We start from the raw sequence: 72,089 nt of genomic DNA, 5'->3' as shown, positions 1-72,089 counted from the left end.
TAACCAACTTGTATCAAGTATTAGTTACACCAAAATCATGCTTGAGTAATAGCTTTCTTCTATTCATGTTTTCTGTTTGTAAGTTTCTCAAACGCTGTGACCACTAGCAATGGGTGTGTGATTTCTCATGGTGTTGAGTTGGTTAGGCAGGTTGTCTGCTGACCTCCCCTGGGCTCACTCACATGGCTGCTGTCAGCAGAAGGTTCAGTTTAGGTGCCCCCGACTCCATCCCAGCAGACTGTACTGAATATTGGCTGGGGACCCATATCCTATTCTTCTGATCCTCCTATCTTATTAGACTGGCTTTCTTCCATGGCCAAAAGAGCAGGGTTCCATGGGCCGAAAGCCAAAGTTTCAAGGTCTAAAGTCACATGCTTTATTTTTCTTCGGAGCACTTAATGTCACATAATCTGTTATGAATGTGCATATTGGTAGTCTTTATTCTTATTTCTCACACTAGAATGCAAGCTTCATAGAGGCAGGAACTTTGCCTTTAACTTTCATGCCCTCAATATCTAAAATGCCTCCGGCACTGAACAGGAGCTCTACAAACTGCTGGATGAAAGAATGGATGTTCTACTGCCTTCGTCTCCAGGTCCTGCCAATTCTACATGTGTATTAGTCACATCTCAGAAGTGTACCAGATCTCACAGCAGTCCTGCAATGGACTCTGGTCTCTACCCCTTGCCAGAATTTTCTCTAAACTCCATTTTATCCCCACATAAGTCACAACAGGGCTCATCATTGCATGTCTCAGATTTACAATTTCAATAACCACTTTTTCATCAATAGAATAAAATGCATATCAGAGCTTTCATGACAGACTCCAAATCTCTTTGACCAACTCTTCCTCTCAACCACCATACTCAATAGATCTTGTTTCTAGTAAAGGTGGGGGGCCTTCCCACCTACTATTTCCTCAGAGAATGTTCTAGGTCCTTGATAGAATTTGAACTTGTGTGATTACTGGACTGTGTTCTTTAGCCCAAGGATTCTCAACCTTCCAGTACTGTGACTCTTTAATATAACTCATGTTGTGGTGACTCCTCAACCATAAAATTATTTTCATTGCTGCTTCATGACAAATTTTTCTTCTGTTATTAATCATACTATAAATATCTGTATTTTCTGATGGTCTTAGGCAACCACTGCAAAAAGGTCTTTCAACCCTCAAAGAGGTCATGACCCACAGATTGAGAATCACTGGTCTAGCCTTTTCTGTCTATCACACCTACAACGATCTTTCAGATCCAGCCTTTCTACCACCAACTAAAGTTGTTTTCTTATGTAGTTATGCTTTTCTCTCCCACCCTCACAATACCTCTTTTACAATATTTTCACAATACTCACATGCATCCATATTTTTCCTTTATCTTTTAATTTCCTAATTATTATATCTTCTAGTAAAGGCTTGACATGAAGTAGATGCTGCAGAAGTGCTGGTTGAAAAAAATACTCACAACAATAGATTTCGGAGATCTAAATGTCAAAGTACAAAAGATGGCAATGAAGTTTTCCGAACCATGAGTAAATTCCAAACTAAAAACAACATTGGACATTGGTATTATGATCAAAATGAAGGGAAAAGATAACACACCAAGAGATTTTAATCATGTTTGTTAAGACTTTGGACTGCTTCTCCTTAGTCTTATCAGAAATCTAAACAGGCAAATTCTCAAATGCTAACTACTGAATATGTGATTTTTCAGATGAGTATCCATGCAAATGAGTAACTACAGGAGAATCCAGTGGGTAGCTTTTACCATTGGTCTCATGGGATTACAGAGCACAAAGGGTAATGAACTTGAAATGCCTGAAGGGGGGGCATTTGGCCAATGATGAATATGACCCTGTATCTGCTCAACTTCACATTAAGTCTGCTCTTGAGTTAGTGGAAACCAAAGACTCTTAGGGAAAATAAACAATTCCTCTCCAGAACTCCCCCTCCCTACCAGTCTGATGGCTCACTAAATAAATATGTATTATTTTGCTCAATGAAATATAGAAGCCTTTTCATGTGCAGTGATAAGTGAGACTGTTTTTGGAAACATTTGAGCTCATGTTGGCAGTTTTAGCTCTCACCACATAGTAACTTTCCTTGCAATTCCCCTATCATGATATGTTTAGCATAGCCTGCGGGAAATACCTACCTACCTATCCTGTGACATTTCCAACCCAGGTTGACAGGCTTGCCTTCCATAATCTGTCCCAGCTGATGATCCTCAAATATAGCATTCCTCCTAGCAATCTTCTGTGGTATCCTGACTCTCAAGATGTGATGTTGGCAGGAAAGCTAAGTTCAGATTCCACGATGGAATCATTCTCCCTGGTCAAGGACTCTCAGACCCCAAGAGAGCAGTTTGTATATTTTTGCTCAATGAAATATTGAAACCTCTTTTCTTGTACAGTTTTTTGGAAACATATCAACTAGTATTGACCTTGTAAGTACCAAGTTCCTTGATGGCTCTGATTCTGCCTCTGTAATTATCAAAGAAAAAAACATTCTTTTTCAACAGGCATATGACCAAATGTGGTGAGTTAAATATCTTTATTTTTCTAAAGAAACTTGCTTTAATTAGCCTATTTGTGATTTTACTGATCACGGTCATAAACATAAAAATATTCAGAATAACACTAAGGGTTTCTAATATGGCTCTTACAGCTCTGCAATTCTGCAACATTCCCTCTTCCTAAAATACCAGTTTTGAGCATAGTGTTAAGCATTTCATTCAAGCAGATGCAGTATTACCTGAATACCACTATTAACTAGAAACATGATCTGCATATGTGGTTAATGTGCATATTTCTCCATTATTGCTTTACACATGACAGGACAACATGTAGATCATGCCAAAGTCATCACTATCTCTTGACACCATGGCCCCATCACTAATTCTTGGCCTTTCCTCACCTCCCCCATCAAACTGATCAGAGCCTAAGTTAGAGCCAAGAATGGCTTCTGCTGGGGCCCATAACCTAGTGAGCAGATTGACCATGTGACATAAAATGTATTATTTCTATTTCCATTCCTGTATCTCACTTTCCCACTCTGAATAAGAGTAATGAGGTCACAAGGTCCAACACATGTCAAGAGTCTCCTGTTATATAAAATATACCTGGCTTGACACATAATATCAATTGAAAACACAGAAGAAAAGCATTAGAACTTGAACTGAAATTATACTAAAGATGTTCATAGAATTCAGAGAAACTTGTCTAAAAGGAGGAAGAAGAATAAAGCACATGAAATAAGTCAGAAACATAAAATTTGTCACTATTTACCCTGATCTGTAAAGGAAACACACTGAATCTAGGATCTAATTGTTTTGTTCTATGAACTAAGACCAGTAAACCATGCTTTACCAAAATGCATATGAATTAGCCAATGAATTGTCCAGTCTTGTCTTATCTGACTCTGTGTCTAAGAACTGACTTTCTAATCTGCTTCTCAGCTCTGGTAGTGGTCAGAAAGCAATCCGAAGTAACAGGTGGTTGTCACTTCAAGTAAAAAAATGGTGAATAGGACAAAATTTGATCTCAGAAAGGAAGGTTAGTATGCAATGTGACTTGTCCTGATTCTTCTTTTTATAAATAGATATACTGTCAGCTAAGTATACATCTACATAGGCCTCTTTGGAATTTAGTTACTTGGTTATGTTTCAAGTATTTTCAGTCACCCAATTCTTCAGCTTACCCTAGGATGAGACATCCTGGATCTTTATGGTTGAATGAAGTCCTACAACTGGCTATGATTGGACCATGTAGCTCATTTCTGGGTGATTTAAATAAGAATCACTTAGCCTGACTTACTGAATGTGTTTGATACAGCTTCAATTCTTTATAGTGACCCAGAATCTGTCACAGTTTGGTAAAACTGTTTGGGAAGAATTAAGAGTTTGGCCTTCTTAGAGAAGGTGTATTACTTGGGAGAGGCCTTGAGGTTTCAAAAGACTCCCGTGATCCCAAGTTCTCTCTCTTCCTGTCTTTCCGTTATGGATCAACATGTGAGCTCTCAGAATTCCTTCCCCCCACCATGATAGCTCTAAACCTCTGAAATCATAAATTAGGTTATTCTCAACCTTCATAATGCTGGGAACTCAACACAGTTCCTCATGTGGTGGTGACCCCAACCATTGCTACTTCATAACTATAATTTTTCTACTATTACAAATCATAATGTATATCTGAAATGCAGATGGTCTTAGGCCACCTCAGTGAAAGAGTTGTTCAACCCCAAAGGTGTTGCAACCCACAGGTTAAAAACTGCTGCCATCATTCAGAGCCTGCCCCACATGTGACCCATACATATACAGCCACCAAAACTAGATAAGATTGATGAAGCTGAGAAGTGCAGGCTGACAGGAACCAGATGTAGATCTCTCCTGAGAGACACAGACAGAATATGGCAAATACATAGGCAAATGCCAGCAGCAAACCACTGAACTGAGAATGGGACCCCCATTGGAGGAATCAAAGAAAGGACTGAAAGAGCTGAAGGGGCTTGAGACCCCATATAAACAACAATGCCAACCAACCAGAGCTTCCAGGGACTAAGCCACTACCCAAAGACTATACATGGACTGACCCTGGGCTCCAAATTCATATGTAGCAATGAATAGCCTAGTAGGGGCACCAGTGGAAGGGGAAGCCCTTGGTCCTGGCAAGACTGAACCCCCAGTGTACCGGATTGTTGGGGGGGTGGAAATAGGGGTAGATGGGAAGGGGAACACCCATATAGAGGGGGAAGGGGAGGGGCTAGGGGGCTGATGGCCTGGAAACCAGGAAAGGGAATAACAATTGAAATGTAAATAAGAAATACCCAATTTAATAAAAATAGAAGAAAAAGAAAAACTGCTGCCATAGGTCAAATTAAATTTTTTCTTTTATAAGTTACCTTGGTTATCATATTTTGTCACAGAAATAGAAACATAACTAAGACAGACCTAATATACTTGTTTGATGAGTGCAGAAATGAGAGCAGGTAGACTGTTAAGTCTCTTTTTGAAGCATATGGTTTGCAAACCCCTTAGTTTTTAGACAGGTTCTAAAGAACATATTTCATCAGAGAACTAAATTTTGACAGCTAAAATACTTCTACCATATTTAAGTCTTTCTTCAACTTCTTGAAATTTTTATAAATCTGTGTTTCTATTACAAGCTTAAACATGATGCAATGGTTAAAGAGATGACACTATGAAGAACATGCTATATAAATGTGCTGTATTTAAATAGGCTACCTAATGATCCAGTAGACTTGTTCTTAGGTTATTTGAATATTTTCCATTTCATGCATCATTGCTTAAATTAAAATTGCTTTCTGATTGCTTTCCTATTCCTACTTTACTCAGTAATTTTCATGATACTTCTATTGAGCAAGTTAAAAGTCAATGTTATTGCCTTTTAGCATACATAAAAAAAAATAAGAACCTAAGTACACAGTAAATAAATTAACCAAATAGTTCACAGAAATTCATTCACTATGTTGTTCATATAGCAGCTTATGCTTTTATACAAGAATGTGACTAACTGGTCAATGCTATAAAGTATTATTTTTATCAGAATGAAGTATCTAATCTGTGACTTCTGTTTTATAATTTATCTTCCCTCGTAGTTTTAAGCAATAATAAGTATTTTTAATTTTAAAATGTTTTATTATAGGAAGCAAAAAGAAGTTTTATTTCTACTCAAGCAATATTGTGGAATCTAAAAAAGTAAAATAAACAAGATCTACTCCTTTCTTCCAGACAAAAGATAAAGGCAGGACAGATGTAAACAGGTCCTGACTAGTGACTTTGGGCCACACACACATGGCTTGGGTTTTAAGCTCTGGCACCAGAGGGAACAACATCAGACATTACACTCAAGATTCTGTACCTGTGAAATGAGAATAAAACTGCACCACAGCATTTTCTCACAAGAGTAGGGCTAACACTGAGTCACAGGAAAGAAGACAAGGGAGTTCTAAGCATTGGCACAATTGCTTATGGATGTTAGTACCTGACTACAACAGTTCCCACTCCTTAGATCTTAACACATATCTAAACCTAATATCCTTGACTGGCAAAGGGTAAGAAAAGTATGTTTTCTATAGGTTATTGTACAAGGCAAAGGAGATAATGAACAAAGAGCATTCAGCATGGTGTCTGTTTTGGTTTGGTCTGGTTTGACAGCCTACCATTAATAGAGTCTGCTATTAAACTCTAATTTTAATAGAAGTTGGGTGGCTTAAAAACATGCATTTAATTTCTCATCATTGTCCAGTTTTGAAGCTCTAGATCAGAGGATAAGCATGGTCAGATCTTTCTGGAGCCTCAATAGTAGATGATCAACTTCCCCATGTCTTCATACTGCTATCCCTCTGCACATGCATGCATATATCCCTATCCTTCTTCCCAGAACACCAGTCAGGTTTAGTTGAAGCCCACCCTAATGATTCCTTTAATTCTTCCTTTTGGAAGCCTCTAACTTCAAATAGAGTCATCTTCTCAGGTGATAAGCACTCAAGGATAAAATATGTGAATTGGGGGAGGAGACACAATTTATGCTATAAAACTAATCTCAGAAATAATACTAGCTCTCATGTTTTTCCAAAATTACTATTTAATTATCATTACTAGAATGATTAACTAATGTCTTAATACTCAAAGGCATTAAAACACCAACACTGAATTAAAAGTTTATTTCAGTCATATATTTTCGCTCACAAACAGCATTTTTTATGATGATGGCAACAACATAGTGCTGTTGGCCACATGGTATGATTCAGGACAATTCTAAGTGCAAGTTTCTGGTAGTTTCCCACATTAGCAAAATACTAATGAAGTCAGGGTCAGAGTTCAGTCCATGTTTAAGCCAATGGCTTCATTTTGTTCTGTGGTTGCAGAGTTTGCCCCATTTCAGGAAGGTCACATCACAAATGGAAGCCATTGTTTGCTAATGGGAATAGGGCAAGAGGGTGCACCCTGATCAGCAGGAGTCTGTGAGCATGACCTGAGAAGCAACCCCTAGGGTGTGCCCTTCCCTAAATGAATTAACAGTTTATTATCCCATCTTTTTGTTTTTCACAGATTAAAAAAAAAAGTATAAGAAACAAGGACTTCCCAAAGGAACAGTGACTAGAAAAGAAGACTTGACTGATTTCCCCCTTTTAAATTGGTCACACTAGATGCAGTATTTCTCAACCTGTGGGTCATGACCCCTTCAAGGATCAAATAACCCTTCATATGAGTTGTATATCGTATATTTCCCATATCAGATATTTCCATCATTCATAACTGTAGCAAAATTATAGTTATGAAGTAGCAATGATATAACTTTACTGTTAGGGTCACTACAACATGAAGAACTTCATTAAAGGGTCACAAGATCAGGAAAGTAGAGAAATACTCCACAACAGTCAGATGAACCTATTGCCATCTAGGGAAAAGCCAGAATCAATGGTCACTTTACTCTTCAATCTTGTAACTTTCTAAGACCCTGTCTGAGGATACAGTGATGAAAAAAAATGCTCGATTCCATTTTAAGTGTAGATATACATATTTTGTATTTCTACTCTGAAAGTCATTTGCTTGTTATAGCTTAAAGGTTGATATACATTCAATATTCACCATCAATATTCCTGGATTAAAATAAATCAGAATCATAAATATTTACATGAAACTCTTCTTAATAAAAAGGAGATTTAAAAGGAATGATAATTTCCCTCTTTGACAACAATCAGCTGTGTATCATGGAAACTACATTGAATAAAAACAGAAGTGCTGCTCGTGGGGCATGTCATAATGAAAATCTCCCACCCTGGTTCTGACAGTAACAGGGAATGAATGATCAATGAAATTTGTGGGAAACTACAGGCCTTTTGTTTTGTTTTATAGTATTATTTTTATATTTAATGCTTTGAATTATAACCAATAATTCTTCAAAAAGTTTTTTTTGCCTCTCTCTGTTTCATGTGTATGTATGTACTTGTGGGTGTGGGTGTGTTTGTGTATACATGCCATAATGACACATGTGTAGAGATCAAGGACAACTTCAGGAGTCAGTGCTCTTCTACTACAATACGGATTCCAGAAAGCTCCATTACTTTCCCTGTGAGTCATTTCACCAATCATCCAACACTTTTAAATTTCTATAATTTAGATCACTATACAAAATTTCCTGTTATTACAATGTTTTTTTTTATCTTCGTAGCCTCCTATATTTCCTTACTAAGGTCACTGATGTGGTTGGAGTCTGGCTAATATGACCCCAAACTCAATATCAAGGTCCCTGTGTAGCATGGCTAGGAGATGGTAGGAACCTTTGGGTGCTAACACCTAGTAGGAGTCCCCAGGTCACTGAGAAAGCAACCCTAGAAACTTCACTCCTCGTCTTTACTATGCTTGACTTAATATAGAATAGTTTGGTAGTTAGAAGACATGCTCTTTACATAAGCTATATCCAATAGGATATTATACTGCAGGAATCGAGCAAAGGCTGACAACATCCCTGTGACCCTCCAAATCTGACTAGAGATCAGAGACCGCCTTGCCATTATGTGGGCCTCAGGGATCAAACTCAGGTCCTCAGGAAAATGCCCTAAGGGTCTCTTGAATTCAGAGTCTGACTGAACCACAGTCACCAGAACTGCCCCCTGCTATTTAGGAGAGGTGGAAGGTACAGTTCCTTCCCTGTGATGAGGAGCCTTTCTCAGCTCTCAATGAGTTTACCTCTGGGAGCTAAGGTGTTACCCTAAGCCAATGGCTTATGAATTCAGTGTCTGATACCCAAAAAGAAAAGTGAAACAGATAAGGGGAAAAGCTGAGTAACAGACTAATTAAGGGAAAAGTAAGAAAGAGTTCACTTTTAGAGAGTGTAGGAGCTTCCAGGAAGAATACTACCATGCTGCCCTGCTGGATGGAGACCAAGGTTGTCTTTATTAGGAGTGGTCGTTTTTTATCACATTGAAGGCCAAGCCATCAAAGAGAGTAGACATGCTTTGTGTGTTGCTTCTCTGCTCAGCCAGACAGATCAGTTAGCTCCTGGTCTGTCACAGGCCTGTCCTATCTAGTGGGGACTCTTGTCTCATCTGGTGGATAATGAACCTACATCTACTGATTCAGTCAGTCCATAATGCAGGCATCTAGCCAACGAGAATTATTCTATGACCATAGAAATTCATGCAACAGTTTAGATTTGCTTGTGACCAATCCCTTCTCTCTTCTTGTTTCTATCATACACTTGTCCTTCCACTGTATTCTGGACCCACCTAACTCTCTGGTCACACACACGAAGAACCACATAGTCACTCCTGTGTCTAGATAAAATATACCTCAAATCTCACCCTGTCTAATTTAGATGTTTAAATGAACTTCAGTGTTTATGCTGAAAGGAGGTGAATTTTAGGAACTGAGAAAGAGTGATAAATTTTCAAGTGAAAATGTCATAAATTTTGTAAAAAAAATATGAAGAATATTATAGACAGGGGTACATTCTAGAAAAAAGCAAATGAAGCAGAGGGAAATCTCTGAGAGAGAAGCATGTAAGAAAGGCCAAACGAGTTAATACTTTTATGTAGCCTAAGTTCAACATGCTAAGAAATGCTCTTCTGCCTTGGCTGGGGAAGGGGGCACTTAGAAGGAAACAAAGGCTCATTCAGTACTTAGAGGCAAGTGTGGCCTTTCCCCCCTTTTCCCTAATATACTTAACAAAAGTGTGATGTCACACAGAGCTCACTGAGCTGAATAATTGTAGGATGCCATGGTGCCCTCAGCATTTGAATTCACACTCCTACTCAATGGGTGGTTTTTTTTTTTTTCAGAACAAAGCTTTATTTTACATAGTCGCTACAAAGCACAGTGAGATTTGAGGAAAAAAAATACATGGCTGTTGAAGAGAGTGCCTACGCACAAAAATTAATAATATCATGGCTTATGGATGAGGTGCACACAGCGGCTATGCTGGTTATAATATAGGCCATACTTAATCCCCAAGGAACAACGAGCTACTTGTAGGCTTTCTGCTTTACAAAACACAAACCTAATGTGTGAGAAAGGGAGCATGGACCGATCTATCCAATAGTGCCTGTAGATCGATGGAAAGAATGAATAGAGGAGCTGCAGCTGAGGACAGAAGGAATGAATGCTGATCTATTTTTTTGGTTTTGGTTGGGCTTGGTTTGTTTCAAATCATTTTGTTCAATTTCTTTCTGATTAGAAAAAAAAGTGAGATCAACTGTGTGAGTTTTTTTTTTCCAAGTTCATTACATGCTGTGCTATAGCAGGACTGTCATATGCCAACTGCAAACTGTCTTCCAGGTCTCAAAAGTTCATGATAAGTAAAAATTGTTATGGTAATTTTTCTGGAAAGACACAACACATATATCTACTTAGTCCAGATAGGAAGATAGGAAGTCTACAACAGACCAAAGTATGAATACGACCAAAGTCCAGCTTAGTGAACCAATGAATTTTATTGGAGTTACTTGTAGCAATATGGGTAAGGGGTTACTTTTACATTAGCAGAAATGAGTGAGATAGTGGTATCATCAAAGCTATTCCCAGTTTGGAACTCTAGAGCATGCTACACAGCCTGGATAATGTCCTTTCCAAGTAACTATGGCCCAAACCTCTTCCAGCAGATCTGCTGGTTTTTGCTTCTCCTAGGCACTTGGTTTGGTCTCAAAGTCATTTTTAAAGCTGGGTTTGTTTGAGTATCCTGGCAGCTCCGTTTCACTTCACTGAAAGAAACTCTTAGCTTTTTATTTTCTTTAGCAGGGAGAGGTCTAGCTAGCATTCTGTCTAAGCTCTACCCTACAGTACCTGGCAACAGCCAGGTATGTCTAACACTATAAAAGGGGCTGCTTGCCCCCTCCTCCCTCCTCGCTCTCTTGCTTCCTCTTGTTCTGTCTTGCTCTTACTCTGTCCCCCTTTGTCTCTTCTCTCCCCATTCCCCTCCCCTCTTCTCTCCATGTGCTCATGGCCAGCCTCTATTCTTCTATTTCTCCACTTCTCTCCCCCACATCCCTTCTCTGCCCTACTACCCTCTTAACTCTCCTCCCCATGCCCTGAATGAACTCTATTCTATACTCTACTGTCCTGTGGCTGGTCCCTAGGGGGTGGGGGGTGTCTCAGCACAGCCCTGCTAATGTACCCCCTTTCCTCTGACCTCCATAGAACATAATCCCCCCTCTCTTTTTCCTTTTATAAACACAACATTCGTGCTGAAACCTGGGGCATATCCTCTATCTTTTTATAAACATATCACTAGTGATTCTAGTCAGTTTCGGGGACTTTCTGGAGCTATTTTGAGTGGTTTATCTTCCTGAAAGATAAAATGTTTCACTCTCAGAGGAAACTGTTACATGATAGGGAAGCAGACAAGAATGCACACCAGTACAAAACCAAGGCTGAGATTGTCAGACTGGCTATTTGACAAATGGCAATTTAGTGGGTACTGGAAGCTTCTAGTAGTAAGAGGTAAAAGGCAGGCTACAGTACTCTCTACCTTGTGTCTTGCTTCTAAAGAGACTATGGCAATGTCAGAAACTTCAGGTCAACCATAACCAATGTTGGGAATTTATTCAGAAGTGTGGAGCCTTCCTGGAGTCATAGTCTTTCCCTTTGACCAGGATACAAACAGCAACTCCCTACTGTTCTTTACTACAAAGGAGACTCTGAATACTTTCCTATAATCTTATATTAACTTGACCTACTGGAGCAAGGAGACCTATAGGGTCTTCATCCATGTTTGGTTGGAACCCCTATTCGCCCCCAGAATGATCTGGGAAACCCTGTCTTCTCTCAATCTCGCCTGCACAGAGCAAACTCCTGGTTGACATGTCATCACCTCTCACCTTTGTGTTTCCAGCAAGAAGAGTGCCTGCCCAGGGGCTCAGTTTTTACCATATATGGGCATAATCCCAGCTTCTAGCTGACACATAATCCCCCCTCACCTAAGGTCTATAAAACCCCCTTCTCTTAGCCAGGACACTCAACTTTCCTGGCCCTGTTCCTTGGAGATGTGCCTAATAAACCTGCATTTATCTGCTTTTAATTTGGTCTAATCTGGCCTATATTTGTGTCACTGAGAAAGAAAAAGCCTATTAATATATTGTCTGGAGGTCTGCTCCATGGATACACAATCTGATATATTCCTTCTCTGTATTCCTCTGCACATTTGTCTAGGCTAGATACACAGCCTTAACCGATCTTATAACTGAAGTGGCATCACTTCAATTCTCAAACCATTACTTTGTGGTAATTATATCACAGAATCTCAAGGCATGCCAGTTTAAAGAAAGACCTCACAGACTAATTATCTACATATCCCTAGTGCCAAGGTGTTGATTACAGGTACAAAGTATAATATTTAAGGTAAATGTTCTGATAGATAATATAACCAGAATGGGAAACAGTTGAGCTGAAACATATATCCAAAGATTTTTGGTAATTTTGTTATCAAGCCTAGAGGCTTACAACCTATGTCCCAAACTAGGTCCACCCACCCATTTTCATTAAACCAATTAAAAGAACCAAATTAGATGTAGAAAGCAGAAAGGAAAGATTTATTCAATACAGTCACATCAACAAGAAGAACAAAGAGAACCTGAAATGAGATTAAAGTTTAAATAGAGAGCCAAGAATATGCACATGTAGGCAGTCCCATTGAGGTGTGATCCCAACCACCATGTACCCATCAGTGTCTGGGCTTCACTCTCATCCTGCAAGGTGATCTGACAAGTTGTTAGAACTGTGTAAAAAGGAAAAAACAATTTCCTTCTCTAGCTTTAGTCTTTTTTTTCCCCCGGCATGAGACTCCTGGGGGGATTCTCATTTCTTTGGGGTCTATTGCTTCAATAATGTGATAGTCAGATTGAGAGACACAGTGCCTCTTTAAGAACATACCCATTTTTCTGCCAAGCCAGTTATGGGCTTTTTGTTTTGTTTTGTTATTAATTGCTGTCTATTTATTTCAGTCTTGGGGATGGGATAGAATTTAAATCCTCATGCATGTTAGGTAATCACTTGAGAACTGAACTGCATGCCCAGCCCAGATTTACTTTGTATTTTGAAACAGGATCTCACTAACCAGCCTGGGCTGGCCTCTAACTCATTCTGTAACCTAAACAAGTCTTGAACTTGTAACCTGCCTACCTTAACCTTCCAAGTAGAACTACAAGTCCAAACCACTAGATCCAGCTCAAATACAATCCTAATTTCAGTCCTTTTAAGTGATAGGCTCTGGAATTTTAAGTCTCTACAGAGAAAGGAAAATGAAAGGTAGGGAAGGTAAAGACAGAAATAGTTGTCTTGCTTTTCATAGCTCCCGCATGTGTTGATAAATGGTTATAAAGACACCTATTCCGTTTGGGATGAACTTTTAGAGTGAATACAACTAAGAAAATATTTCAAGCTAAAGGTAACTTACTTGTACAAAGCCTTTGAGGCTGCATTGTTAAATAAGTCGTTGTTAAGTAATTCTAAGATAAGTCACTATCTTAATTAGGATTTCAATTTCTAGACAAAATACCATGACCAAAAACAACTTGAGGATGAGGAAGTTTATTTGGCTGACATATTTCTGGGGTCACAAGCCATCAGGAGAAACGCAAGTCAGGAGCCTGAAGGCAGGAACTGAAGCAGAAGCTATGGAGGAGTGCTGTATGCATGACATTCTGACAGCAGTATTTCTCAGTTGAGATCCCTTCTTCCCAGACATTTGAAGTTTTGTATCAAGTTGGCATAACCAGCATAACCGTCATGGCCATAAACACAAGAACACAAAGTAAAAATCAAGAGAACTATTCAAGCACTGTGAGTAGGAATGTAATTTGTCACCATGTAGCTAGGGTAGTTTCCTGAAGCTCTTTGTCTTCCCCACAGAACCCAAATTCATATCTGTTCCATGAAACTTGGTCTCCTATGTTCAAAACTGATCATCCAGTAATCTTTTGTACTCTGGGTAGATCATGAAAACACCTACGTAGTATAGCATATTTCTGTTACCATCCAACCAAAATCTCCTAAGTATGACCCACACTCCAGGCAAACCAAATTGCTAATTTTTGCCTCAGAAAAGTTAACTCAATCAAATTTGATAAAAGTCAGCACTAAAACAGAGAGTAATAATTAACCTAAGAGTCAGAAAATCTGTTGGGAAACTTTTAGGCTTGCTGTCACTGGCTAAATGCTTATGTTAACTCAGTGAACCCAAAGACAAGGTAGAATCTTGAGAATTGGTTTGTCAGATAAGAGCAGTCTGACAAACAGCCCAGACAAATGTTGACAATGTTCTAAAAATATAAACGATAAACAGAAATAGAAATCAAATACTAAAATTGATATAATATCATGGCATAAACATAAGCATAAATGAAATTTTAAACAGTTTAGAAAAAAGAAATAAAATCTTACCACAGCTAATAGCTCTGCTTGTAAAATATATAAATAGATTGTATTTTTTTTAGTCAAGAGATGAAATTATTTCTTTTAAAAGCTAAATTGCAAGCAGAAGGAAGATAATTCTCTCTTTAACCTCTGACTAGCTGAGTCATTGTGGGGAGGGTGTAATGACGTCAGTTTGCAACAAAGCCACCCACCAAGGAAACACAAATCAGTGAGGAGTAATGACTTGCACGGGAAGTAGCATATTAAACTGGGACATTAGTTCCAAACTTTTCTATCAGCATCAGATAGCCAGAATTGCCCTACCCTCAAAACTGGGATGTGAAACAAGTTGCAGTGTGTGATGATGTTTTTTAAAGCTGAATTCTAAAAACAAGAGAAACAAGAACTGGATTTGTGGAACCTGTACTTGGTTGGACCATAATATGGTAGGTAAACCAGGTGCTAAAGGTGTATTTGATATAGGTGAGATATAAGGGTCACTTTCTGGGGCACTTACTCATTATTAAAAGTATTTATGAATGAACTCAAACAAAAACTCAAGGACAATTTCATTAAAGTTTACTAGAAACCCTTCCAAAGCAGGCAAGCTGTAAAACCAAGCAGCTGCCCAAGAGCTGCCATTTAACTGGCACGGAGGTCGACACAGAACAGACAAATGGCCACTGACCACGTGGCAGGGAGGGAAGCCCTGGAGAAAGAGTAAGGAATCCTGAAATGTTGGGGAATCCAGAATGCTGAGGGAAGCATGCTTCGACTAGAGAGAAAGAAGAAAAGGAGAAGTTATGCTTTTCTGAATAATTCAGGAAATTATGGTGACTTATGAAGCTGTGTGGCTGCGGCCTGCCAACTACAGCATTCAGGGTGAGAATCTGGGAGGGGAAAGTATAGTATCTCATTAAAGGAAAATCTATTCTCCCTATCTCCTGAGCATGCTTAAGGTGAAGCTGCCTTTCTAGGGTGGATTCTTGGCCAGAAATTGGCCCTTTGGCCAGGAGGTTGACCTTGTCTAGCTGGATAGAACTCTACACTCAGGCCAAAGATTCTATTCTCTTGACCAGGAGGAGTTTTGTTTTGTTTTGTTTGTGTTTCTACTCTTATGTATTCCTTCTGCCCAGTCCAGGACACCTGGACTTCCTCTAATAACAGCACAGTAAGCAGAGAAGCAGAGATAGATGGGAGATAATGCTCAGTGATTGCTCAAAGTCAGAAACTTCATAGAATTCTTTACCAACCACAGAAAAATAAAGAAGCAGTGATGTCTGAGGCCCACAGTGAGAAGGCAAAGGGAATCTTGCCTGTGTTCAGCCTGGCTACCCAAGAGGATAGGAGTGCCTAGGTTTGCAGTAAGACAACAAATTGTCTCTCCCAAGTACTCATAACCACCATATCAACCTCATGTGCAATTAGAAATCCTTATAACAATTCTTACCACACTATCTGAACTTTCTGACCTGTTTCTGAAAAATCGCTAGTAGAGAATACAATTAGCAGAGTTCATTGACATAGTCAGGTATGGAAGAGGAAAATTAAATCTGTGAAAAAAATTAAATAGAGGATACATCTGAAGAATTATACTCAATGTATTTCATAAAAAGAATCCTATGAAAAATAAGAGATAGATTAGGTCAGCACATAAGCAGCTAGGGTAGGAACTAGTGTAAAGTAAATATATAAGAGATAAAACCTAATACTTATCTAGAAAGTTTGAAATGCATAATTATGATTAAGAAGAGCAACTATGATTTCAAAACTCATCAAAAAACAGTAAAATTACCCAAAAAGCTTTAAAGCTTGGTATTTTTTATTTATTATCTTGTTTTATTTACTACTAGGAGATAGGGGGTTTTTGCTCTGCAGTGCACATGTGGAGGTCAAGGACGACTTTGTGGAGCTGATTCTCTTCTTGCACAGTTGACTCTGAGGATCAAACTTAGATCAATTGTCATGCTTACGGAGGAAAGAGCCCACATTCGCTGGTCCATTTTGCCAGTCCAAGTTTTAAAATTTCTGGTGAGAAAGAAATCGTTAAAGTTAAAAACAGTAATAGCAGGAAGAAATACACCCAAGCTCCTACCCTGGGTGCCACTACAATGGACAATGGACGAATGTGTGCTGAAGTATTGGAAAAATGGAGTTCCTGGGCGGTGTGATGGAACAGAAAGCAATGCCGTAGTTACCACCAAAGGCCAAGTGATATCCGTGGTCTTGGTTGCCACTGGAGACTGTATGGGTATCTGAGGGCTGTGCTGCCTTGGGGGTACATGCTGAGCTGAATGGTCTGCACTACCACCAGAGACATCTAGGACCATGCTGCTGCTGGGGGCCACATCTGGGTATATGATCCTATGGCAGCTGGGATCTGTGTTGATGTCCCAGGCCCATGTTACCACCAAAGGCTGTGCAGGTGTCCCTAGTATTGTCTGCCATCTGAGGTATTGTGCTGAGCTGGCCCTGCCCTTCACTGGCCACCATATTTAGAAGAGTGAGCCCTGTACTTTGCCTGGGCAGCACAGAAGAGCTGATCCTGGTGGCAGGAGTGTGGGTGAGCTGGTCAGGGAACATGAAAGCAGGAGAGATTATCCTTCCCCTTGCCAGCTGTGGTAGCTGGATCAGTCCTGGAGTGCTTGCCCTGGTGGCATGGGTGCAGAAGAGCTGCTGGGATAATTGACTCAGCTACCTCCCAGATCCAGATCCAGGACTTGAATGGCCCACCCCAACAACTACCCCATCTGTGATCTGCTGGAGTGCATGAAAGGGATTGTCCTAAAGATCCAAATAACAGAAAAACAGCATGGCATCAGAGAGGAGTTCCAGTCAGGATCCAGTATAGATAGTGTAGGAGAAGACAGAAACCTCAAAACAGACCAATGACTCATTGCTGTAACATTTACAAGTAGAGATGTGACACACTGTGACACTGTACAGTTTCGTCGACAAGATATTTTTATTCTATCTTATTTTACTTTCTTTGGGGATGAGGCAGTTATAAGGGCAGATATAAAGGGACAGGGAGATGAGTGGGCTTGGGGTACATGATGTGAAATTCACAAAGAATCAATAAAAAGGTTTTCTTTGAAAAAAACAGTAATAGCAAGAAAGAGTTAAAGAGAAACAGAAAAAAACAAGAAGTGGAAAGCAAACAAAAATGATGAAATAACCAAAAGGTATTTCTGTACACTACAGACACAAATTAATCCCTCAACAAAAGCAACACTGTCGTGTGATGATATATTAAAGTGTGCTTGAATTTTTCATGTAAGATATATACCTTATCATCATCATCATCATCATCATCATCATCATCATCATCATCATCATTATATTTTATTAGAAAGTGAAAGATCTGGAAGCCAAAAGTATTGGAAAACACACTGACAAGTACTGAGCAATGAAGTAGAGTTGTTCTATTAAAGGGCCAGCAAATGTTACTACAAAATTAAACTTAAAATTTGAAAAGAAAATATAGCGATTGTCTTTTGTGAGTAGTAAAACTGTCAGAAGCACAAGTAAAACACTGACAAACTCACTGTTGTTGTTGTTATTATTACTATTATTATTATTATGTGATTTTAAAAAAAAAGTCTTTCTGTAAACAGTCAATCAAAAGACAGACAAGAAAATAGGGATTAAATGGAGATGTTGAATATACGCAGAAACAAATAAAGGAAGCCGGCCCAATGGGTCTTACCAATTTCTTAGTTTAGCAAGTAAATAAAGCATTTCTTCTCCAGCTACACATTACCCTTACAGACTATTTCCTATGCCTTTACCATAGGAAATAGGTTTGAGTGTAGCTTCTATGTACCCAGATCTTCTTTATTTTTTTTCTTTTTTTCCATTTCTTTTTTTTTTTTTTATTAACTTGAGTATTTCTTATATACATTTCAAGTGTTATTCCCTTTCCCGGTTTCCGGGCAAACATCCCCCTCCCCCCTCCCCTTCCTTATGGGTGTTCCCCACCCAACCCTCCCCCCATTGCCGCCCTCCCCCCATAGTCTAGTTCACTGGGGGTTCAGTCTTAGCAGGACCCAGGGCTTCCCCTTCCACTGGTGCTCTTACTAGGATATTCATTGCTACCTATGGGGTCAGAGTCCAGGGTCAGTCCATGTATAGTATTTAGGTAGTGGCTTAGTCCCTGGAAGCTCTGGTTGCTTGGCATTGTTGTATTTTTGGGGTCTCGAGCCCCTTCAAGCTCTTCCAGTTCTTTCTCTGATTCCTTCAACGGGGGACCTATTCTCAGTTCAGTGGTTTGCTGCTGGCATTCGCCTCTGTATTTGCTGTATTCTGGCTGTGTCTCTCAGGAGCGATCTACATCCGGCTCCTGTCGGTCTGCACTTCTTTGCTTCATCCATCTTGTCTAATTGGGTGGCTGTATATGTATGGGCCACATGTGGGGCAGGCTCTGAATGGGTGTTCCTTCGGTCTCTGTTTTAATCTTTGCCTCTCCCTTCCCTGCCAAGGGTATTCTTTTTCCTCATTTAAAGAAGGAGTGAAGCATTCACATTTTGATCATCCGTCTTGAGTTTCGTTTGTTCTAGGGATCTAGGGTAATTCAAGCATTTGGGCTAATAGCCACTTATCAATGAGTGCATACCATGTATGTCTTTCTGTGATTGGGTTAGCTCACTCAGGATGATATTTTCCAGTTCCAACCATTTGCCTACGAATTTCATAAACTCGTTGTTTTTGATAGCTGAGTAATATTCCATTGTGTAGATGTACCACATTTTCTGTATCCATTCCTCTGTTGAAGAGCATCTGGGTTCTTTCCATTTTCTGGCTATTATAAATAAGGCTGCGATGAACATAGTGGAGCACGTGTCTCTTTTATATGTTGAGGCATCTTTTGGGTATATGCCCAAGAGAGGTATATCTGGATCATCAGGCAGTTCAATGTCCAATTTTCTGAGGAACCTCCAGACTGATTTCCAGAATGGTTGTACCAGTCTGCAATCCCACCAACAATGGAGGAGTGTTCCTCTTTCTCCACATCCTCGCCAGCATCTGCTGTCACCTGAGTTTTTTATCTTAGCCATTCTCACTGGTGTGAGGTGAAATCTCAGGGTTGTTTTGATTTGCATTTCCCTTATGACTAAAGATGTTGAACATTCTTTAGGTGTTTCTCAGCCATTCGGCATTCCTCAGCTGTGAATTCTTTGTTTAGCTCTGAACCCCATTTTTTAATAGGGTTATTTGTTTCCCTGCGGTCTAACTTCTTGAGTTCTTTGTATATTTTGGATATAAGGCCTCTATCTGTTGTAGGATTGGTAAAGATCTTTTCCCAATCTGTTGGTTGCCGTTTTGTCCTAACCACAGTGTCCTTTGCCTTACAGAAGCTTTGCAGTTTTATGAGATCCCATTTGTCGATTCTTGATCTTAGAGCATAAGCCATTGGTGTTTTGTTCAGGAAATTTTTTCCAGTGCCCATGTGTTCCAGATGCTTCCCTAGTTTTTCTTCTATTAGTTTGAGTGTGTCTGGTTTGATGTGGAGGTCCTTGATCCACTTGGACTTAAGCTTTGTACAGGGTGATAAGCATGGATCGATCTGCATGCATTCTTCTACATGTTGCCCTCCAGTTGAACCAGCACCATTTGCTGAAAATGCTATCTTTTTTCCATTGGATGGTTTTGGCTCCTTTGTCAAAAATCAAGTGACCATAGGTGTGTGGGTTCATTTCTGGGTCTTCAATTCTATTCCATTGGTCTATCTGTCTGTCTCTGTACCAATACCATGCAGTTTTTATCACTATTGCTCTGTAATACTGCTTGAGTTCAGGGATAGTGATTCCCCCTGAAGTCCTTTTATTGTTGAGGATAGCTTTAGCTATCCTGGGTTTTTTGTTATTCCAGATGAATTTGCAAATTGTTCTGTCTAACTCTTTGAAGAATTGGATTGGTATTTTGATGGGGATTGCATTGAATCTGTAGATTGCTTTTGGTAAAATGGCCATTTTTACCATATTAATCCTGCCAATCCATGAGCATGGGAGATCTTTCCATCTTCTGAGGTCTTCTTCAATTTCTTTCCTCAGTGTCTTGAAGTTCTTATTGTACAGATCTTTTACTTGCTTGGTTAAAGTCACACCGAGGTACTTTATATTATTTGGGTCTATTATGAAGGGTGTCGTTTCCCTAATTTCTTTCTCGGCTTGTTTCTCTTTTGTAAAGAGGAAGACAAGTGATTTATTTGAGTTAATTTTATACCTAGCCACTTTGCTGAAGTTGTTTATCAGCTTTAGTAGTTCTCTGTTGGAACTTTTGGGATCACTTAAATATACTATCATATCATCTGCAAATAGTGATATTTTGACCTCTTCTTTTCCGATCTGTATCCCCTTGATCTCCTTTTGTTGTCTGATTGCTCTGGCTAGAACTTCAAGAACTATATTGAATAAGTAGGGAGAGGGTGGGCAGCCTTGTCTAGTCCCTGATTTTAGTGGGATTGCTTCAAGTTTCTCTCCATTTAGTTTAATGTTAGCAACTGGTTTGCTGTATATAGCTTTTACTATGTTCGGGTATGGGCTTTGAATTCCTATTCTTTCCAGGACTTTTATCATGAAGGGGTGTTGAATTTTGTCAAATGCTTTCTCAGCATCTAATGAAATGATCATGTGGTTCTGTTCTTTCAGTTTGTATAACGGATCACGTTGATGGTTTTCCGTATATTAAACCATCCCTGCATACCTGGGATGAAGCCTACTTGATCATGGTGGATAATTGTTTTGATGTGCTCTTGAATTCGGTTTGCCAGAATTTTATTGAGTATTTTTGCGTCGATATTCATAAGGGAAATTGGTCTGAAGTTCTCTTTCTTTGTTGGGTCTTTGTGTGGTTTAGGTATAAGAGTAATTGTGGCTTCGTAGAAGGAATTCGGTAGGGCTCCATCTGTTTCAATTTTGTGGAATAGTTTGGATAGTATTGGTATGAGGTCTTCTATGAAGGTTTGATAGAATTCTGCACTAAACCCGTCTGGACCTGGGCTCTTTTTGGTTGGGAGACCTTTAATGACTGCTTCTATTTCCTTAGGAGTTATGGGGTTGTTTAACTGGTTTATCTGTTCCTGATTTAACTTCAATACCTGGTATCTGTCTAGGAAATTGTCCATTTCCTGAAGATTTTCAAGTTTTGTTGAATATAGGTTTTTATAGTAAGATCTGATGATTTTTTTGAATTTCCTCTGAATCTGTAGTTATGTCTCCCTTTTCATTTTGATTTTGTTAATTTGGACGCACTCTCTGTGTCCTCTCGTTAGTCTGGCTAAGGGTTTATCTATCTTGTTGATTTTCTCAAAGAACCAACTTTTGGTTCTGTTGATTCTTTCTATGGTCCTTTTTGTTTCTACTTGGTTGATTTCAGCTCTGAGTTTGATTATTTCCTGCCTTCTACTCCTCCTGGGTGTATTTGCTTCTTTTTGTTCTAGAGCTTTTAGGTGTGCTGTCAAGCTGCTGACATATGCTCTTTCCTGTTTCTTTCTGCAGGCACTCAGCGCTATGAGTTTTCCTCTTAGCACAGCTTTCATTGTGTCCCATAAGTTTGGGTTTGTTGTATCTTCATTTTCATTAAATTCTAAAAAGTTTTTAATTTCTTTCTTTATTTCTTCCTTGACCAGGTTATCATTGAGTAGAGCATTGTTCAATTTCCACGTATATGTGGGCATTCTTCCCTTATTGTTATTGAAGACCAGTTTTAGGCCGTGGTGGTCCGATAGCACGCATGGGATTATTTCTATCTTTCTGTACCTGTTGAGGCCCGTTTTTTGACCAATTATATGGTCAATTTTGGAGAAAGTACCATGAGGAGCTGAGAAGAAGGTATATCCTTTTGCTTTAGGATAGAATGTTCTATAAATATCCATTAAGTCCATTTGGCTCATGACTTCTCTTAGTCTGTCGACATCACTGTTTAATTTCTGTTTCCATGATCTGTCCATTGATGAGAGTGGTGTGTTGAAATCTCCCACTATTATTGTGTGAGGTGCAATGTGTGTTTTGAGCTTTAGTAAGGTTTCTTTTACATATGTAGGTGCCCTTGTACTTGGGGCATAGATATTTAGGATTGAGAGTTCATCTTGGTGGATTTTTCCTTTGATGAATATGAAGTGTCCTTCCTTATCTTTTTTGATGACTTTTAGTTGGAAATTGATTTTATTTGATATTAGAATGGCTACTCCAGCTTGCTTCTTCTGACCATTTGCTTGGAAAGTTGTTTTCCAGCCTTTCACTCTGAGGTAGTGTCTGTCTTTGTCTCTGAGGTGTGTTTCCTGTAGGCAGCAGAATGCAGGGTCCTCGTTGCGTATCCAGTTTGTTAATCTATGTCTTTTTATTGGGGAGTTGAGGCCATTGATATTGAGAGATATTAAGGAATAGTGATTATTGCTTCTCGTTATATTCATATTTGGATGTGAGGTTATGTTTGTGTGCTTTCATTCTCTTTGTTTTGTTGCCAAGACGATTAGTTTCTTGCTTCTTGTAGGGTATAGCTTGCCTCCTTATGTTGGGCTTTACCATTTATTATCCTTTGTAGTGCTGGGTTTGTAGAAAGATATTGTGTAAATTTGGGTTTGTCATGGAATATCTTGGCTTCTCCATCTATATTAATTGAGAGTTTTGCTGGATACAGTAACCTGGGCTGGCAGTTGTGTTCTCTTAGGGTCTGTATGACCTCAGTCCAGGATCTTCTGGCCTTCATAGTTTCTGGCGAGAAGTCTGGTGTGATTCTGATAGGTCTCCCTTTATATGTTACTTGACCTTTTTCCCTTACTGCTTTTAATATTCTTTCTTTATTTTGTGCGTTTGGTGTTTTGACAATTATGTGACGGGAGGTGTTTCTTTTCTGGTCCAATCTATTTGGAGTTCTGTAGGCTTCTTGTATGTCTATGGGTATCTCTTTTTTTAGGTTAGGGAAGTTTTCTTCTATGATTTTGTTGAAGATATTTACTGGTCCTTTGAGCTGGGAGTCTTCACTCTCTTCTATACCTATTATCCTTAGGTTTGATCTTCTCATTGAGTCCTGGATTTCCTGTATGTTTTGGACCAGTAGCTTTTTCCGCTTTACATTATCTTTGACAGTTGAGTCAATGATTTCTATGGAATCTTCTGCTCCTGAGATTCTCTCTTCCGTCTCTTGTATTATGTTGGTGAAGCTTGTATCTACAGCTCCTTGTCTCTTCTTTTGGTTTTCTATATCCAGGGTTGTTTCCATGTGTTCTTTCTTGATTGCTTCTATTTCCATTTTTAATTCCTTCAACTGTTTGATTGTGTTTTCCTGGAATTCTTTCAGGGATTTTTGTGTCTCCTCTCTATGGGCTTCTACTTGTTTATTTATGTTTTCCTGGAATTCTTTCAGGCATTTTTGCGATTCCTCTCTGTAGGCTTCTACTTGTTCTCTAAGGGAGTTCTTCACGTCTTTCTTGAAATCCTCCAGCATCATGATCAAAAATGATTTTGAAACTAGTTCTTGCTTTTCTGGTGTGTTTGGATATTCCATGTTTGTTTTGATGGGAGAATTGGGCTCCGATGGTGCCATGTAGTCTTGGTTTCTGTTGCTTGGGTTCCTGCGCTTGCCTCTCGCCATCAGATTATCTCTAGTGTTACTTTGTTCTGCTATTTCTGACAGTGGCTAGACTGTCCTATAAGCCTGTGTGTCAGGAGTGCTGTAGACCTGTTTTCCTCTCTTTCAGTCAGTTATGGGGACAGAGTGTTCTGCTTTCGGGTGTGTAGTTTTTCCTCTCTACAGGTCTTCAGCTGTTCCTGTGGGCCTGTGTCTTGAGTTCACCAGGCAGCTTTCTTGCAGCAGAAAGAATGGTCTTACCTGTGGTCCCGAGGCTCAAGTTCGCTCGTGGGGTGCTGCCTACGGGCTCTCTGCAGCGGCAGCAACCAGGAAGACCTGTGCTGCCCCTTCCGGGAGCTTCAGTGCACCAGGGTTCCAGATGGTCTTTGGCTTTTTCCTCTGGCGTCCGAGATGTGTGTGCAGAGAGCAGTCTCTTCTGGTTTCCCAGGCTTGTCTGCCTCTCTGAAGGTTCAGCTCTCCCTCCCATGGGATTTGGGTGCAGAGAACTGTTTATCCGGTCTGTTTCCTTCAGGTTCTGGTGGTGTCTCAGGCACAGGGGTCCTGCCGCTCCTGGGCCCTCCCCTACGGGAGCCCAGAGGCCTTATACAGTTTCCTCTTGGGCCAGGGATGTGGGCAGGGGTGAGCAGTGTTGGTGGTGTCTTCTGCTCTGCAGCCTCAGGAGTGCCCACCTGACCAGGCGGTTGGGTCTCTCTCTCACAGCGTCTGGGGGCAGAGAGCTGCTGCGGGCCGGGTACCCAGATCTTCTAATATTGAAGTTTATTCCCATCGTGAGGTACTAAACTACAGAAACTTTAATCTGACTGGTATTTAAATGAGGGAACTTTGCGAGTAGAAACAGTTATTAGAGAAAAGGCCCCATGACTGAGCCCTGGTAGCTTTATTGGGAGAGAAAGGACAGAGAGACATATACACATGCACACCCTTGATTCTTGCCATGAGATACCATGCATATCTTTGGATCCTGCCAGGAAGAACATTCCCACGCATTGTTCCTTGCCTTTTAACCCCAACTGTGAGCCAAAATAAGTTACTTCACAACTTACTTAATTGGTGGTTGTGCCACTAGCATCAGGAAACAGATGAATAAGACTTCTAACAGATTTTCAAGATGGACACCGTACCCTGTTCTCTAACTAATTGCAATGGAGTCTTAAATCAACTGGAAAATGGTAACAAGAAAAAAAAATGTTTCATCGTATGAGATTCTAACATGTGCTTACAGCTATGTTTTAGGGAACAAATAAGGGAAAGGAGAAAGAAGGGGAGAAGGGGGGGTTGGGGATTTAGCTCAGCGGTAGAGCATTTGCCTAGCGAGCGCAAGGCCCTGGGTTCGGTCCCCAGCTCCGAAAAAAAAAAAAAAAAAAAAAAAAAAAGAAGGGGAGAAGGGGAGTATGCAGGCAATGGATTTATCGAAGACAGAGCAACAATCTGGAACTGTTAAAGGTTACAGTTCACCTAGTGAGAGCAGAGCTTGCTCTGAGGCCCCTCATGAGGTAGTCCAGGTGTGCCATGAGGAAATACTTCCAAAGACACCTGACATCATTAAACCAAACTAAGAGACTATACTTTCTGTATGTCTGGTTCCAGTAGATTGCTGAAAAGTCCCAAGGACACTTCCAGATAAGGTGTGTATGGGAGAATGGTGAGCTGACTTGGTGTGTGACATGACCTTGCTCATTTGTAGCCCCTGTAGTCCTTCTCCTACGCTATCTGAAAAGGCCCAGGGATGGCTAATTTTAATGGTCAGCTTGACACACAATCTAAGATCATCTGGGAAGAGTGTGGTGAGAAGGATTATCTAGATCTGGTTGGCCTAGACAGGTATTTAGAGGATTGTCTTGACTAGGTTAATGGAGGTGGGAAGACCCTTCCACTGTGGGTGCTGCCATTTCTTAGGCACTGGATCCTGAACTTTGCAAGCACAGAGAAAACAAACTGAGCACAAGCACACCTACATTAATGTGTTCTTCGCTATTTCTTGGTTATAGATGCAACACAATCAGCTGTTTCAAGCCCCTGCAACTATGGCTTCTCCACAATGATGGATTATATATAATCTGAAACTGTAAGCTAAAACAAATAGACATTTTCCTAAGTTGCTTTTGTTAGAATATTTCACCAGAGCAATAGAATTGAAACAAGGACAGGCTCGTTTCCAGGGTGGGAAAGATGGACTTTCTGACCATTTAATATCATACTTCCTTAGGCATCATCTGCTTGCAGTTCTGTCTCCCAGCCATGTCAGGTAGCTCCTTTAGGAAAAAGAGTTCCTCCCATTCAATGTTACCTCTTAACTGCAGAACACAGACTCAGAATAGAAGGAATTCTCAACAGACATTTTCCAGATAAATATTAGGAAATCTGTTCTTCTTAGCTGTGACTGTCTTCAAGGTCTCTTTGGCAGTGTAAATCAGGGAGAGACAAAAAGAATTCTGAGTTCTGCAAGAAGAGGCTAAAGTAGTTTGGGAGTTTTCCTCTTTCTTTATTCTTTCATGGAAGAGCGGAGTTCTTTCAAGCTGATGACGAGTAATAACCTACGAAGTGAATGCAGGTCAAAAAAAACTGAAAAGGTGTTACTGGGCTTAGGGGACAGGAAGGGAAATAAAGTAGGTTAAACTTCTAAGAAAGAAGAGCATATTCACTGTAAGGAGAACTAAACATGGCCCAGCAAGGCTCTACAAGATCCAAAACTCAATTTAGTAAGTCAGGTTCATGCATGTCTGGGGTAGTAAGCCAGCAAATGCCCCTACAGGGTTTCTTCCAGCTCTTTGGTTTATGATTTACACTTACAGAGTGAATTTGAAGCTACAAACTAAACACTGAAAAATCATAAGCAACTTTGAACTAACTAGAAAGCATAATTAGATTTTTGTTGGACTTTATTGAAATCAGGGTTCTGGCTAACAGAAGAATCTTGAAACACTCATTTAGGAAAAGACTCTTAGGAAAAAAACTGGGGTACATCCAGAACAATGCCACAGATCTAAGTTTGCATGCTATAAGATTTAGTCTGTGGTGTGACAGGCAAATGATTATAGAGAGACAGTTTAAGTATTTTTAGGCACAGTCTTCAAGAGAGATAATTAAGTCCTTAAGCAACATGAGCCAAGTAGTTATTTCTATAAACATTCTGGGACATCTTGTCAATTCACACTTGTGTGTATACTTAATTCTATATGCTTTTTGTAAGCCTGTCTCTGTACGAAAGGAGGGTTTTTTTTTCCAAACATGTCTCAGGGAAGTAATTCATTGCCTCTCTTGTGCTTCAATCAATATTTTCATTGTTTAGTAGCACCTATGCCACAGAATACCTAGAAAAAATATTTCTATAAAATGCTTATTCATTATATCTTACTTGTGATTTCTAAGCTGATTTGAAAAGTTAACAGACTAGTTGTGAACACATTATATGAAATTTAAATGAAATGTTGATATATAAAGAAACATTCTTTATAAGTGTGAGCCTCTAGCTATCTCTGTAGCCACCCCCCCCCCGAAAAAGAACCTCTTAAAACAGTCTTTTCTTCAACTAACAATAAAAAATTGGTTGGACAACTGTAAGTGGCCTACATATTTTTCTTATGAAAATCTTGTCATTTTTTTAGACAATTGTGAACCTAAAAATGTCTTATATTTAAAGTAAGATACAAAAAAAAAATAAAGTAAGATACTATTCGTCCTTCTACTTGCGGGGAGAAAGACAGAGTATTCACTTGACAATATTCTGTAGAAAAGGCTGTATCTTTGTAGTTAGTAACTGTCACACACACACAAAAATGGTTGATAAAGATTTATTGACTAGTTGAATGACCAGGTAAACACATTATTGTTTGTCTGAAGTGTCCCCAAAGGTCATGCACTAGCTGCAATGCTGAAAACCACAGGAAGTGTGAAGCTCCATCACCAGTTTGTGCCTCCGTTAGCACTGAGTGTGTATTTTTTTGTGGGAGGTGGGGAGTTGCTCTGCTTCTGGATTTTTTTTGTTTGTTTGTTTTTGTTTTTTTTTGGTTTTTTTCAGAAATAGCATCTAATATTGTAGCCTAGACATCCCTGGACTTCAATAAGGAAGCCAGGCTATCCTTGAACCCATGACATTCTTCCTGCCTTACACTCCAAGTGTTGAAATGGCAAATATGAGCAAATACAACCAACATTTCAATGCATTTGAAGAATATATTTTGTTTCTAGATCCTGCTTTCCTGATATCAACCCCACTCCTCTCCCTTCCACTCTACCTCTCTCCCTCTTCCTCTATTCATTTCTGTAGTGTTTACTACAGAAATATACACAAGGGAAGAAAAGCAATTAAGGATTACTTTTTCCCATATTGTTATCTGTTAAGTAGTCATATAAAATAGATTTTGCATGCTTAGATAGAACACAAAAATATACTTATCCATTTATTCATTCTTTGATCCATTGATGTCTACTGTGTTTTGGTATTTATATGCACAGAAAGAGGATATTCATGGCAGATAAAGTAGATAAAAATCTTCATGTTCAGAGCCAAGGATACAATATTCTATGGAGAAGTAACTAGAGGGCTGGGGATTTAATTCAATGATAGGTTCTTGCCTAGCAAGTACAAGGCCTGGGGTCTGAACTTTAGCACTAGAAAAGGAAAAAGTATTAAATTACAGCAACATGTGTTGTAATGGAGAACATTCCACAGGGATCTAATCTATCCAGGAAGTCTAGTAACACTTCCTTCAGAAACTACTTTTCATTTTAGTATTTCTCAGGTGTGTGTGTGTGTGTGTGTGTGTGTGTGTGTGTGTGTGTGTGTGTAGGTCAAAAGATGGCCTCAGACTCCCTGAAGCTAGAAGATTTTGAACTACTGAACTTGGGTGCTGGAAACAGAACTCTACCCCATCTGAAGGAACAGCAACTGCTCTTAACCACTAAGCCAGCTCTCCAGCTTCAAGGAAATGTCTTTTAAGCTGTGTTAGGGGATTACTAAAATTGAAGGAGATAAATATCTGAGCATAAACTCATTACACGAAGGACAAGGTATGTGTGAAGGCACCAAGATAGGAGCAAGCATAATTCTTTCCATAAAACAGAAGCTCCAATGAGGCTGAAACTTAGTGAATTACAAGAAGAAGGAACACAGGAGGCTATATGAAGTGGGGAAGCCATATCCTGCAGGGTGCTGTTGGAAGGATCAGTGACTGAGGCCCATAAGGCATATGGGTTGCATCCAAGCTATCTGCTATATGCTATTCTCCTGCAGACCTGATCCCAGAAGACTGGATTCTCAGGCTCCTTTCCCTTCAGACCTAAGTTAGTTTGAATGAAAAGAGGCACTAACAGGAGACCTTGACTCAAGGTGAAGGTGAAATGATTTAAACTCTCTGTTTCCCTACTGTTTATCAACTTACTGCTGTGGCAACTCTCCCAGGAGAGTGAACAAGAGAACTCACTGATTACCAGGAAAGCTATCTAATGACCCCTTAAAGATCAAACAAAATTTCATTACTGTTCATTGGAATTAAGGTTTTAACACAGGAACTTGGGGGTTCTATTATAGCCATAACATATTGATACATTTTTAGATAGTGTTATAATGAGAAGAAACATTTTGAATTTTGAAAGCTATAACACACTTCAAAATGATTCTCTAATGTCTCAAATTAGCTAACTTATTGAGCTCTATAAGGCACTATGCTAAAAGCTTTGCAGATATGAATATTAATTATCTTATTTTGCTTCCATCAACTCTATTTCCTTTCCCACACATTCTACCTATACCAAGGGGAGTGAAATGTTTACAGTTTAGTCCAACTAAAAACAGAAGCAGTATCTACCACAACTGGAGTTGCTCAAGTCACAGCAAGTGTCTTCACTCCCTGACTTCATGCTCTCTGTCTTCTAACCCATTTGAGAGGTAAATGCACTTCTCAGATTAATTCATCCTAGTTCTTAGCCCTACATATTTCAGATAAAACTGCAGAGAGAATTTGGGGTCCCCAAGAAGTAGGAGCCGCTTCCAGGAGAAGGGTTCATTGGGCTCTGAACTAGGCAGAAGATAACTATACCCACAGCTGTAGAGAGATGCTTGCCCAAAGTGAATCCTGGAATCAAGAGGCCTCCCAGAAGTGACTCAAAACAGAGGCTTACATGAGAGAGGAACCTGGAAAGGAGAAACACCCAAGCATTGTGGACAGCATATGCCTTGAAACCTTTCAATCTACTCCCTGGGAGGCACCAGAGAAACACAGACCAAGACCCTCATGCTGCCTCTGAAGACTTTAAGGACTGTGCCCTACATGCCCTGGAGCCTTGAAGTCTCTTTATATATAATAGTTTTTCAAATGAGTCAAGGGGAGATAATACTCTACCTGGACATGTAAATGGTACTACCGCTGAAAATAACCTTCTGAGAAATCTAATGCACTTATCTTAATGTGAATGTCAATCGTACGTAAAAGACAGTTACAACCATGTTTTAATTTTATTAAATTTGTTCATCTTTGCTTGTAAAGGACAGGTAAGATAAATCATTTTTAGACACTATTACTTGCATCTGTGTGATGAGAATATCTTTGTACTATTAGTTAATTCATGTATTTTTTTTCTTTTGTAGGCATACATCTACCAAGACATGCCCAAGCCTCTCTTTAGGCCACTGGGAGAGAATATTAGAGACTGCAGTCCTGTTTCTCAGAGGCAACTTGTGTCATATCTGGTACACACAACCCCAGACATTCATCTTCAGGCTCAACTTCTCACTGTTCCTTCCTTTGCTTGCTTGTTTCATCTCTTGTTCATGAGCAACCTTGCAATGTATTATCATGACAACTGTGTGATGGCTGACCCACAGCCAAATGAGAAAGGCATGGTTTTTATATCTCCTACTTTGTTCATCTCTTTAACCATTTGATGTCTTGACTCTTTCCCTATGCTTCTCAAGCTACCACAGTGACTCTATGCTTCTCCCTCATTCCTAAACACTCATATTATGGACCTTTCCTTTCTTTTCTTTTTTTTTCTTTTGTAAAGAGGTTAATCTTTACAAAAATTCATCCCACGTTACGTGTTAGTTGTCTAGTGTTCTGAGACATTAGGTTTCCCTTATGTGATAGTCTGAGATAAAGATTTGCATTTCGTCACCATACCACCTCTGAGTTTTAACTGAACACTGACTGGGTGTTGTTGCTTTCTTTCCATTGCTGCTTACATTTTACCTGCTCTGACAATGTTCCGTATATTATGGTTTCTCAAGTTTTACTGTGCATCAGGATTTCCTAATGGAATTACTAAAATCTAGACTTCTGGATGCCAACTACACAGATGCTGACTTGGTAGTTCTGGGGAAAGCTCCATCAGTCTCTATTTGCTTATCATTCGAGTGTCAAACATTTCCTCATCCCATCATGTACACAAACACTTGGCCCCAGTTGGTGCCACTATTTTAGGAAGATGTGGAATCCTTATGACATGGGACCTACCTGAATAAGAAAGTAGGGACAGTCTTTTAAAAGTTATACCCAGCCACACATCTGTTTCTGACTGCCTCCTGACCTATCTCTTCCCTGTCCACTCCTGTATTGGTGTCACCTGCCATGAACTCCACATAGTTCAACAATGGTCCATTGCAGACACTCTCAACTGAGATCAAGATCCAGCTCCTGTCCAAATGGAACACACAGAAGCAAGTCAGGCTTTGAAACTGGACCGAGGCCTCTTTACTGGCTCTAGCTTCCAGCAGAATGAAATATGATTTTATTCTATGTACATTTATGAACATATAGCTGATCCCTACATTCAAGATCCATCAATACATACAGAGCTGACTCCAGTTCTTATAAAAAGACCCTTTCCAACTTCATCAAGGCTGTGGTCAACTAATATGTAAATCCCATAGACATGATCAAGGCTAATGACCAGTTTGAAAAACTGAACATTAACTTGAGTCTAAATGTCTCTTCATGAAGTGGTAGGAATGACAAAGACAAAAGCTTTAGAGCAGTGTGGTCCTCATATCAAAAGCAGCAATAGAACTTGGATCAGATCACTCTGGACATCTTCCAGTATGAAAAAAGGCTACAGATAGGACACAACCAATAGCCCTGCTAGTCTGACATGATGGCCTCTGGTACCAGGCTACATCTCTAAGACCCTCAAGAACATTATCCTGCCACCCACATGATAATGCACTGTTAGCCTCCAGCCGGGAGACTAGCTAGAAGCAGTGCACCAATCATGATGAGCAGCCAGGTCTTGGGTCTGGGACAACAGATTTACTACCCAAATTATTGTATGAAGGGCCTAGAGGCTGAAGGAGCTCCACCTGGAGCTGAAGACTGCTCAGGTGAGAATTCAAGGATCTGCCCTTTTACTGACAAGGAGCGAGCCAACTACTGTGGTGTTTATTGGTGCTATGGTAGGTTCTTGTGGTTTTCTGTGTTTTTATGGGTTTTTTTTATTGTTGTTTTATGGGTTTGTTTCTTTCCTTCTTTGTTATTTTTAGGCTGGAGCACATTCTGTGGCCCTATTGTCCTTAAACTTCCAGCAATCTTCCTGCTTCAGCTCCCTGAAGGGTGGTATGACAGACCCATGCCATCATACCTGACTTTTTCTCCCTGTCATGCCTTGCTTCCTTCTCAGGACTGGAATATCAGGCAGGGACAATGTGGTCCTTGGTGGGATAGCCAGTTTGTTGATTTCCCAGCAGAATCTGGAGCAAGCTTTGTATGTGGTGGGAAGAGACTGACTCCAACGAGTTTCCAGTTTCTTCATCTCTTTCATCAGTTTTTTGGGTTCCAAGACCACCAAAACTTGAGGCACTTTCAATGAAAGATACCAGTGTATTTTTGTTTTATCTCAACCCCTACTATGGGAAAGCTGGATACTGAAAACAAGGCCTTAAAACATTGCAGGCATTTTGAGGGACTTTTAACCCTCCCAGTGACCCAGTACAAAAAAAGTACTAGGTTTTAACTAAGGAAATTTTTAGTAAGAAAAAGCTAGATGACACACACACACACACACACACACACACACACACACACACACACCAGAAACAAAATTTTTAATACAAAAAACAGGGAGAGGGTTGGGGATTTAGCTCAGTGGTAGAGCGCTTGCCTAGCAAACACAAGGCCCTGGGTTCAGTCCGCAGCTCCGAAAAATAGAAAAAAAGAAAAAAAAACTTTGATAAAACAGGGAGATGGTCAGATGGCTTAGCATTTAAGAGCAATTGCTGATCTTGTAGAGGACTAGAGTCAGATTCCCAATACCATCATCATGGCTTATAACTGTCTATGATGCCTAAGCACCAGACACACATGAGGTACACATACACATGTGCAGATAAAACACTCACACGCATAAAATAAAAATAAATCTTTTAAAAATAAGATAAATCATTTTAAAGTACCCATTTCTGGTTGTCAAGTTCCTTTCTTACTGCCCCAGCCTTCATATGAGGAATCTCTGCCACATTCTCCTGGTGGAGTGAGCACCACGGTTTCACCCCACAATGAAGAACCCTCTGATGAATACCTCCCTTAAGGTGCTGTTTGCCATATTGACACTGAGGCAGAAGTAACTAATGCAAAAAATTGCTGGTGAAAGTGGAGGCTATTGTTATGACCATGGTTCTTTATTGCAGGTATTCAAAGAGGAGGTAGGAAAGTTGCACCAAGTATTCAAATATAAGAACCAATGGAGGTCATTCTCATTCAAACTACCACAGAGGGGGAGAGAGGGAAAGGGAGAATGGAAGAGTGTGTGTGTGTGTGTGTGCATGTGCATATTGTGAGATTTTTGTGTGTGTGTATGTATGCATGTGCATATTGTGAGATTTTTTGTGTGTGTATGTATGTGCTTGTGTGCACACGTGTGCATGTGCATGTGTGTTTGTGTCTTTAGGGGTTTCAGAATCAATCATGGAAGAGATAGAGAAGGTTTTATAAAGGAATTGTTGCCTAAATGTAAAAGGATGACAGAGATGATAGAACTGTACCTTATTCGAAGGTATTGTTGCTGAATTACTGGTGTCATGAACTCCTCTCATTAGCTCTTCTAATGTCTGGTTATTTAAATTAAATTTAAAATTGTAATGCTTACTTTCTATGTTAAAATATTAGAATATAAACATACTTTCCTTTGTCTCCCAATATTTGTGCCTCCAGAAGGCATTTCAGAAATATTTTTTATCTGTTACTAATGGTTAAATAAAAATTGTGAGTCAAATGACAAACCAAAACCTTATGAAATGTCATGAGTTCCCTTCATCATGAGTAAGCAATCAACATGCTCTTCAATAGAATTTTCATTCATTAAAATTCCATTGCAGACCAAAGTACTTGTGAACCACTGGCTGTTCTACGGCTTAAACATTAATGGATGATTTGGACATTAATGTAGACTAAACTCTAGGTGAAATAGTCAAACAATGTCCTGCCCCAGAATTGCTACACTGCTACTGTATGTGAAGATACTGCACCTGCCATCGGAGAAAGGTACTTAGTCAGCAACCAGGGGCTTAGATCCATGCTGCCTACACCACCAGCAGACAAACAGAATTCAGATTTTTATTCTGCTGGCTTAGTTTGGAGCCCAAGTCTTTCAGAAGACTATCAGTTTAGAGGAATTCAAATTATACCTGGAAGCACCATCTGGGAAATGTTTATGCCTTAACCTCGGCACTAAAAGCCTCAGAAGAGAGAAATAAAACAGATATTTAGGAGACTTATCACACAGCACCCCCCAAAGCTAACAGTGATACTAACACATATGTACAGACATATGACTGCAGCCAGAAGGTGGTATAATGTCCCTACCACAGTGAGTGTTGAAACACAGATCAAGTTCACTTGTGCATTGCAGCAGAGAAGACCACGCATAGGGACATCATCCAAAACCAGTAGAACCAACAGAAAGACATTTTCAAACTTTCTTCTAAGTCCAATAACCTGTCAAAAGTTATGAATGAGGTCTTTGAAACCATTAACACAGGTTCGTGTTTTATTTCTTCAAGAGTAATTAAACATTTCCATTTCTTCCATTTCTATGTTGAACTGGGTTTTGTTGTTGTTGTTGGTTGTTGTTGTTGTTGTTGTTGTTACAACATTTTTTTTCGTGTCAAGCCAGGAGAGGAAGAGAGTCAGAGAGAGAGAGAGTTTGTTACAACATTTGAGAGTGTTCTGATGAAATGTTTATATGAAAGACATATTAAACATTTGTTCAAGGATTTATGTTACTCCATAATATGAATCAATGTTGCTTTGCCACTTTAATTTTGAACACACAGATACCAATAAGAGTCTGTAGTTTGGCTTTCTTGCTTCTTGATTTGAACCAATTGTCCTTTTCTCTACAACAAGTTTTATGGCATAAAGACATTTGGACAAACTGAAATAAACTGTATTCATAATTATATATAAGATCATTGAAGTCCACTCTAAATTATTTAGGACATAATTAAGAAGTAATTCCAGACCAAAACAAATGAAGACATGAATAATTTCTCTGAAAACTTAGAAAATTACAATTTTTTGAATGAGAATCTCAGTAAGACATTTAAAGCAGTACTTTTCATTTCCCTAACAACCCAATCTACTCTGAATAATGGCTTCTTAAAGGCTAAGATTCACTAAGGTTCACATGCTCATCCAGAAAACTGGAAAGTTGACATTTTCTCAAAAGATAAGCTGCGAGGGAAGGAAGCTGTGTGGCTCTGCAGAAAGTCAGATGTTATTAACGAGTGTGGGCTGCAGCTGTTACACATGAATCATTGTGAGGAACTCAAAGTCTCACTGTTCGGTGCACAAAACTATTAGTATAATTCAGCCTCCGTTAAGTGGTGGAGAGCTGGCGACGAACCAGCTGGATGGTGGGACACAGTTATCATAATAAATGGGGTTTCTCTTTGGTCAGACAGACAGCTACACACCTTCCCACAGTGCAGACTGAAATTATTAAACATGAGGATGGATGAGATAGCTTTGGTCTTGTTCAAAATAAAACTTTGTGAACAATTCTTATTCTTCGTCAAAGAGATCTAAAAGTAATCTAATGGCATAAAAAAAAGGCTCTGTCCTGTCTACATTGGTAGCACCATAAAAAATTATTGATTTCATAACCCCCTCAAAATTATCATATATAGTCAATAATTATTGTTATTTTAAGACAGGGTATTGTATACATCAGGTTGCCCTCACTCTCTCCATGTCACCATGAATATTCAAGTCCTCTCCTCCTGCTCCCATCACCTTAGTGCTGGGACTGTATGTGTGTATTGAACCCCCTACCAGCTAAGCTACATCACAAGTTCCTAGGAGTCACCTTTAACAGAATTTCCGTGTATCTCTCTTTTCTATCTGTTTACTGTCTCTTTCCTGTGTGTATGTGTATTTATGTGTAAGAGTGCATGTGTGTATGTGTGTTTATATATTTGTGTGTATGTTTGTACATGTTGAAGTGTATGCTCACCCATCTTTTTTCCATCACTCTTCACCTGACTTTTTTGGAGATAGGATGTCTCACTGAGCATGGATCATGATGCTTTGGCCAGCCTCACTAGCCAGGAAGCCCCAGAGATCCTCCTGTCTCTGCTTCCCCAGTGTTGGTTTTAAACACATGAACCACTATGCTAAACTTTTTACATGTGTGCTGGGTATCTAAACTCATGGTTGGACACTAAACATTTCACCAACCGAGCCATTCAGCATATATCTTTTAGCGAAATTAATAAAGAAATGATTTTGCAACTATTTTCAAAACAGCAAAATTTATGTAGTCATGAATAGCTAGAGGAAAGTCTTCTAAAGTTATGTTTTTGTTAGTTTAAATCATAGCAATGTATTTTCAGTGTTGAGTTGCCTAATATTACAGACTGTAGAACATTTTTACTGAATGTTATTTCATCCCAACTAAAATTCTATCAAGTAGATAGGATAAGTGATACTTTTTCCATTTACAAAAGAGCTTATGAAAAATGTTATCAAAGGCTAACTGGCAAGTTTCTAAAGACTGGACTCTGGCCCAGCGATGCTTATTCTAAACAATAACAACAGCAAAAATAAATGAGAAACCATCTCGACTATCTTCCCCGGAGCACAAACAAGCAAAAACATTTCATATTAAAAACATATACTACCATGGAAAATGCTTTGCGTGTACCCTGAAACACTGTGGTTGTTTAGAGAAGAGAATCTGGAGAGTTTTAGGCAGCACTGAGGGGAGGAAGACAGGAGGTTTCCTTAGCATTCCCCTCCATGAACCAAAGCTTTCTCCTTATCAGGGCACTGCAGAAATTGTTAGCCTAGATAAAGCATTACGTTTCAAGGAGCAAAGAAAGTCAAGTAAAAAGGGCTTGGGGCAGGCTGGTTGGCTTCTTCGTGCCTCCTGAGAGTTCTGAAAAGCCCTGATTAGCATGTGAGAACAAAGTATATTTGCACCACCTAATTACAGTGCCACGTATGGCCTGAACCTTACTAAAAAGAAATAAAATATTTGGAATGAAAGGCCCTGATTTACAAAAAAGTTTTCTAGCTCATTCTGTAACTATCCCCAAGGGGATTAATTAAAGAAAAACGCATAATAGATGAAGCATTTCCATTTAGAAATTTTAGGGCCAATGTACATCTCCAAGTAAAATAGAGGGTGGAGTTATGGTAATTTTCCTTGTATGCCACACAACCCTGAACTGTGCTAAGACCTGCAGCTGGGGCTTCCTGCCCTCCCAGGGAATAATGAGTTTCTAATGAGCTCTTTTGCAGCCATAGCTACTCCTAACCTTAAGAGAAGCTTGATGCTAAATGATATTTTCTAAATCCATTTCTTTTGAGTGGCCAAAGGGCTTCATGTAAACAAAATATATTTTCTGTCAACAATTGAGCAATAACCAGCAAACAGCATTTGTTTCGAAAAGGCAAATTAACATTTGTTTCAGGAGGAAGCCTATTTTAGAGTATTTTGCTTTGGGGCTGTAACTAATCACCAATTCCAAATATTATGCACTTATATAAAGGTTCTAAGATGGTTGGGTTGTTTTTTTTTTTTTAACAAATTGAGAACGAGCAAAACCTCCTAACAATGATAATAAAAGTGGAAATAAAACGTAGTATAGAAGAGAAATTCTACTGTTTACTGCTTTCCCTTTTACAAATAAGTTAGTTCGACATTCTGTTCCTTGAATGTAGCAGGCATCCTGTGTTTCCTGTTAGACACCTAGGGAAGTTTGTAATTATGTCCATCGTTATGACAACAGAAAGTGACAAGTGAGTCACTGGTGAGCACATAGATCAGAACTGAGAGAGAAAACTAGAAAACAGAGGCGGCATTATGTTTTAGCAATAGAAGTGCATTATACAAATCAGCTAACTGTTTTTAAAGTCCTACCACTGATTATCACAAAACAGACAGACTAATGAGAGATCATTTTAACCTCCCAGATTACCAACAACAGAATAAGGTAATTTTCAGTGCTGCTTGGATGGCTCCATGTTGGTGGTATAGTACTGAGCATAGTTGCCTTTCAGTGCTAGTGAGAAACTGAAGGCACAGTTTACATCATGTGGTCAGGAAAGAATCTGGTGTGGTCCTGTCCTCATATGAAACACAGTTGACAATATTTATCAAAAGGCTTCTAGCTGAAGTATAAAAATTGAGACATAGTATATAAGAAGATGTGTAATGATGCTAAATTCAAGTGACTTCTTGTACTTTTCACCCCAAACATTATATTGAATGGTGTTGAGTACTTGATACAATGGAAGCAATTTTATTCAACTGAAAAAATCTGATTGGGAATGAAAGGAGTTAGGATATGAAACATTTAGAAGGAATTCTCTGTACATGTCTGTCTGTCTGGGTGTATGTGAGGTTGAGGGGTTGGTATACAACTTGTGGGGGTTTGAATAGAAATGGCTCTTGTAAACTCATTTGTTGGAATTCTTGGCACTATTAGAAGGTGTGGTCCTGTGGGAGTAGGTATGGCCTTGTTGGAGGAAGTATGTATCTGTGGGAGCAGGCTTTGAGGTGTCTGATGCTTATGCCTGGCCTTGGTGGTGCATAGTTCCCTGCTTGCTCCTTTCAGATCCAGATGTAGAACTCTCAGCTCTTTCTCTAGCACCATGTCTACCTGTAGGCTACCATGCTTTCCACCATAACGATAATGAACTAAACTTCTGAATCTGTAAGCCAGCCTCAATTAAAGGTTTTCTTTTATAAGAGTTGGCATGGTCATGGTGTTTCTTCACAGCAATAAAGCCCAAACTAAGCCAGAAATGTACATGTATGCATGCATGCAGAGGATAGAGGTCAGTGCCAGATGTCTTCTATTGCTCTGCACTTTATTTTTTGAAATGACTTCTCTCACTGAATCTAGAGCTCACTGGTTGGCTAAACTGGCCAGCCAGCAAATCTTAGGGACTGTCTTTGTCTCTGCCTCCCCAGTGCTGGAATCATAAAAAACATTAGCATGCTTGGTTTTTTAAAAATAGTTCTGGGATCTGAATTCTTGTTCTCATACTAGTGAGGCAGGCCCTTGACCCACAGAGCTCTCTCCAGCCTCAGGAATTCTTATTCTTATTTCTTCAAATATCATCCAAGCCCTCTTCCTTTTAAATTATAAAATTTGTTGACACTGCCTAAGGAAACAATCTAAATATATAAAAGTCAAGATAATTATTCAGTTCATTTCAGGGACAAAATTAATGTAATTTATTATTGCATATATGCAATATGCTCAAGTTTTTATTGTGGTTTATATAATAAATATCCCGCATAGGACCATGTGTTTGAGCATTTTCTCTCCAGCTAGTAGTGGTGTTTACAGAGATTATAGAACCTTTTGGAGGTGGAGCCTTGCTAGAGAAAGTATGTCACTGAGAATGGCCCTGAGGTTTGACAGCCTGGCTCCTTTTGCATGTAAAGTTTACTCAGAGAAAGTCTAATGGTTTTCAAGATTAGCCATTTGTGGCAATCAGGCTGATATAATGAATTTGTCACTTGGTAAGTCAATGGGCACTGAAACCCAAAGGAACGAGGGAATAAATGGGGGAATCCCCAATGTAAGCATCTTGAAGTAATTGTGCGTAGGGAAAAGTGTGGATAGTAGCAGGAGAAAAGCCACTGTGTGGAGTCAATGCAGTCTTGAGAGAACACACTGACTCACAAAGCACAGGGTGCTCTGCTGTGGACAGGAAGACAATGCATAGTTCATTCTCTGTGCTCTATGTATGTGCACACTATCTGTGAGTCCCATGAAGGAGCACTGAAGTCCATACCTATGATTCACAGTACCATAGCAAGGCGGTTGCAGTCCTGCTGGCCTTTGAAAATATCATTGAATGAGTTGATTCCACTTAAATCTGAATATTCCACCACCATATTTGCTTTAACCCAAATTGTTTACATTGGCTCATACTTGTGTCCCCATTCCCAGATGCCTGTATCTAGCAATCACCTGCCAATGGTACTGGAAACAAACACACCCACATCATCACAACCCTTTCCTCCTCAAAATAGCCCTCTCCAACAGCCAGCCAAAAAATACAAAAGTTTAAAGCCATTTTTAAATCTTGATAATGGAAAAGAGAAAAGACTTTGTTTTTAGTGATACTCAACCATCTGCATTATGCAGATGTGGATAATACAATTGAGTTTTACTTTCTCTTTCTGATGGTGATTTTTGAAATGGCCTAAATCCATAGTCAAGGGCAAATCTTATCTATTCCAAAGTACCAATCACTAAAAATTTACTCGAATTACAAGGATGAGAATTTATCCAAAAGTAGGAACCTAGGGTTTCTAAACAGAGTATAGGCAACAGTAAATTGCAACTTGCAACCCCCTCCCCTAGGTAACTATTCTTGACTTTGTTCCATCTAAGTGACCGCAATAAATGTAAATGTTTACATAAGACATTTATTGTAAATGAAAAAGGCCTCAGACACTGAGTATTTATATGGTAGACTGCCAAAACTACAATTCTAGTAAATTTACAGAAAACACTAAATTAAAAAAAAAGAACAATTAGAGGCAAAATAAAGAAACTGCATTTCTATAGTATAAATGCCTCACTGACTTACCACGAGGTTTCTTTCTTGTATGTCTCATATTCCTTTGTGTCACTCAGAGATCTATATTTCTTTTACTGGCTCTATCATCTCCAAATCCTCCAAATCCTGTAAAGTACACTGATGAATGATAAGAGAGAACAAGTATAAAGTAGAATATATGACTTTAGAAGTCAAGAAATGTTTCCAACATATTCTAATTCAAAATAATTTTGTATCCATGCTTACACCTAGGTTTTCAAAAGAAAGTAGGCCAATATAAAGAAAACCACTCATTGTTAAGGAAAAACAACAACAACAATTATAAAAAGGTTGATAAATGACTGAAACATTATACCAAAGGTCAAGACTCTGTGACCTGTATCTGATTTCCTCAAGTTCTTCAGTGACAAGTAAATCTTTAGTAATGGTCATGTCCATATTCTGTGAACAATGGGATCAGTGTCAGTAAAGAAAAAGTTGTAGGAGTATTGGGAGAGTGATTCCCTCATCTCTCAGCACAGCCAAGGGTGGCTATGCAACCATTAACATTGGTCTTAGTGCAATGAGACAAATTATTGATGCATATACATGCTGATTTGAAAACAGTTGAGAAACTCTAAGTCATGAATATAAACAATCCCTTACCTTGATTGTATATTAAATATAACACAATCAAAAGTTAACCTTTCTGTAGGTCATCAAGTCTGTTAAAATCTAGAGAAATTGATGGAAAAGAAAGGTGAATGTTAAACACCATTGAACATAATCTTGGGGTCTGAAAAATTGAAATATGTTCTTTTCTTTAAATGTCCCTAGTGTATTTTGACTCAAGAAATATAAACACCTAAATACCGGCTATCTTAAATTTAGTGATAAGTCCTAATCTCCAGCACCTCAGATATGGATATGCCTGTTTTAAAGCAGTGATTAATATCAACTAAGGTCATTAGGATGGGGGCATAATCATATAGATCTGTCATGATAATTAGGACACAGATTCACAGAAAGAGTAAGTCATGAAAAGATATAGTAATAAGACAATTATCAAAAACCTAAGAAGGCCCTTAGGAAAAAAAAACACAAGTGCAAGGCCCTGGGTTTGGTCCCCAGCTCCAAAAAAAAAAGAAAAGAAAAGAAAAAGAAAAAAAAACAGACACAGCAAATAGTTTGATTTCCAATTTCTGTCTCCATAATGGAGACAAGGGAATTTCTATGGTTAAAAGCCTGTCAATGTGTGGAACTGTGCTATGCAAGCCTTAGCAAACTAGTACATATGTGTTTACTAAAACCCCACACCTCAGCACTTTCATACATATGTTCTCCCAAATCCTGAAACGTTGGTTTTTTCTTCTCCAGAATGGTTTAGGAGTATGTAATGTGAACTAAAACCAATCAGTCCAAGGCACTAAGGAGTATAAGTTGCTAACAGTGAGCATAGTACATCCTACCCTGTCTCTCAGGCATCGTAGCAGAATCAGAGTGAACTGAAGCATAAGACCATGTTCCCACTGAAATCACCTGTGCAGCATTATCCGGTCATAAAAATGACACCAGAGGCATCATTCATCCTACAGCAGGACACATGGCAGCTTCATCTTAGTGGTAAGGGCACATTCTGTAGATCTCCTCTGTGTTTGGAGGTTACTCCTCAGAGAGATCTTATCCCTAGGGCAAATGTCTCTAAGTTAAAAATTGGTAAGCCATGGTTCAATACAAAGAACCAAAACAGAGACTGGGGAGGAGAGAAAGGAGCTGAGGATGTTTGAACCTGTGTTACTTGAGGAAAGTCTTATTATTTGGTCTTATTGCTGCCCAGTAAACTAAAAGAAAAGTCCTTAAAATAAAGCATTTTACTAACACTGAAAAGCTTCCCAACATGGCCACATGGAACACTGGCTTCAGCGGATTCTCTTCATCATAAGGGTTCTTTGTTCAAATGGATTTGGAAACTACTACACTCTATCACAGCCTTCAGGATTCACAAATTCCAAAGCTCCCTAACCAGGACTTATTAGAATTAGTCACAAAAACTCTATGATGCACATTTGGGGACAATAGCTTTGAAGAGAAAGTCATGAAAAACTATCACTAGAAAATGATGATGCAAATAGATATACATATGGACTAAGAGGTATGAATTAAGAGAGTTGACATCCTCTGCCTCTGCCCTAAATATAACATTTAGATGGTTTGAGCAAAACTCTATATTTTGCATAGCCAAATATATCACCTTTCCTTTCTCAAAAAGGATATTTGATCAAGTTTTTCTCAACTAAACACAGCACACAAAATACTAAAGCACAAATTCATCAGTCAGCCATAGTATTTATTTCCAAAAGTTTTTGACAATTTGTAGTACCAGCCCTTCTGAGTTGGGTTACGAGGCATGATGATCAAAGAGGGAACCTTCTGGAAGCACTATTTGACTCTTTAGTTCCAAGAGAGACAAGCAGGTCAGTATAGTTCTGTGAAAAGGATGACAGGCCGGGAGCAAGTTGGCTGTACTTTTTGGCAACTATTTAGTTTTGTAATTGTTTATATGAGAAACAATCAGCCAGACCGTGCACATTTCCCACAGAAAGGGCCTGATCCAAGTTGGTATGAAGGCAGGTGGTGAGTTAGCCTTTCCAAACAAATTATTAATTCATTTGTTTTATAGTTTCATTTGGAGATTTGCCTACCAACAGTAAACACACAGCAATGCAGATATGTTTGGGATATGACATTAATCTTAAATTAATTTTATTAATTTAAAAGCTTAATTTTAAATTTTAAAGACCTTAAATTTAAGCGTTTATTCATTGTTATCTGAAAAACGGATATCATCAAAGATGAAAAATAGTTTTCAGGTGATTACCACAGTGGAATAGGCAGAATACTAACAATTTCTAAATGAAAGAGATTCAGTTGCCTCATTATTCTCAATTAACTACAAAGCTCAAGAAGCAAATTATCCACGTGCCATAGCTGTTTACTTGAGATTTAAGGGAGCTCAGATGTAAGGTGGACCTGTCCCATTTCTTAGTAAACACGCCCAGTCCACACAAAACATATCAAATACAATCTGGTCAAAGGAAGTTCTCAAGCATTTGCTATTCCTGAAGAACGATCATTCTGGTTAACTCCTAGACAGCCACTCGCTTCCTGGAAGTACATCTTATACTCACTACTAGCTGGATTTTCCATTTTGGCATTCCAAGCCTTCTTCTGGCGTCTGCCATTTGTTTAAAAAAAAATAAAATGAAAATTCAACCTTTAACAAACCAGTTTATCAGGCGTCATGCTCCAGGCAGCAAGAATCTACCTGAGCTATATTGTGGATAACCTCCATTCTCTGGCTCCTTGAAATGAGGCTGCCAGGAAGCTTAATCCATGCTGGCTCAATCAGCCTCTGCTTTGGCTTAAAACACAAGTGAAATACCAGCTATTACTGGACAAGCTTTAGGGGACAGTAAGTGCTTGGCAGCTGCTGAAAAGTCATGTTCTCTTCCCTGAGTAATAGCAGTTCTGTGGAACAGGATGGGGAAAGAAACAATAATGTTGGGGAGCTTATGTGCTAATCTTTTAAAATAGATGCTTGGTGAAATGCAAAAGAATATTCTCTGATTTATTAACTTCTTACAGCCTCCGAACTTTTCATATTAAAAGGGCTCTCGGTTTAAAATGAACTTCTACTGAAAAGGAAATGGCAGTCATCTTTCCAGAAGAATGGTGGAGTCATCAAAACAGAATGGAATGGAAACACTATTTGAAATGACTGCTGCCTTCACCAGAAAGGATCATTAACCTTTACATAAATTTATAGTCTTGATTTTGTTTCCAAATTTAGATTTCATCAGGACCAACAGAACACATATGAAATGGCAGCCTCTGCACAGCACCAGGATCTGCTTTTAATTTACTTTGCCATCTTCTACTTACAGACAAAAAACATGGAAGCAGAAATTTTATAAAGTGATTTTTCCCAATATCTCCTTTATGTTTATTTCTCTCTGGTAGTAGGCCTGCTCCCAGGAATCTAGATAATAGTAACTATTTCCCCCAGTCCAAAGTATGAACCAACCTCTTCTGCTTCCACAGAGAGTGAGAGAGTGTGACAGGGGTGAATTGCTCAACATCTCTGATGCTCCACTTTTTTGGTTATAATACAGAAATGCCAATGATTCCCTCACAGAGCTGCTGTAGGGATTAAATTAAATAAGCCTCTAAATCCAGTGTTAGAAGGCTGTGTTAACACACCAGGAATATTTTTTAAAGCAAATAACAATAAAAATCAAATTGATCTACAAAAGTACATAGAGATGTTTTGAGCATAAAATAATAAAGAACTAACTACCTTAAAAATGTTAGGAAGTGAGATTACATCCAAGATGACCCCTGCCTGGTGCCACATGGCCCGGATGAGTAGACCACACCTGAGATGACTCCCAGCCTGCCTGGCCCCACTGGGTTCAGGCAAGGGAGCAAAGTTTGAGATAAATCTTGCCCAATGCTCACATAACATAGGCAGGGCACAGCACTCCTGAGACAATCCCAGACACCCGGAGGCACCAGGTACCACACATATGAGCAAGTAAGTGGTGGAGATGGAACAGAAAGAGAAGGATGTGTGCACAGTGAAGAAAGGCAGAATTGGAGAGTTAGGGGCAATGATGTGAGTAGCAGCAAAGCCTGAGACCATGGTGAAGTCCTGGCATGTGCTGCCACCAAGAGTCATGTCTGGGCCCCAAAGGCCAGGCAGACATCCCTGGTCTGGGCTGCTGCCTAGGACCAAGTTGATGTCTGAGGGCTATGCAGAACTGGCCCTACCCCTTTGTCTGGGCATCATGGGAGAACTGGTCCAGACCCTTGTCAGCTGAAGTATTCAAGAAAGCAGGCCCCATACCTCCCCTAGGAAGTACAGTAGAGCTGGTCCTAGTTACAGGAATTGTGAGTAAGCTATCCAAGACAGCATGATCTTGGTAGAGCTTGTCCAGCCACTTGTCTGATAAGTGTGGGAAAGGGAGAAATGTCCTCCCATCCTTGATCCTCACCACCTGTGGAAAGTAGAAATCTGGCACCAGGTCATGAGAGAATGAAAGCTGGTCCTGTCCTTACCTGCCTCAATATTTGGAACAATGGGCCCTGCATCTCCCCTGGGCAGCACAGTAGATCTGGCCCTGGTTGTGTGGGTTGCAGGTAAAGACAGCCCTAAGGGTATGAGAGCAGGACAGCTGGTCCAGTCATCTTTAGCACTCGGGAGAGCAGGCTCTGCCTCTTGCCTAGGCAGCACAGTAGAGTTGCCCCTGCTGGCATGGGTGCAAAGAGAAGGCATTAGAGAAGGGGAGTTGGCTCTTTTCGGCATTGGATGAGCTAGCTGGGGCAGGGCAGTTCTAGAGAGCTCACCCTGGTGGTGTGGGTGCAGGAGAGCTGACAGGTTGACCAGCTCAGATACCACCCAGGCCCAGAACTAAGATTTTAAGTAGCTCACCCCAACATCTACCCCCATTAATGAACTGCTGAAGCAGAAGGAGCCAGTCCTACAGAAAAGCCGAAGGATCTCTATGACACAGGGCAACAACAGGATATCCCAAGATATCTGAGACCCCCGAGGAGCCATCAGTATAGTATAGATAGTATAGCAGAAGCCAGAAGCCTAAAACCAGATCAATGACTTGTTGCAATGAACATTTGCAAGCAAAGAAATGTGGACACAAGGGTATACTGAGGACTCACTGACACGCTACAACTTCCACACTGGGATCTCTTTTCTTTTGTGAGGGGGTGAGGGTTGCAAGGGCAGAGGACAGGGAGATGTACGGGATTGGGATGTATGTTGTGAAATTCACAAGGAAGCAATAAAAAGTTTAAAAAAAGAATCTTATGAAGTCAGAGGTTGGTGAGATGGTTCTATGGTTAAAGGTATTTGCTAACAAGTCTAATTTCTTGAGTTGCGTACCTTGGATCAACATGGTAGAAGAAGCCACCATTCAACTAAAAAGAAGGTCTGTACATCTGAACACAGCTCACTATACTATAGTATGATTTGAAATCACAATTCTATATGAACATCATATTAGAAATAGGTTGCCATCCCCATGCTTGTCAATAGTAAGGAAAGTCTCTGAGGCCTCAGGTATGCTCAGCTTAAATGCAACAGATAGACTCTCACTCCGAAACTGTATGTAAACGGGGATGCATATGACCTACGCAGGAAAACGGCCAGTATGATTGCTGTGGGGTGATTTCTTAACTGCCGCACTGATTCGCATGCATGGGTCATACCTGATATCTAGATGGAGGAACTGGACAAGCCCATGTGCTCATTCAGCTCTAGGAGGTTGTGTTGTGTTTCAGATGCATAAGAGAAGCTCTTTAACTTCCCTGTGGGGAACAGGCCAAACAAAACAGCCAACAATTCCCACTGAAATGCCATGATATCCACATCTTCTATTATTTTACATATCATTGATTTCATACCAGGTTTTGGCAAAGGACAAGATCCCATTTCAATAGTTTTTGGTTTTTGTGATGACAAACAAATTACACCAATAAAAGTAAAATAAAAGGAAATAGAAAAGAAAGCGCAAAATAGTAAAACTGCTACTTAATATTAAGTCTTGAATCCCGGGGGTGGGGAGGAGTCTAGAAGCCCCTACACAAAATTTTGAGCTCACTTTTTTAAATCAGTTTGCTAGCCAGAAGCCTTCTAAAAAATTAAAAATCACAGTTTCCTTTTAGCTATACTTAAAAATATTTTGAAGACATATATCCACCTGTGAATACATGTTTAAAACAATATAATTGGATTTTAAGGAAACGAATCTAGGAAATATCATAGGATTACCCAAGAAGAGAATCTCAATGTCAGCTTGTCTAGATCAAGTTGGCCCCTGGGCATATCATTAGAGATTACCTGATTATGTTAACTAAGATGAGAAGACATATCCACTGTGAGTGGCATCATTCCCCAGACAGGGGAGTCTGGACTGTATAATAATGAAGAAAAGGAGCTGAATAAAGCATGCATCTGAGCCCAGCTTTTATGTACAGACAGCTGAGTCAAATGGTTGGGCTTATACAGAGAATATTACCCATTGAGTTGTTTCCCAGCCCCCTAATCTGTTTTAAACTGTCTGTAATAAAAAAAAATCAGTTAATTTTCTTTGCAGAATTTTTTAAATTCACTTTGCATTTGTTTAATTTTCCTAAAGAGTACATGCAAAATTGAGCCTATCATTTATATATACAGTATGTTAATACCATGCATACTGCTGCTATAAGGATTACTGTTAGCACTTTTATAACAATCTCAAACTACAAACGGTCAAAAACTTAAAAATGACTTGTGCTATCATAGTGAAGATAAAACAGATCATGAAAATAAGGTTATATTTTAACTAATAATATTTATAACTTATTAAGTTGGTGATATAAAAGGCATGGTTTCTAATCAATTACCCCGTTAATGATTGATATATTGCTAAGGAGCTGACTCCTTAGAAGTCCCCACTGGCTTTTCAGAAAGTCAATATGACATAGTGGCCACAAATGATTTCTTCAAGATGCTAACCCTGACCCTAAGTCTTTTCCTTGCCCTTATTAGGAATACCTTTATGTTCATCAAGATAGACCCAACCAAAACAGTTAAGAGAGTGCAGAATCTTAGCTGGGTGTGGTGGTACACACCCTTAATTCCAGTACTCTGGAGACAGAGGCAGGGAATCTCTGTAAGTTCCAGACCAGCCAAATCTATGAATTCCAAGATAACCTAGGTTCTGTCTCAAAATCCCAAACCAAAACATAAAATAAAAGTGCAGAATCTCAACTTCGTGGAACAGCACCACTGATAACCTCAGCATTTATTGGGGCTGAACAGAAGAATTATAAGTCCAAGACCACATTGTTCTGCAAAGCAATAGCCCATCTCAAAAACACATACAACTATAGAAGCATTTGTTTTGCTGTGAAAGACTAAAAGGATAAAACATTCCCTCTAAGTTCAGACTGGCTACCCAATTGACCATAGCACACATTAGTGTATCAATTCAAATCAACAAGACCATCTAGTAATCCACAAAAGGGCAGGTATGTTGACAGGAAGTAAAGACAATTCCCAAGACTTCCTCAATAGCTCAGCAAAAAAATACAAGAAAATATAATTAGAGAATTTCTAAATTATAACATAAGTATGTATTAAATTGTGAAACACACAACACAAGCTTCTATTTTTAAAATTATGTAAACTCCATCACGGATAATAACAGCCACATGGTTAAGTCAACACAGCTTTTTCCCCCCAATTCTTAGAAAAGTATGAACTCTGAAGGGAATCCTGGGTTACTGGTGTTCCTCTGGAATTGTCATTTATTTCCTGTCTGTGCACTTACACGCACAGAGTTGTTTCCTGTTATCTGTCATTTGTTTCATGTCAAAACTTGTTTAATCAGAGCTAACACATCATTTTGAGCCATACAACTAGAATTCATATTTCATGAGATCCATGATGTTCTCTGTCTTAGGGTCTCATTGCTAAGAAGAGACGTCATGACCAAGATAACTTTTATAAAGAACAACACTTAATTGGGACTGGCTTACATTTTCAAAGGCTCAGTCCATTATCATCATGATGGGAATCATGGAATTGTCTAAGCAGACGTGGTGCTGGAGAAAGAGCTGAGAGTTCTGCATCTTGATCTGATGGCAATCAAAAGGAGACCTCAAAGCTCATCTCCACAATGACACACATCCTCCAACAAAGTCACGCTTCCTAATAGTGTCACTTCCCGTGGGCCAACCATATACAAACACCACATTCTCTTCCTGGGCCTTCCTGTTAGCTATGATAGAAAACATCCTCTTGGCTTGACAATAAAATTAATTTCATAGTCCCCATGATATATGGTTCATTAGTTACAGTATTCACTCTGTAATCAGTCATGAGGACCTGAGTTCAGATATGATCACATACATAACAAGCTAACCATCAGCCAATTGTCTTGCACTAGCCTGTAACCCCAGCTCTGAGGGGCAGAAGCAGGAGAAAGTGAAGTCTGATGGCTTTAAGTCTACCACATAAAGCAAGAGTCCCAGATTTTGAGGAAAAAAAAAACACTCCTGCCTTAAAGGAATAAGAAAATGATAGAAGACACCCAACATCTTCTTCTTTCTACACTGACACAAGCACACACATATATGTGTACAAAGGCTTATTTTTTTCAAAGATCTATCTTTAGGCACTAATTTTGTTATTTATTACCTTTCTGACATTGATGAGTTTCCCAGCATTTCCAAGCCTTCATTTCTTCATTTACCAAATAAAAAGTAAGTTAAGTGCATGGTATCATTTTCAAGACTGAATGAAAATATATGGAAATTCATTGTGAAGAATTAAACAAATGTAATTTATTAAATACATATCAAAATATATAACTATATGAACACATATTATCACTGAATATTAAGATATAAAATCTGAAAGAAACCTGGGACTCATGAACAGAAGCAACATATACCTAAAAAGAGCTCAAGGTGTGTAGAGCTCAACTTAAAAAAGTGTAGAAGGCAAATGCTGGCATCAAAAGCAGTGCCTGGTTGAAGGATCCCTTACTGAAGGGTTTAATGAACCTTGGCACTACAACATGAACAATCAGACTGTTCAAACGCTCCTCTACAGATTCACAATTGCTTATTAATAGAATATGTGCTGTGACAGCTTCTCTCCACACAAATTCAAAGTCATATTCTCTGGAGCTTCATATCTAATTGCTGTGTTTTGAATTCTTGTCATTTTAATTGAATCCTGGAAAATATATACTTACCTGGCTGGTTCTGAGCTGTGGGTGTTGCTCCATGGTAGAGGGTTTACACAGAAAAGGCTACTTCTCCATGACTTTGTTTATCTGCATTTTAGCACTCAGGGTATAGTAGAAATTATTTTCTTTTGTTTTTCATTTCTATGTAAAATATTTTTATAAATCATGCATTTTCTTCTTTTTACATTTATTAATTTTATTAAATGTGCATGAGTGTTTTACTTGCATGTATACGTGTACCATGTGCATGTCTGGAACATGGAGAGATGAAAGAGAGCATCAGATCCCCTGGATGATGCACGCTGGTAATGGATTCATGCTAGGAACCAAATCTATCTGCTTTACAAAAGCAACAAGTGCTGTTAACCACTGAGCCATCTCTCCGTCCTTCCAAAATATGCATTTTTATGAAAAACAGGTTATTCTTTACTACTTAGCTCAGCCCATAGTTCACAATCATCAGAAGTTCCTTCAAGTATGTTGGAGATGCAGAATTTTGGGTTCACTGTTAACTCTGCTCATGAAAATAAAGGTGGTAAATCAAGGCTGCCAAGATGACTAGGTGGGTAGAGGCACTTGCATGAAGACCTTAGATCAATACCTGCTTCCCATAAGCTAACAGGAGAAAACCAGGTCCTTAGCATTGTCATCTGCTGTGCCTGGCCTCATGATGGCACTCATACACCTAGACTCATACAAACATAAAAGATAATAAAAATTTTAAAAAACGGTACCTCGATTATGAAAGAGGGATAAGAAGTGATGAGAAAGAGAGCCCCAGAAGTAGAGTGGGCTTACCTAGAGGACAGGAGAGGACACAGACCAGAAACCCTGGGCTTCAATACCCAAAACAAGATTTTTGAAGGCCAAGAGGCAAGAGAGTAATCATGGGCTGGCCAATGCTAAACTTGAAGATAAACATTCAGAGCAATGATAGTTCAGACTCTTCTCTTAGCTTATACAAAGGTCTTTCAAGGTCTGCAAGATGTGATGAGAGGGGAACCCCACTGATGGGCACGAGTTGTGCTAATTTTAGAAATCAATCAATATTCAAAGTAGTAACTGTAAAGATCAACATTGACAAAATAACACATTCTTAAAGCTACCACAATTTCACCATAAAATATCTTGTGATTGATAATTAGAAGCATTCTTGATCCTGAAGCTTTCCACTGTAAACATATATGCCTATGTATGTGTGTGAGGTGTATATATGTGTATATCTATAAAAGACCCTTTTAATCTCAGGTTAGTATAAACATATAAACATAGGCAAAACGTATATGTTTATATACCATATTCTACATGTTACAAACTATAAATAAGCAAAAGTCAAACTATAAAGAACTTTCTTGCTTAAAGTCACTGACTAAAGCACAAAATTAAATAAAATAGGTGCCTTTGACTTTGAAGAAATTATTTCAGCCCTCTGTAACTTATTGTCCTTAATCGTCTGACATTGGTCATTAGTTCTTATCTTGCCTGGATTAATTAACATAAGTTACTGACACACTGGATTCATTTAATTACCAACAGACTAATATGGAGTTCTATTATTTGTTCTAATTCACAAAAACAGTACTGGGCCAGAGAGGGCTCCATGATCAAGAGCATTGACAGCCCTTCTGAGGGCCAGTGTTTGCTCTCCAGAATCCAGACTGGGGAACTAACAACTGCCTGTAACTCCAGCTCCAGAGGATCTGATATCCTCTTCTGGCTTTTTTGGACACCTATGCAACATGGTGTCTACTCACATAGACATACATGACATATACTCATTCAGACATACATGAATATACATAAGTGAAAGAGAAATCCTACAAAGGTTTTTAAAGTTTGCAGAAACAATCACTGTGAGTTGAAGAGCAGCCTGGTCTATAGGGTAAGTTCCAGGACAGCAAGGACCACATGGTGAGACCTGGTCTTAAAAAAAGATTAAGTCTTACAAAGACATAAACATTAAGTATATTTCTCAAGGTATAACAGAGTCACTTAGAAAGATAAAATTACATAAATTAAATCCTCACAAAATTGAAATAGTTAATCACGTTTAATTGTGGTTTTGAAGTCAAATAATGGATTACAAACTGACCAAAAGGTTTTTTACATCATTAGCTGCTAAAATTTAAATTAAATGCAGCCTTTTATATTATTGAGAAAAAAATTTAAATCTCCTTCCCCCGCCCCGTGTGTGTGTGTGTGTGTGTGTGTGTGTGTGTAAAACAACAAAGAAAAGAAAGCCATGAATTTGAAACAGTACAAGAAGAAGGATTTGCAAAGAGGAAAAGAAAGGGGGAAATAGTATAACTATATTAATCTAAAAACATTAAAACCTTTTTAAGTAATAAAAGTGCTTCTTAGCTATTTTTAAAAAATAAAAATAAGACACATGTGCCGCTGACAACCAAATTTGTGCATAAGTATTATTTTGACGGCACATTTGACTTTTTTTTTGTTCTGAAATAAATTCAAACCGAAAATTGCACTGCAAAAAAATATATGATGTGGAGCTAGGGAGATGGACTTGCTGAACAAGCATGAAGACCTGAATTTGATCCCCAGGACCTACTCAAAAAAGCATTGTGTGGTAGCACATACCTGTAATCTCACTGTTGAGAGGCACAGACAAGAGGATTGTTGCTTGCTGAGTAACCAGTTTCACCAATATACCTGCCTAAGCATGACCTGAAGAAGGATGACCAACAGACATGCTATCCTGGACCAAGAAATGCTCACAGGGCCTCAACCCTAGGCAAGAGCAAAAGGCAACTAATGAATGAGAGTAGAAGAAATAGCTTCATGAGTGAGTTCCAAGTACAAGGGAGACACTGCCTTAAAAGTAAGGTAGAAAGTGATTAAAGGAGATACTAGACATATATTTCTGCCTTCCATGTGCAGGCACACACACACACACACACACACACACAATTTATATGCACTCATAAATGTCTATACATACATGCACACACAGAAACAAAGAGTTACACAGTGTATTTGTGTACACTTCACTCAAATATATTCCTTGTGTGTGTGTGTGTATGTGTGTGTGTATGAATGTATGTATGTATGTATGAGTTATGTGTGCATATGTGAAAAAGTGTCCTTGGACTGCTCTTTGGAAATATTAGAAGTATTTCAATACTGTTATTACATGACTCTTGAGAAAGATATTCTTGTCCATATTCTCAATACCAAATTTAAAAATTTGACATTTATGCTCTTATTTAATTTACACTGAGATTTCACCATTTATGCATCCACATCAATTTTAATTAAAAAAAAAAGGGGGTTGATTTTTTATCTTTGTGGGTTGTGAAGCAGCTTGCTCTATTTTAAGACAAGGTCCTACTTATAGCCCAGATTGGCCTTGAATTAACTCCTGAGAATCCTGCCTCAGGCTCCCAATGATTGAGATTACAGGTGTGAGCCACTCTTGTTTGTGACCCTGACCAAGATCCTTGGGAGTGGGGGATGGGGGCTACAAAGGAGAAGAGTCAATGACACAGACTCCAGGAATTGAGCAACTCGTTTAATGTAGGAATTGGGCAAACCTTTAAACCCTCCACCCAGGCCCCATTGGCCCATGACCACTCACTTTTTGTAGTTGACACCATCTGATTGGTTGTTCTGGTCACATGCTCTGTCATCATTTGTCTCTGGGTGTCAAGCAGGGTTCAGGGGTTAGCAGATGTAGGTGCAAAAGTCATTATTGTGCATGTGTGGGCCACTGTGAGCCACCCGTCAGGGTTTGCTGACTCATTCCTCCTACAAGCCACCACACTTTACTAAGAAATCTTAAGTCAACTGGTCATTCATGTTTCTTTAAGAAATATTAGGCAATCCAAAGTAACTTTTTCCCCAGAATGGTGTAGGAAACAACATAAATAAGTCACTGAAAAAGAAGCACAATGAAAAACATCTGTTCTTCATACAAGAAAACAGAAATTCTAAACCACAGTGGCATGACTTAACAACCTACTAGACATAGCCAACTGGGGAAATATACCAATGACAAAGTTAACATCTAATTAACTCCGACTCTAAATACTAGATAAGCTATGTAGTACTATATAACATACAATCTTTGCTGAATTAAATAATAAAGGCAATTTAGGACTTGAAAACTAAATTTAGTAAAAAAGACAGAAATACTAAAGAAAACTCAATCTGAAATGAAGATGAAATTGAAAAACTCAATAACCCAAATACAAAACTCAGGTGAAAACCTTACTAGTAGAATGGATCAAGTAGAAGACAGAATACTAGGAATTCAAGACAAAAAGAGAAAAATTAGACCGCTTGATCAAAGAATATGACAAAATTTTAAAACCACAAGAAAGGAATATAAAGGAAATTTTGTATACTATGGAAAGACCAAATCAGCAAAACATAAGCATAGAAGAAAGAGAATAATCCCAGGTCAGTGGCATAAACCAGATCTTCACCAGGATCTTAGAAAAACATGTCCCCCAGTAATGAAGACCTCTCCAGATACAGATACAAGAAAACAGAGAATGCCAAATAGGAGTAAAAAAAAATCTCACTGCTACATATTACAGTTAAAGGCCTGAATATGCAGAATAAAGAGAGAGTATTGGAGGATGCAAGAGAAAAGTCATAAATAACATATAAAAGAAAGCTCGCCCAGACCCGGTGAGAGAGAGACCCAACCGCCTGGTCAGGTGGGCACTCCTGAGGCTGCAGAGCGGAAGAGACCACCAACACTGCTCACCCCTGCCCACATCCCTGGCCCAAGAGGAAACTGTATAAGGCCTCTGGGCTCCCGTGGGGGAGGGCCCAGGAGCGGCAGGACCCCTGCCACAGACACCGCCGGACCCTGAAGGAAACAGACCGGATAAACAGTTCTCTGCACCCAAATCCCGTGGGAGGGAGAGCTAAACCTTCAGAGAGGCAGACAGGCCTGGGAAACCAGAAGAGACTGCTCCCTGCACACACATCTCGGACGCCAGAGGAAAAAACCAAAGACCATCTGGAACCCTGGTGCACTGAAGCTCCCGGAAGGGGCAGCACAGGTCTTCCTGGTTGCTGCCGCTGCAGAGAGCCCCTGGACAGCACCCCACGAGCAAACCTGAGCCTCGGGACCACAGGTAAGACCAAATTTTCTGCTGCAAGAAAGCTGCCTGGTGAACTCAAGACACAGGCCCACAGGAACAGCTGAAGACCTGTAGAGAGGAAAAACTACACGCCCGAAAGCAGAACACTCTGTCCCCATAACTGACTGAAAGAGAGGAAAACAGGTCTACAGCACTCCTGACACACAGGCTTATAGGACAGTCTAGCCACTGTCAGAAATAGCAGAACAAAGTAACACTAGAGATAATCTGATGGCGAGAGGCAAGCGCAGGAACCCAAGCAACAGAAACCAAGACTACATGCCATCATCGGAGCCCAATTCTCCCACCAAAACAAACATGGAATATCCAAACACACCAGAAAAGCAAGATCTAGTTTCAAAATCATATTTGATCATGATGCTGGAGGACTTCAGGAAAGACCTGAACACACTTAGGGAAGCACAGGAAAACATTAATAAACAAGTAAAAGCCTACAGAGAGGAATCGCAAAAATCCCTGAAAGAATTCCAGGAAAACACAATCAAACAGTTGAAGGAATTAAAAATGGAAATAGAAGCAATCAAGAAAGAACACATGGAAACAACCCTGGATATAGAAAACCAAAAGAAGAGACAAGGAGCTGTAGATACAAGCTTCACCAACAGAATACAAGAGATGGAAGAGAGAATCTCAGGAGCAGAAGATTCCATAGAAATCATTGACTCAACTGTCAAAGATAATGTAAAGCGGAAAAAGCTACTGGTCCAAAACATACAGGAAATCCAGGACTCAATGAGAAGATCAAACCTAAGGATAATAGGTATAGAAGAGAGTGAAGACTCCCAGCTCAAAGGACCAGTAAATATCTTCAACAAAATCATAGAAGAAAACTTCCCTAACCTAAAAAAAGAGATACCCATAGACATACAGGAAGCCTACAGAACTCCAAATAGATTGGACCAGAAAAGAAACACCTCCCGTCACATAATTGTCAAAACACCAAACGCACAAAATAAAGAAAGAATATTAAAAGCAGTAAGGGAAAAAGGTCAAGTAACATATAAAGGGAGACCTATCAGAATCACACCAGACTTCTCGCCAGAAACTATGAAGGCCAGAAGATCCTGGACTGATGTTATACAGACCCTAAGAGAACACAAATGCCATCCCAGGTTACTGTATCCAGCAAAACTCTCAATTAACATTGATGGAGAAACCAAGATATTCCATGACAAAACCAAATTTACACAATATCTTTCTACAAATCCAGCACTACAAAGGATAATAAATGGTAAAGCCCAACATAAGGAGGCAAGCTATACCCTAGAAGAAGCAAGAAACTAATCGTCTTGGCAACAAAACAAAGAGAATGAAAGCACACAAACATAACCTCACATCAAATATGAATATAACGGGAAGCAATAATCACTATTCCTTAATATCTCTCAATATCAATGGCCTCAACTCCCCAATAAAAAGACATAGATTAACAAACTGGATACGCAACGAGGACCCTGCATTCTGCTGCCTACAGGAAACACACCTCAGAGACAAAGACAGACACTATCTCAGAGTGAAAGGCTGGAAAACAACTTTCCAAGCAAATGGTCAGAAGAAGCAAGCTGGAGTAGCCATTCTAATATCAAATAAAATCAATTTCCAACTAAAAGTCATCAAAAAAGATAAGGAAGGACACTTCATATTCATCAAAGGAAAAATCAACCAAGATGAACTCTCAATCCTAAATATCTATGCCCCAAATACAAGGGCACCTACATATGTAAAAGAAACCTTACTAAAGCTCAAAACACACATTGCACCTCACACAATAATAGTGGGAGATTTTAACACCCCACTCTCATCAATGGACAGATCATGGAAACAGAAATTAAACAGTGATGTAGACAGACTAAGAGAAGTCATGAGCCAAATGGACTTAACGGATATTTATAGAACATTCTATCCTAAAGCAAAAGGATATACCTTCTTCTCAGCTCCTCATGGTACTTTCTCCAAAATTGACCATATAATTGGTCAAAAAACGGGCCTCAACAGGTACAGAAAGATAGAAATAATCCCATGCGTGCTATCGGACCACCACAGCCTAAAACTGGTCTTCAATAACAATAAGGGAAGAATGCCCACATATACGTGGAAATTGAACAATGCTCTACTCAATGATAACCTGGTCAAGGAAGAAATAAAGAAAGAAATTAAAAACTTTTTAGAATTTAATGAAAATGAAGATACAACATACTCAAACTTATGGGACACAATGAAAGCTGTGCTAAGAGGAAAACTCATAGCGCTGAGTGCCTGCAGAAAGAAACAGGAAAGAGCATATGTCAGCAGCTTGACAGCACACCTAAAAGCTCTAGAACAAAAAGAAGCAAACACACCCAGGAGGAGTAGAAGGCAGGAAATAATCAAACTCAGAGCTGAAATCAACCAAGTAGAAACAAAAAGGACCATAGAAAGAATCAACAGAACCAAAAGTTGGTTCTTTGAGAAAATCAACAAGATAGATAAACCCTTAGCCAGACTAACGAGAGGACACAGAGAGTGCGTCCAAATTAACAAAATCAGAAATGAAAAGGGAGACATAACTACAGATTCGGAGGAAATTCAAAAAATCATCAGATCTTACTATAAAAACCTATATTCAACAAAATTTGAAAATCTTCAGGAAATGGACAATTTCCTAGACAGATACCAGGTATCGAAGTTAAATCAGGAACAGATAAACCAGTTAAACAACCCCATAACTCCTAAGGAAATAGAAGCAGTCATTAAAGGTCTCCCAACCAAAAAGAGCCCAGGTCCAGACGGGTTTAGTGCAGAATTCTATCAAACCTTCATAGAAGACCTCATACCAATATTATCCAAACTATTCCACAAAATGGAAACAGATGGAGCCCTACCGAATTCCTTCTATGAAGCCACAATTACTCTTATACCTAAACCACACAAAGACACAACAAAGAAAGAGAACTTCAGACCAATTTCCCTTATGAATATCGACGCAAAAATACTCAATAAAATTCTGGCAAACCGAATTCAAGAGCACATCAAAACAATCATCCACCATGATCAAGTAGGCTTCATCCCAGGCATGCAGGGATGGTTTAATATACGGAAAACCATCAACGTGATCCATTATATAAACAAACTGAAAGAACAGAACCACATGATCATTTCATTAGATGCTGAGAAAGCATTTGACAAAATTCAACACCCCTTCATGATAAAAGTCCTGGAAAGAATAGGAATTCAAGGCCCATACCTAAACATAGTAAAAGCCATATACAGCAAACCAGTTGCTAACATTAAACTAAATGGAGAGAAACTTGAAGCAATCCCACTAAAATCAGGGACTAGACAAGGCTGCCCACTCTCTCCCTACTTATTCAATATAGTTCTTGAAGTTCTAGCCAGAGCAATCAGACAACAAAAGGAGATCAAAGGGATACAGATCGGAAAAGAAGAGGTCAAAATATCACTATTTGCAGATGACATGATAGTATATTTAAGTGATCCCAAAAGTTCCACCAGAGAACTACTAAAGCTGATAAACAACTTCAGCAAAGTGGCTGGGTATAAAATTAACTCAAATAAATCAGTTGCCTTCCTCTATACAAAAGAGAAACAAGCCGAGAAAGAAATTAGGGAAACGACACCCTTCATAATAGACCCAAATAATATAAAGTACCTCGGTGTGACTTTAACCAAGCAAGTAAAAGATCTGTACAATAAGAACTTCAAGACACTGAGGAAAGAAATTGAAGAAGACCTCAGAAGATGGAAAGATCTCCCATGCTCATGGATTGGCAGGATTAATATGGTAAAAATGGCCATTTTACCAAAAGCAATCTACAGATTCAATGCAATCCCCATCAAAATACCAATCCAATTCTTCAAAGAGTTAGACAGAACAATTTGCAAATTCATCTGGAATAACAAAAAACCCAGGATAGCTAAAGCTATCCTCAACAATAAAAGGACTTCAGGGGGAATCACTATCCCTGAACTCAAGCACTATTACAGAGCAATAGTGATAAAAACTGCATGGTATTGGTACAGAGACAGACAGATAGACCAATGGAATAGAATTGAAGACCCAGAAATGAACCCACACACCTATGGTCACTTGATTTTTGACAAAGGAGCCAAAACCATCCAATGGAAAAAAGATAGCATTTTCAGCAAATGGTGCTGGTTCAACTGGAGGGCAACATGTAGAAGAATGCAGATCGATCCATCCTTATCACCCTGTACAAAGCTTAAGTCCAAGTGGATCAAGGACCTCCACATCAAACCAGACACACTCAAACTAATAGAAGAAAAACTAGGGAAGCATCTGGAACACATGGGCACTGGAAAAAATTTCCTGAACAAAACACCAATGGCTTATGCTCTAAGATCAAGAATCGACAAATGGGATCTCATAAAACTGCAAAGCTTCTGTAAGGCAAAGGACACTGTGGTTAGGACAAAACGGCAACCAACAGATTGGGAAAAGATCTTTACCAATCCTACAACAGATAGAGGCCTTATATCCAAAATATACAAAGAACTCAAGAAGTTAGACCGCAGGGAAACAAATAACCCTATTAAAAAATGGGGTTCAGAGCTAAACAAAGAATTCACAGCTGAGGAATGCCGAATGGCTGAGAAACACCTAAAGAAATGTTCAACATCTTTAGTCATAAGGGAAATGCAAATCAAAACAACCCTGAGATTTCACCTCACACCAGTGCGATTGGCTAAGATCAAAAACTCAGGTGACAGCAGATGCTGGCGAGGATGTGGAGAAAGAGGAACACTCCTCCATTGTTGGTGGGATTGCAGACTGGTAAAACCATTCTGGAAATCAGTCTGGAGGTTCCTCAGAAAATTGGACATTGAACTGCCTGAGGATCCAGCTATACCTCTCTTGGGCATATACCCAAAAGATGCCTCAACATATAAAAGAGACACGTGCTCCACTATGTTCATCGCAGCCTTATTTATAATAGCCAGAAAATGGAAAGAACCCAGATGCCCTTCAACAGAGGAATGGATACAGAAAATGTGGTACATCTACACAATGGAATATTACTCAGCTATCAAAAACAACGAGTTTATGAAATTCGTAGGCAAATGGTTGGAACTGGAAAATATCATCCTGAGTGAGCTAACCCAATCACAGAAAGACATACATGGTATGCACTCATTGATAAGTGGCTATTAGCCCAAATGCTTGAATTACCCTAGATCCCTAGAACAAACGAAACTCAAGACGGATGATCAAAATGTGAATGCTTCACTCCTTCTTTAAATGAGGAAAAAGAATACCCTTGGCAGGGAAGGGAGAGGCAAAGATTAAAACAGAGACTGAAGGAACACCCATTCAGAGCCTGCCCCACATGTGGCCCATACATATACAGCCACCCAATTAGACAAGATGGATGAAGCAAAGAAGTGCAGACCGACAGGAGCCGGATGTAGATCGCTCCTGAGAGACACAGCCACAATACAGCAAATATAGAGGCGAATGCCAGCAGCAAACCACTGAACTGAGAATAGGTCCCCTATTGAAGGAATCAGAGAAAGAACTGGAAGAGCTTGAAGGGGCTCGAGACCCCAAAAGTACAACAATGCCAAGCAACCAGAGCTTCCAGGGACTAAGCCACTACCTAAAGACTATACATGGACTGACCCTGGACTCTGACCCCATAGGTAGCAATGAATATCCTAGTAAGAGCACCAGTGGAAGGGGAAGCCCTGGGTCCTGCTAAGACTGAAACCCCAGTGAACTAGTCTATGGGGGGAGGGCGGCAATGGGGGGAGGGTTGGGAGGGGAACACCCATAAGGAAGGGGAGGGGGGAGGGGGATGTTTGCCCGGAAACCGGGAAAGGGAATAACATTCGAAATGTATATAAGAAATACTCAAGTTAATAAAAAAAAAAAAAAAAAAAAGAAAGCTCATGAAAATAACAGTTGGGTTTTTTTATGGAAAAATACAAATCCTGAAGCACCTAGAGCAAATGTATTCAAATTCTAAAAAGACCCCATATGGCCAACCCAACTACTTTTCTCCCAAAACTTTCCATCATATAAACAGACTGAAGGGATTTATGTCTACCTAACCTGTCCTACAGAGAGTACTGGAAGCAGTATTTTAGGCTGAAGAGGGGAATGAGCACATCCATGGCGGTACAGAAAGAAAACAAATGAAGACATAATCATTGAATCACAAAATAGGCCTGAGAACACAAACATCAATCAACATACACCTTTCAATAATAACTTTAAATATGAATCGCCTCAGTTACCCAATGAAAAGATACAAGTTAATTGAATGGATTAAGAAACAAAATTCAAGGAACTCATTTTACTGTCAGGGATAAGGCATCTTTAACTGAGAATTAAAGAATGGAGGAAAAAAAAAACCTATCTTAATGGAGCTAGGAAACAAGCAGTTGTTACTGTCCTTATATCTGACAAAAAGACCAAACTAAAATTAATCAGAAGAGAAAAAGAGGAACTCTCCACTGGGAAGAATAATCCTTTAAACCAAACCCACCAACTCTGTGTTTAAGTATATATGGCTGTGGTGTTCTTTCCTATTAGGAAAGACTATGAATGGGGTGAACCCTGCTGTGTCCTGAAAATTACCCTTTATTTCTATGCTGTCCTAAAGGTAGATATAACAGCTTGATATCAGAACGGGAATTGCTAAAGGGAGGAAGAGATTCAAATGCAAATGCAGACATTGACTAGTGCAGCAGCCCAGGGAAGTATGGCACACCCAGGAAATAGATTTCTACCCTTTGAGTCTCAGTCCCACAAGAGAAGCACATTTACAAGCCCAGTGATGACAACTGTGAAACTTCAGGTTGAGAGGTTATAGTGGTTAGTTATTTTTCAACTTGACACAAGCGGAACCTCGACTGAGAAAATGCTCAATCAGATTACCTTTAGGCAAGTCTGTTGGATGTTTGTTGTTTGTTTGTTTGTTTGTTTTTTATTAATGTTTGATGAGGTAAGACCCAGTCTACTGTGGATCTTGGGAAAGTGCTTCTAGAGTATACATATTTTTTAAAAGAACAAACTGAGCAAGCCATACAGGAAAGTTAGAAAGCAGCATTCCTACATGACTTCTGCTTCAGTTTCTACATCCAGGCCCTGTCTTGGCTTCCCTTGGTTACCTGGAAGTTTAGGGTGAAATAAACCCTTCCTCCTCAAGTTGCTTTTGGTCATGGTCTTTATCACAGCATTAAAAATGTAACTTAGACAGAGGTTGACAGGGAAAATATGAATTAGCCTCCAAGAAGTCCATCAAGAGAGGCCAAAACCTTGCACATATTAGTGGAGCTGAAGCTTGAGAAAACATTATAGGGAAACAGACTTAATACAAGTCTCAACTTCCTTTAATTATGGTTCTCAAAGATGATGATGATGTTGGAACATGGTCAGTGAATGAAGCTGTGAAGAGGGTTTTTAGGAACTTGTAAAATTACCTCCAAGTAAACAAGACAAGAATCTTGTAATGTCTGTTTCTCTATAACATAGATTTGTTCTTAAAATGTGCTGTTGTGCCCCTCCCAGGTATAGTAAACAGGAGCAAGTTTGCTTCAAATTGCATATTGTTGTTTACTTTTGTTAGATGACGTTTCCAAGCCTGGGTTATCCTTGTGACTGTATATAACTTGAACTCAAGGAACTTAAAATGGCCTTGCCTAACACTCAGAATATAAATTGTCTAGTGTCCTAAAAAAGGTTGGCTATTTCATGAAAATTTAGTGAGCCGCATTTTTAGGCTCCACTCTCCCAGGTTCACACCACCAACTCGAGCAGTACTGTGGTGGGATGTCCATCCTGAGAGAAAGTGGATGAAGCTGCTCATGGAAGATGGTCTAGCAGGTCCACACACCACGGAACCGATGGGAAACATGACTAGAGACCAAGTAATCCTGGAGTTCTAAATGGGTGTTGTGGTTTGGTCTTGCGGTCTATTGTAATGCTAAATGTGGTCCACCAAGACCTGGAATCATCATGGATAACAAAGTGACTCTATGTTACCCTGCACCCATAGTTATTTCTGATTGGTAAATAAAGATGCCAACATCCAACAGCTGGACAGAGGAGACATGTGTGGGGTTTAGGATTCCTAGGCTTGGGCTCAGAGGAGAACCATTGGGGGAGAAGTGGGTGAATGGAGGAAAAGCCATCATGGGTTAGGTGAGTTAAGAGAACATGGCCCTGAGGGCTGGCCAGTTGGAGTTAAGAGCAGCCCAGATGAAACATAGTAATAACTCAGGGTTAAGGATAGGAAAGTAGATTCTAATAGCATAGAGGGTAGATATCTGACCAGCTCTTGTGCTGTTAAAGGCTTATTGGAAATATAAAGGTTGTGTGTGTCTTTTATCCAGGAACCGAATGGTCAAAGGCAGAGTAGAAAACCCAAGTCAGGAGTAAAAATTTCTACAACAAATGGGCCCAAAGGTGGAAGCCACATGAAGGAAGTCAAGTGGCCTATAATGTCTGCCCAGTCAGCTAGTGACAAACCGAGAGTTGTACTTGAACTCTGAGTAAAGACTGTAAAAAATAATAATCTGCTTTTTCTCCCAGTCTCTGCTCCTGGAATGACAACTCCAGGACTAATTATTTATTAATAAATGCCTAGACCATGAGGTTTGGCTCATTCCCTAACTAGCTCATAACTTATTTAACCCATTCAAACTATTCTATTTCTACCACTTGGTTAGTTACCTCTTCTTCAGTCCTGCTTCTTTCTACACATCTCCCTCAGTTTCTCTCTCAGCATCTTGCTTGAATCTGTCCCTGCATCTCCTTTTATTCTCTCAGTATTTCCCAGCATCTTTTTTCTTCCTGCCAGAGTCCCACCACCTATTTCCTGCCTCAGCTCATCAGTCATCACCTTTTCTTTTTTTGGACAGGTGTTGCTTATAAGAGATTTTCTCCACACTTACCCCTTTTAGTCCAGTAATAGGCTCTATTCTCTTACATCAATAAATTATATACAATATTAACCATTATGAAAGGCATCAGGTAAAAACTGCATTCCCTACATCCAGGCCATTTGTGTTTGAAAGAAAAAGAGAGAATTTTTATGTTTGTATGGATGTGGCACCTGTCAATAATCAGTCTAATGGCCTATAGTTTAGGCAGGAAAATAGGAAGTGGAACATCTGGGAGGCAGAAAGGATTCTGGGATGGGGCCAGGCGTGGGGAGATTTACCCAGGAAGATGAGACAGATGTATGGTACCTGAGCACAGATAACCATCCACATGGCAGAACGCAGATAAGAATAAATAGGTTTTATTAAGTTGTGATCTAGTCAGAGAAGAGCCTCACTATATGGCCAAATTATTTGTAAATATATTTTGAGTCTGAGTCCTATTTTTGGAAACATGGGGCTGGGAGATAGAACCAGACCTAACTTCTACAAAAGGCAGGTGATCTTTGTTATATGAAGAAGACTTTAGAGGATATTGAGATGGAAAACATCTGGGGGTCCGGATGGGAAAGAAACCAAACTTGTTTTGACACTAACTATGTGTTAAATCTGCCCAAACCCAGTGACTGCAGTGATGCTTACAAATGTAATAATATTGTCAGTCACTCATGGAAAACCCTGACTCTGTGCCATACGATGAACAATGTGCTTAGCCCTATGGGACATGCCTGTCACCAGAGGGGGGTCTCAGGTGTTGCAAGACACGAGCTACAGGATTTTAATGTCTCGGTAACTTAGACCAGGTAGGCAATAGGAGTGAAAGTTCAGATTTATTAAAAATAAGAGTAGACTCATAGAATACATCTTACAAAAATGGAGCAACCAAGCAACCACGTGACTTGAGCACTTTCACTGAGTTTAGGCAAATGGAAGAAGCTGTGTCTTGGAGGGTGGAGGCGGGTGTTGAGGTGGATTCTTACCCTGATTGACAGACAAGCTGTTACATGTCTGTCGATACATCTCATAATTTTAAGTACATACACGCCCTCATCATGCATGTACAGATGATGAACAGGGATTAGTCCTTGTAGGTCTACTGGGACAAATTCACCTTCACTGCCCCCAATTCTATTTTAAGCAGGCCTTGTTTATTTCTCCTTCTCCCAGGAAGTGACTGAGGCCAGATTATCACCCCTTGGGGAGGAACCAGGTGTGGTCCTACCTAGACAGTAGGCACATTTTTCTAAGAGCAATTTTTCGAGCATTCTGGACTCCCTTAAACTGGTCTACCTCACACGAATAGAGTCTGTAGCCTATAGGCTTGAGTTGTCTGAGTATGGGGAACACTAAATAATAAATCTAAGTCTTTCCTTACACATCATTGAAACTATTATAATGGAGGAGAGAAGATATTAAAAACCTTAAGTTAGAAGTTTTAAAAGTGATATTCCTGAGGAAATTGTATTAAAGTGATCTAAGAAGAAGTAATAGAGAAACATTGGCAACTCTTTTTTAATATTTTGAGTACAAATTAAAACTTCATTTTATATTTTATTTATATATTACATTTGTACATGTTCATTATGAAGTAATCACCACAACCGCATTGATATATTACTATATATGTATAATGTATGTATAATGGCTAATATGAATAACTAAAGCTCTCCTTTCAAAAAGTTTATTTTTATGAAATATGAAATTTTTATGAGATATGAAAATTCTCCTGGTAGAAGGGGGAAGTGAACTAGGCCTACTTAAAATAGAACTGGGTGCAAGGGCAGTGGAGGTGACTTTGTCCTTTCACACCTCACCGCGGGGTTCTTAACTGTGATTGTCCTCACATGATGGCAGTTGGTTAATATTTCACAAAACCAGTAGCAAGCTAAGAGGAAAAGAGGAAGGAGAAGCCTCCAGAGTCTGTTTCCCCAAAAATATACTTCTATCCATATGTAGTGCTAATAATACGCATTTCTAAAACAGGAACTTGGATCTGTCTGTATTACTTACACCATCAGGTTTTTTGAGACTGTACCCTTCCTATGAACCTCCAAATAAGAACTGGACTCAAATTTACCTTCCAATGGTGTATTAGCCTGCCTAGGGAGCTTTTCAAACAGTAGCCTAGGACACAAATTACACAGATTAACAACAGCCACTTGTTTGTGAGCTGAAATGGGGGAAAATAAGTAATTTGTATATTTTGGTGTATTATGGGAAATTACAGTTTTCAGCATCTATTATGTTCTTCATGAATGGAGAATGCATCAGAGGGGAATCCCTGAGTGCTTGCTAATGCTGTGGGCAATGACCACAGTGGCTTCAGATCAACTCACACAATCTTTCATTTTGTGAAACCAATCACTCATGGTCACTCAATGTCTTTCACATTGGTTTCAAACAAAGGCATTGACCAGGCTTATTGTTCTCAAAGGTTAAAATACCCACAGAAGCATTTACATCATTGCCCAAGTATGCCCAGGTCATAGGAAGAAGCCCAACAACATGACCAAAAAAAGACTCCTAATGCAACTAACCAGATGAGGAAAAGTTCAGGCAGTAGTGCTGTCCTGGGTCTCTGCCCCAGATACATACTTTTACCAGAAAAGAATTGCTTAGTATGGTTGAAATTTCCTAAGATATGATCTAACATAGTGGGTTGCTTCAGAAAAGCTTTGGGAATTCTGAGACCTGCATTCCCAAATGGGTCTAAAAGAACATCAACATTCTCAAGCTTCCAAGGATTCCTGCATCTCTGCCTCACATTTCCCAACCCACCCAAACATTTTGCACGTTTTGTAACCCAACACCTCTTACCATCTGTGGAGTCTGCTCAGAGAAGCCAGGCACTGGTGATTTTCAAGATATACTTTGCAGAATTCTCTCAGGGATTTCCAGGAAGGCAAAGAAAAGAGTGCAGAGACACTGAAATAATAGGAGGGGTCAGCAATCCACTCCTAATCCTACTTTCCAGAGTTAGCATATAGCCTCATTTTGAAATCTATGACTCACAATTATCTTGTGTTTATAAAATTATTTCACTAGAAATGAGATACTTGTAGTCTGACATTTATAGGTTGATATGTTGAACATGTTACAGGATTGCACTGGATGGCTCAGCAGTATTCCCAGGGTAATTTCTTGTTGCAGACTGAATTACTGTGAATGAGTGAGTATTGGCACCTGCCAATCCTTGCTGGGCTTTCCTAGAGACAGAATTAACAGTCCCATGCTATTAATTTGGCCTTGGCTTGATTTGCTTTGACTAAAAGAATGTGATATAAATCTGTGGTTTATTTATAATCCTCTCCACCATGAGAACAGTGGGCCTCACACAACGGGTGTTCATCAGGAAGTATATGAAGCCCAAAAGGGACCTACAAACCTACAACCAATGGCTGAGGTTCAAAGGCTGTTTAAAAGCATAGTAAAGGCTGACAGGACCAATTTTAAATCAAGGGCCTTTAATATTACTCTAATATAAAAATAATAAGGTCCAACATAGAGGATGCTGAATTTTCTGCTCCCTATGCAATTAACTTGAAATAACTTTCAAAAAATGCAATAATGCTTTTTCCTCTGTATACCCAGGTACCATTCATTTTTGTCCAGTGGTAATTCTTTGCCCCATACCCCCCATGACTCACAGAACAATAATAATACCAATAATGCACTGTATATAAATTTCCATCAAAGGAATCAATGAGTTTTCCTTTGTTCATGAAGCCAAATGCTACTTTGGTAGTTAGAGTTCAATATAAAAAATGAATATTTGTCATCTGTGCCTATAATTTTGTCCTTAATTAGCTCAAAATTAAAAGTCTGCCATGCCTAATAAAGCTGTTATTCAAAAAGAGCCTTTCCAACAAACACACATAAGAAGTCAAAGGAAAAAGAAAAGTATCCCTTGTTTCAGAAATGTGAAACTATGTCCTGCAAGGGCAGGTACACAGGTAATGAATCAACTCTCATTCTATTGAAGCTTTTTAGAATTATGAGACAGTTACACAAAATGGGGATTCACAGTAAGTGGAAAGACTGGAATTATTACAGTAAAAGGAAAGATTTTAATTTTTTTGATCAGCTTAGAAAAAAAAATCCTCTACCAATTTATCTCCTCTAGTAAAGAACAAGAGTTACTAGTGGCTTGGGAGACTTGGCTTTTAAGATACCTGTACCAAAGTTAAATCAGGAACAAATAAACCATCTAAACAACCCCATAACTCCTAAAGAAATAGAAGCAGTTATTAAGTCTCCCAACCAAAAAGAGCCCAGGACCAGATGGGTTTAGTGCAGAATTCTATCAGACCTTCATAGAAGACCTCATACCGATACTGTCCAAACTATTCCACAAAATAGGAACAGACAGAGCACTACCAAATTCCTTTTATAAAGCCACAATTACTCTTACACCGAAACCACACAAAGACCCAACAAAGAAAGAGAACTTCAGACCAATTTCTCTTATGAATATTGACGCAAAAATACTCAATAAAATTCTTGCAAACTGAATCCAAGAACACATCAAAATGATCATCAATCATGATCAAGTAGTCTTCATCCCAGGCATGCAGGGATGGCTTAATATACAAAAATCCATCAATGTAATCTACTACATAAACAAACTCAAAGATAAAACCACATGATCATTTCATTAGACGCTGAGAAAGCATTTGACAAAATTCAACACCCCTTCATGATAAAAGTCCTAGAAAGATCAGGAATTCAAGGCCCATACCTAAACATAGTAAAAGCCATATACAGCAAACCAGTAGCTAACGTTAAACTAAATGGAGAGAAACCTTGAAGCAATCCCACTAAAATCAGGGACTAGACAAGGCTGCCCACTCTCCCTACTTATTCAATATAGTTCTTGAAGTCCTAGCCAGAGCAATCAGACAGCTAAAGAAGATCAAAGGAATACTAATTGGAAGGGAAGAAGTCAAAATATCACTACTTACAGATGATATGATACTGTAATTAAGTGATCCCAAAAGTTCCACCAGAGAACTACTTAACCTGATAAACAACTTCAACAAAGTGTCAGAGTATAAAATTAACTCAAACAAATCAGTAGCCTTTCTCTACTCAAAGGATAAACAGGCTGAGAAAGAAATTAGGGAAATGACACCCTTCACAATAGTCCCAAATAATATAAAATACCTTGGTGTGACTTTAACCAAGCAAGTGAAAGAGTTCTATGACAAGAACTTCAAGTCTCTGAAGAAAGAAATTGAGGAAGACCTCAGAAGATGGAAAGATCTTCCATGCACATGGATTGGCAGGATTAATATAGTAAAGATGGCCATTTTGCCAAAAGCAATCTACAGATTCAAGCAATCCCCCATCAAAATTCCTACTCAATTCTTTATAGAAATAGAAAGAGCAATTTGCAAATTCATTTGGAATAACAAAAAACCCAGGATAGCGAAAACTATCCTCAACAATAAAAGAACTTCTGAAGGAATCACCATCTCTGACTTTGATCAGTATTACAAAGCAATAGTCATAAAAACTGTATGGTATTGGTTCAGAGACAGGCAGATATATCAGTGAAACAGAATTGAAGACCCAGAAATGAACCCGTATACATATCGTCACTTGATCTTTGACAAAGGAGCTAAAACCATCCAATGAACAAAAGATAGCATTTTCAACAAATGGTGCTGGTTCAACTGAAGGTCAGCATATAGAAGAATGCAAATCGATCCATTCTTAACACCCTGTACAAAGCTTAAGTCCAAGTGGATCAAGGACCTCCACATCAAACCAGATACACTCAAACTAATAGAAGAAAAAGTGGGGAAGAGTCTTGAACACATGGGCACTGGAGAAAATTTCCTGAACAAAACACCAATGGCTTATGCTCTAAGATCAAGAATCAACAAATAGGATCTCATAAAACTGCAAAGCTACTGTAAGGCAAAAAACACTGTCGTTAGGACAAAACAGCAACCAACAGATTGGGAAAAGATCTTTACCAATCCTACATCTAATAGAGGGTTAATATCCAAAATATACAAAGATCTCAAGAAGTTAGAGTCCAGAGAACCAAATAACCCTATTAAAAAGTGGGGGCAAACAACTGAACAAATGTAAGTAAAGAAATATATCTAGTAAAAAAGAAAGACACCTGCTGCTCTTGCACATGGGGTTTGGTTCCTGTAACAGAGCAGCTCACAAACATCCATAACTCTAGTTCCATTGTGTTCTGTCCTCTGCAGGAACTGCATGCACATGATGCACATGCATGAATGTGGGCAAAATGCCGCATACATGAAAGAAAGGAAGTCTTTTAAATACTTTAAATTTTTAAAACAGGGTTAATGACGGAAGGCTTGTGAAAATAGTCTGTCTTTTTCTTTCTAAATTTCCTTTTATTTTTATGTCTATTGTATGTTTTGTCACATGTATATTGGTGCTCTCAGAGGCCACAAGAGGGCATCAGATCCCTTGAAACTAAAATTACAGATGTGAGGCATCCTGTAGGTGCTGAGTCTTAAGCCCTGAATCCCCTAAAGGAGTGGCAAGGATTCTTAATGGATGAGCCATCTAACCAACCCGGAGTAATTTATCTTCATAGAATCAAGCATGCAGGGGTTGGAGAGATGACTCAGTGGTTAAGAGCATTTCCAAAGGACCTGAGTTAAATTCCCAGCACCGACATGGCTGCTCACAACCGTTTGTAACTCCATAATGAAATACCCAACACAGATATCCATGTAGACAAAACAGCATTGCACATAAAATAATAATAAATAAATTATTTTTAAAAAGAATTAAGCATGCACAACAAAGGACCATTAGGCAAGAGGAAAATACCACAAAAACAAAACAAACAACAAAACACACACACACACACACACACACACACACAGCAGAGGCAAGAGTCACACACTCTTCCTAAGAAGTGGATGTGAATAGCTGTGAGGATTAAGTCTTTGTTTTTTGGTAATGGATTAAAAATGAATGCAGGGTTTATTCTAGAATTTCAATACTATTTAGTAAGCACAAGTAAAAGGCTGCAAAGAACAAGTGACATGCTATCTCTGGGGCTCAGTAGCCTGCACAGAAAGTGATTGGCCCATTTAACAGACAGGACAAACGCTCCAAGTGTATCCTCTCAACGATTAGCTATCTACAAAATAAACACGTTCGCAGATTGAGAGAGATAAAGAATAAATTAAAATAAGAAATGGGAGAGAACTGTGTAGCTGATGTCACAGAATTAAAAGGGCTGTAGCAGAATACTTTGAAAACATTATACTGAGTTAGATAAACTAA

At 39.2% G+C, this 72,089-nt stretch overlaps 1 long non-coding RNA gene across 3 annotated transcripts; it reads right to left on the bottom strand.

The window, feature by feature from the left end:
* Positions 1-16,164: 16,164 nt before the first annotated feature.
* Positions 16,165-42,899, bottom strand: LOC102550983 (uncharacterized). Of its 3 annotated transcripts, none has more exons than XR_005486268.2 (4): positions 42,491-42,817; positions 41,618-41,686; positions 41,003-41,110; positions 16,165-16,394 (listed from the first exon to the last, which is right to left on the bottom strand). It is a non-coding gene; the product is annotated as an uncharacterized LOC102550983 (long non-coding RNA). The 3 variants fall into 3 exon arrangements; XR_001838611.3 differs by lacking the exons at positions 16,165-16,394; positions 42,491-42,817 and adding exons at positions 34,908-34,984; positions 42,831-42,899; XR_001838610.3 differs by lacking the exon at positions 16,165-16,394 and adding an exon at positions 34,908-34,984 and having other exon boundaries at positions 42,491-42,856.
* Between the last annotated feature and the right edge of the window lie 29,190 nt (positions 42,900-72,089).

Source organism: Rattus norvegicus, chromosome 6 (assembly GCF_036323735.1).
Source record: "Rattus norvegicus strain BN/NHsdMcwi chromosome 6, GRCr8, whole genome shotgun sequence".
Classification (NCBI taxonomy): domain Eukaryota; kingdom Metazoa; phylum Chordata; class Mammalia; order Rodentia; family Muridae; genus Rattus; species Rattus norvegicus.
The sequence above is the reverse complement of the archived record's forward strand: the minus strand, read 5'-3'. Positions and strand labels throughout refer to the sequence as shown.